Here is a 72,089-nt window from a genome sequence, read left to right on the forward strand (position 1 = left end):
TACATAGGCTCTAATGTGCCCTAAGGATAAGAATTTTGTGGAGGTGGAAAAAAATCTATTGGGTCCAAGATGAAATTCACCCTCTTTTGTCTCATTCGGCATAGAGAAAAATATAATAAATAAATAAAATGATAAAAAAACCTCAGACCCTGTGTGGGGTCTTAATTTGGGTGTACATGCCTATCAAAAAAATTTCAAGCCATTTCGACATAGGTGGTGTATACCTGCTTCACAGAGGTACATGTGCCCTTTTATCGAACCATGACTATACACATAGGTTATCAAGGTTTCTATGGTTCATTGGCATTCCGGTGTTGTATTGGTCTCAAACTTTTTCTTAGGCTTGCACGTGACACGTGTGAAGGAAACACTAAGTTTGGGATTTTCCAGAGATGGTTTGCTACTTTCCGAGGTTTAATTGAATTTCCACGCGTTGACACCGATTAATTATAGGTTGAATTGAGTCTACCCATGAAAAGATGCGGAATGGTGCCAAACTTTTACATAGGCTCTAATATGCCCTAGGGATAAGAATTTTATGGAGGTGGATGAAAAAATCTATTAGGTCCAAGATGAAATTCATCCTCTTTTATCTCATTCAGCACATAGAAAAATACAATAAATAAAAAAAACTGGTCAAAAAAGCCTAAGATCCTGTGCGGGGTCTTAATTTGGGTGTACAAGCATGCCAATAAAATGTCAAGCTATTTTAACATAGGAATACATATGCTTCTATTTATTCAGTATATAAAAGAAAATTTTTAATATATATAAACATCACTGTCGGTTTTAAAAAATCGGCATTAATGAGAAGAAACCGATAGTGACGCTGGTTATAACTGTCAGTTTATTTTGAAAACCGACAGTGTTATATAAAAAATTAAAAAATTGTGCCAGCCCTCGGGTTTGAGCTCGGGTCTCGAGCTGCAGACTTCAGAGACTTAACTGATGCACTAGTATATGATGTGTGCCAAGGTTTATTTATTTTTTCTTTTGACCTTTAGGTCACTTAATAAATTATAAAATTAAACAAAAAAATGGGCCACCTGAGATTCAAACACGGGTCTCAGGAGCTAAGTTGCGGGGTCTTAACTATTGAGCCAGTTAGAGGTATTCGAAAGAAATATAAAAGATAACTTACTTACACTGTAACCGCTACACCGCAATCACTGCCATTTTAAAGAATGGTCCGACAGTGATATTTCTCCATCACTGTCGGTTTATACTTACAACCGGCAGTGATGATCCATTTCTTGAAGTCATTTAATAATTTATAAAATTGATCAAAAAAATTTGGGCGGCCTAGGACTCGAACACGGGTATCGAGGGCTAAGTTGAGGGGTCTTAACCATTGAGCCAGTCAGAGGAATTCGAAAGAAAATGAAAAGCTATCCTATTTAACACCTAACTGCTACACCACATCACTGCCGGTTCGGGGAATGACCCGGCAGTGATGTACCCCCATCACTATCGGTTTATAATTAGAACCGGTAGTGATGAGCTACTGGTATAAAAGAGGCACGGGTTGAAATTATCCAAATTCATTTCAACCCCACGCCAACCCCTCCTCCCACACCGTCGGAGCACCATTGTTCCCCACACACCTGTCCACCGCCCCCCGCGCCGCCGTTCCTAGCCCCACGCTCCTCTTCTTCAATGCCGACACCCGTGCACCGCCCCATGCCATCAACTGCCCCATGCCAGAGCACCGTGCCGTCCGTGCCCTCATTCCTCGTCCACGACGCCGACCATGCCCCTCCTCCTCCAAGCCTGCACTCCCACCACCGAGGCCTTCAGGAGCACGCGAACAACTGCTTTCCCACCCCCCATGGTGAGTGTGTGGCTCACTGCCGTCTTTGTGTTTGATGAAATGTCCTACCATTCTCTAGCTACTTGTGAAGTGAAAGCTCCGATCCATGGCATGCATCCGAGTGATAGTTCAATGCAAATCCTTTCACAAATCTCCATGCTAATAACTGTATTGCTAATGGAAATAGTGAGAAATGGTTCTATATTGCTAATAACTGTAAAAAAAGAGAAACAAGTATTGGTCATTGCACAATGCAAGTAATATAATTCAAAGACAGGAAATGTCATTCAGTAATGATCCCAAATATTTAATAGAGGGGAAGGACCCTACTATGATTAGATAAATAAAAACAAAAGCATATGCACAACCATGGAAAGAAATAATGTAGTACAACAAGAAGAACCTAGTTGTCTGGTAACTTTTTAGAATTTGGTTTGCTCTCTGGATAACCACTCCAAACTTGTCATGGAATTCTCCATGCTATCAGCATAAATATGCATAATTATTAACTTATGCAAGATTACAAGTAATACATAGTTATGTAGCCTTGTGCATTAAACTGGGAATATTTTCCAACAATCCTATCTTATTATGAGTTTTTGCATGTCAGTTTCCTAGGATAGTATGAGATGCATATTTGCCCCTACCAACCATGTAAGATTTAGATCAAAGTATCACTAACACAAAAAAGACAGCTTCGGTAACTGACATAAGTCAAACTATTCTTAGTTAAATATGGAATGCACTCAAATGATAAAGGGTAGAGAAACATGACTTACTGCAAAAGCCAAGATAAAGAAAAGTTAATTGGACTGAGGCTAACTACAAGCAAACGAGGGTTGTTCAATCAGTATCAGTCAGGAAGAAACAATCATTATCAAAGAAGATTGGAGTTTGGAAAGATGCTTACCTGCACTAATACTTGGGAAAGAACCTCGCGCCGATGGTTGGGGGATTTATAGTGAGACTGAAGATTCTGAGACATCTCTAGGAGTATATCCAAAAGTCTTAAACTGGCTCTCTAAATCATCATTTGGTTTTTAATGAATAAAAAAATATTCTTTATATCTTTCCTACATCTAACAAGTTTTCTTTATCTTGTATGCATTGTAGAGGGTTCAATGCACTCAGACTAAGGTTATGATGACTTAATATATTAATTGGACTGAGGCTATGGTCATGTGCAATGATGATATAATCATAAGTTGTAGTAATTATTACTGAGGCACTTGAATAGCTGTTTTCCAAACACTCCTATCTATGCAATGGTTATGTGTTATTCATAAATATATTAAATTTTATAAGAATACATCATGTTTGAATGACAACCTAATTTAATTAAATGTATAGGCAACCATGGCATGGTATGTAGTGCATGTTGGTCATGTGCCTAGGATTTATCGAACCTAGGAAGATTGCTATGCTCAAGTCAATTGCTACCCTAGTAATTTGCACAAAAAATACAACATAGAAGCTGAAGCTTTGAGGGCCTACTATAGTCATCCGGCCTACCTTGCAAACCATGGGCAACCAACCTACTATGGTCCAATGAATTAAAACCATGGCCATCCGCTGGCACTGGAGATTGAAGAGAAGCCACCCGCCCAAGATGTGAAGATTAGGAGAATTACTCCTTGGTCTTGGAAAGATGTCATGCTTTTATTTATGGCTATGGTCATTGCTTTTCTTATTTGGAAGTTGATGTAGGCTTAGATTCATAGAATAGTAGGTGGACTTTGTCGTATGTGGTCAATCAAACAATGAATTTGTTCTGGGTGAACATATGCTATTATTTGACTTTGTTGTATGTGGACTTATTATTAGACTTTGCATTAAACATATTATATATATATAATATGAACATATGCTATTAGTTGTTGTCCGTAGCCAAAACTAACCACGATCATGTCGCAGCCATGACTCATCCTTGCCTATTACCCTGTTGCCGAAGAACAGATCAGCAACAAGAAGCGGCTGATACCGTTGGGATGGGAGAGCCGCATGATCTGACAAACGGTGATGGTGTCAATCAGGACAGTGAGAATGAGCAGCCATGGACACCGTCTGGCCTGCTCGATCTGGGTCAAAATGACCAAGATGGCCAGGTAACTTTGGCATCATGTGACTATGTAGCCACACATGCTAATCAATTAAGAGGGTCATAGCTTACTTGGTGTCTCTAGCAGGAGCCTCCGTCGGCTGAGGAGGCAGAGGGTTCAGGTAGCAGAAAGGCCAGATCCAAGCGAGGCATGTCAAAGATCCTTGTTGGTAGGAATGCACACTGTCACATCACTGAGTTCAATGAATTCGGGGATCCACTCTCAAGGCCTATAGCTTTGACCAAATACAAGACTATCCATAGGTTACTTGTAAGGGACTTCATCCTGATTAGGTACAGGAAGTGGATTGGGAAAGATGATGACCCGTGGAGGGTTCCCGAAAGTGAGAAGGATTACATATGGGATATCAAGATCCCAGAGTATTTTACTTTCCCAGCAGAGTATGACAAGGAGTTAGTCAAGAAAAAAGCAAAAGAAATCATGGGGACATGCTTCAAGAATTTCAAGGGGATAATGTACAAGAATTTTGTCCTCCAAAATAAAGAGCTAGATTTTGATGGTGGATAGTTTAGCAAGCAAAAGGACTTCTGGCAGGATTTTAAGGAATATAGGTTATCCAAGGAGTACTTAGAATTGAGCAGAAAGAATAAGGAGAACTTGCAAAAAGCGATGAATCCTCATCGTCTTGGCTCTCGTGGCTACGCTAAAAAGATGCCAGAATTTGAAGCAGAACTTGAAAAGATGGATCGCCTTGCTGAGGAAGGCGTTCAGGTTGAGACCGCCGATTGGGAGCCAAGATCGGTAATATACTGTTTGGGGAGGAATGTACGCCACATAGAGGACGGGAGCTTTAGCTCCACAAATCAACCCATGAGCAAACTCGTCCAGAGGATCTCCTAGGTAACTGAGGAGGTGAGGCAAGGGACTCGCACTTCTAATAGGGAGAAAGACGTGCTCACCCAAGCACTTGGAACCAAGGAGCACCCTGGTCACACTAGAGGAACCAGTGTTGTTCCTTAGAAACTAGCATTCCCCTAAGAATCTAACACTTACCTGAGCCGCTCGAGGGGTAGAGCGGATCAGGAGGCAGAGTATTTGACACGACTAAAAGAGATGGAAGAAAGAATGGATGCACGGATTGAGGCAACTGTTGGAGCACGAGTGCAACAAATTTTCATGTCTAAGGGATTAGGAGTACCACAAAACCCTACTCCTACTACCTTTAGCCCATAGTTTAGGGGTCACAATAGCTGTGGATCGACCCCGGTCGATGAAGAAGATGCAAATGTGCCTCATCCGGTGGATGGCATCACTGAACCCGTTAATGTCAAGTTGTATATCTGTCAGGAATGGACAACAAACAAGGTGGCACTCGGCTAGGCCTGGCCTGGCCTATGGGAGACGGGACCATTAATGGCCACCCAATTCCACAGGGGTACACTCGTGTCACCATTGATAGAATACTTGATAAGAAGTATAACAAGATACACATTGAGTACCCCATAGCAAAAGACAGGCCGAAACTTGGTCATAACAAGGGCTCTCAAGTGGCCTAGCGCAAGCGCTTCATTAAGCTTGACCACCAATTGTCCTCTAATGATGAGGACGACTGCGAGTCTTTGCCCAACCACGATGATCACTCACCATCTCACAACAGAGATCACTCCCCTCCTTATCCCTTATCATCACCCTCGAGAAGATAGAGGTCTCCTTCTATTCCTCTTCATCTGACTCCATCTTCATTAGCCCCGAGGAAAGAGAAGACTCCTCCTCCTCCTCCTCCATCTTCATTAGCCCCGGGAAAACATAATTCTCGTCATCATCCTCCTCCTCCTCCACCTTAGCCCAAAACAAGATCAAAGGCATCCTCGAGGTCATAGAAAAGGTCCTGGGATTCGGTCGCTAATGCTCTCAAAGTGGACCAACAAAAAAGAAAAAGGACATTCAGTGGTAGCGTTACAAACTTGATAGAAGGAAAATTTACAGCACACATCTCAAAGGAAGATTGTATTAGTTTCTTCAATCTCTGTGCCTCACTGCCTCTATTTTTGTTGAAGTCCGAATTCGAAAGGCAAACACAGAATTAGTACGCTACAACAAGAGCCGATGAAATAGACAATGAAGATTTAAGGAAGATATAGAAGTACATTGAAGACAACCCCGAATTAACCATGGATGAGGCCACAAACATCTATTATGATGTACAAAGGATGGGAACACCGGCAATGAAGTATGAAAGGGAAAAATTTTTGGTTCCCGATCACGAGTATAAAAAATTGACAACATATATGCGCTAGTTTCATGAATATTACATGGCTCAAACAACAGAGATGGAGGACTTTGGTTTTGAGGTTATTATCCGTTCGCCACATGTTTTTCATTATCCTAAAGAAGAGAAGTTCGATGTCAAGTGGGAGTGCTTGTTCTAGCTATACCAGAAATGCTCTCTCGATACACATATGTTGATGCTGTGGACTATGTATGTACCCTACACGCATGATATTACAATTAACTACTCTCTCGGAACACAAATTGTTAACTTTTGAGCACTTCCCATGATTTTATATAGGTGTTTAGCAAAAATTTGTATTCTAAAAAGCAAATGGGATAACATAGGCTTCTAGGACCCCTTACGAGTCAATGATAAAGACATGTCTAGGCCTCCATGGATGTGGCATGGAAGACCTAAAACAGAAATTGATTGATATTTTTGACGAATTCAAGATGAAGAGCAAAACCCACATACTTCTAGCCTATAACTACGAGTATGTGTTCTTGGCTTTTAATTTTATGCTTCTTTTTTTGTTAAAATTATTCAATAATTAGGATTCTATGATTGCAGTAACCATTTTGTCTTCATTTGTGTTAATCTTGGCAAAAATCTGATCGAGGTGTGGGACTCGAAGAAAAAACTATTGCATCATCTAGATGCACTGGTGGCGGTGCTGAATTAGTAAGCGATCCTAATAACATATTATTTACTAATCACACATACCGCTTTCTAATGTTTCTCCTTTTTAATGTTGCTTAGTGTCTGAAGAAGACATATCGGTGGGACGCATGTCCCATTCAAGGTTGTCGAAATGGAGGGGAAGTACCTAAAACAGCCGGCGAGAAATAATGAATGCGGGTTTTATGTAATGTGGACAATGTTTCGCTACATCGGTGGGAAATTAGAAGAAGCCGATAAGTTGGTGTGTATAATCCCCATTTCATTTATGTCTGTTAATCATTCAACAAAATAATTTACTGATTCCTCTTTGGATATCATCTTTTTTGAACGACAGCATAAGAAATATAACCATGAAAGACTGTTAAACATGGAGATCATCGCACTGCAATTGGAGCTGGCAAAATTCATCTTAGCCAAGGTATTGAAAAAAGATGGAGTATTTTCCATTGCACAATCCGTGAAGTTCAAGAACCAGTATGGCCCAGAGCGGCTCGCCAAATTATTGTAAGAAGTTCGAGAAGCATTTCACAATCTGTTAAGTCTGAGAATATTTCTTTTTTATTTTGAGGGATCGAGATCTTGATAAGAACATTTAAACTGTAACCGTAACATTTATAATGTTTAATATTGATGGACCTGTCGTCTACGTAGCGTATATAAAGCGAAACTTGATTCCACAAAAAAATATAAATTAAAATAAATTATAAAACAATAAAATACAAACATGACATCACTGCCAGTTAGCAGAAAACTGGCAGTGTTGTCATAAACATCACTGCCAGTTAGCAACAAACTAGCAGTGATGGCACTGCAGGCTGGAGCCACAAACCGGCAGCGTTAGCTTAGCCATCACTACCGGTTCTTGTCATAAACCGGTAGTGATTCTTACAACAACACTGTCAGTTGAAACACAAACCAACAGTGTTGGTGGAACTAAACTCTACCGGGTGGCATTATGAACCGGCTGTGTTGGTGGAACTGAACTCTACCGGTTGTGTAAAGAACCGGCAGTGAAGTTGAAGAATACTACTGGTTTGTAGGAACCGATAGTGATAGCATACCCTCGTCACTGCCGGTATGGTAGTGCCGGTTCAAAATCTAGCAGTGATGGGGTATTTTGAACTGGCAGTGAAGTGCTATTCTGATGTAGTTTGCGACAGGAGCATACAGGAACTCCATAGAACTCAGTGAACCACCAAGTCACTGCTCCCCCTGTAGCATCCGTTATCTAGCTATCAATATGGCACTTGTAGTACGATTTAATGTTCACCACGATTTCATTTCTCCACATCAAAACAAGGCCCCAACTGAGCCCTAAGCAACTGACCCTGAAGGCATTCGGAAATCCCAAACTTAACCTCAAGTTTTCTAACCGGTGGGCGCTCATTTTTGTCTCCGATAGAAACAGCACAATGGACTTGTGCAACTCCGCAAGGTCCTAGATTTCACAAACTGCCTCAGACCGCCCATAGCCCCCCACTATACCACAGACAACATTTATCATCGGACAACGGTTGCTAAAACAGAATATTAACGACCAACAATCGGTCGCTATAAATTTCTAGTGGAGCATCGGTTGCTATTTTTTCTTGTACCGAACGATTATTGGACGGTACATATATTTAGCTGTAGCTTCGTACTATCGGTTTGTAAAAATATATATTAGAATCCAACAATCGATCGGTACAGCCCGTTTTCATTTTGACATTTCTAGCCAGCCCACTCGCACGCAAAGAAAAATTTGTGGCCCACCAGTCAGAGTGTCACCCAAAACCCTATCCATAGCATCCACCCGGCCACCCCAAAACTCTCACACGAGACTCGTGTCTCAAAAAAATCATGGTCCTATGGATCCCCAGCACCGACGTGAGCTTGTTGCAGCTGCCGTCCCCGCCGCCCACGAACGTCCTCGCCACCGCAGGCCGTCGCGGCCACCATCTGCCCCACCGCCACGTACGTCCTCGCCACCACGGCCACCGTCCGTGCCGCCGCGGCCTTCGTCCCCGCTACACGGTTGTCCGGGCCACCATCCCCTATGCAAAGATTCTGCCCCACCCTTAGGTAAACCTCTCCGCTCCACTCTCCTCGTGTCGCTGCCGTTTTTAATCCGAATGCAGTTTAGTTTGGGGAGCCGCTTTGTTTGCTCAGTTGTTGCAGCCGCCACCACCATCCCCGTCGCGCAGTCGTCTGGGTCACTGTCGACCCTGCTGCACGCTCATCGGGGTTGCCATTCCTGCCCCAGCTGTCGCCCCCGCCCACATTGCAAACATGTTTTTTCAATCTATTGGGTCTTTCGTCTGCATCTACATGACTTCAATTCCTCAGCTGTTGTTTAGGGTTCGTGTGGGTCATGCTAGCCATTCAATGCATCAGGAGTGCTTCAGGATGTGCACTATTCCAAGCAGTAGTTCGTCGGCCGCACCCTGAGGTGAGGATAGAAGCTGCCATTTCATACTTCCCTGGCTGATGTGGAGATTGGTTCATGGTTTGATGCTATATATGGATAGGATGGCTGGACATTTCATTCTTCCCCTAAAGCTACCATTTCATTCTTTCCTTGTTGGTCGCAATATATTTATAGCGACGTCACTTACAGCAATCCTTACATCGGTCGGTATAACGTTATAGCGACCGATCATCAGTCGCTATAATGACTTATAGTGACTCTTTTGTAGTTGCTACAGATTGGTTGTGGTATAGTGCCTATAGTTTAGAAATAGAAGACTCATTTTGCCCATCGGGGGCCGCCTCCTGTGCCCGCCGCCGATCTTGCACGTTGGGAATTTGTGATCTTATGCTTCTTATGGATTTCCTCCTCATTCTCAGCACTGCCCGAAGAGGAGCCCAGCTGAGCTCTCCTATCAGTAACTAGCCTTGACACCACGTCTATGCTATCGACTACTACTCTAGCCTTGATCAGGGTTATCCATCTTCTTCAGGGCCCTATATTAGAGTACCCGCTATGAGAACAGTCAAAAAAACCCGCAAGCAAATAAGAGTATAGCGTAACTAATCAAAACAAATGTGACCATAAGAATCACGAACACTTACTAAGATACATGTTGAGGTACAAAGCTCGTATTCATTGAGGTACAAGCGGGGAAAGGCTACCGACAAGTCTGGTACTTCCCCAAACTCTCCCTCACATCTCTTCCTACTACTTTTCTAGCTAGCTAGGGCCTAAGCCAATGGAGTGGTGTTTCTCTTCTCCTCCTTCGGTGCTATTTGTTGTCCTGTGTGTTGTTGTTCTCAAATGAGGAGGGGGAGGCCTCCTTTTATAGGTGGAGATGGGAGGAGGTTTCTTGGAATATTTCCTTGATTCCCCTCGTTAAAGTATCAAACCGACGTCTTAGATACATTGCACCTGAACCAAACCTTGTTAACCGCTTTTGGCATGTGGGTAAGTGGCAGCCCACGCGAGATGGTGCCGGTTGGGCATGCTGGGGGTGCGGGCGCACCATGGGTGCCGCCGCACCCTGGCTGGGCCTAATCGCCCCCATCTTCGGTGGGTGAACTCCAGTGAGGTTTGTGACTTGGCCCATGATGGTTTGGCACGGAGTTGAAGTGGTTTGCCTCGGTTTTGGGCTTGTCCACCACTTGTTTGGGCCCTAATTATTCTAGTAAGTGGGCCTTCTCCCCTTGGGCTCATGTCAGGTGTTAGTTTTGCTATGTTCTTTGTGTACTTTTGGCATGTTTCTTGTGTTATCCCGACATGTCCTCCTACAATTGGTAAATCACCAAAACTTATGGAATTTGTTAGTTATAAGCCCTAATTCTAAGTTTGGTGTTCTTTTTAGTAGATTTTATGTGAGAGTTGGCGGTTAAAAATAGGAGTTAAGGACCGCCAACAAGCTCCCCCACATTTAGCCCTTTGCTCGTCCTTGAGTAAAGTTTAAGGACTAAGATGGGTCATCTCTTTGATATGATATCTGCATACAAGTTATTCCAAGCTTCACCTTAACCTGTGAACTTTGTTGTGTCACCACATTTTCTTGGGTAATTGAATAATGGAATAGTATGGATTCAAATCCCCTTGCATCAATCAGTTCAGAAACTTGGGTTTTCATTTGATTTTGAAAACGTAAATATAGCTTTGCTCCTTTAACATGAATGATTTCTCTCTCTACTTTTTAATTTGAGAACATGGCTATCTCTCTTCTTTCTTTCTTTTTTTCAATACATGAGCCTTCATGTGCTCATCAATTTTTCTTTTTGTACTTGGAGCTTCATGTGTCCATATTTTTTCAAACTATAGTGCATGTCTCTTTTTCTAAACCACATATTACAGATGTAATGACCTAAGTTTGTTACACCATAGGCTCTCATTTTTTAATACCCGAGACACAACCCATTGAACTCCATGGATATCCTTAACAACCTAAACCCAAGAATGCTATGTCCTAATAGCCAACTACCCAACGATGCACCAAGTCAACTGCTAGTCAATTAGGGTCAGCCAAGTGACCGTCGAAGGAGGACTCCACTTAAAGGATCCAACTCAAGTCATGTATATTCACTAAAAAGGATAAGCGAGGCCATTGCAAGCCTCAGCATGGACTCATGGTCAGAAAGATCAGGTTCTTAAGTTTGGATAGGCTAAACCAGGGTCTAACAGATAGTCCGCCACATCTTCCAGACTATATGATAAAAAATCAGAGACTACAGATTGAGTGGGAAATGAGCTGTCATCTATTAAGGGGCATGGCCCACATGTCAGCATGAATTAGAGATATTTCCCAACACCTAAACTTCAGCTCCACTCACTCTCCCCTCATTTCCCTCACACACTCTCTCTCTAGAAGGAAGAACAAGAGAAGGAAAGGATGAACTAGGGAGAGAAAGTGGAGAAGAAGAAGATGGAGAAGAGAACCAAGATTGCAAAGGGTAGCAAGGTCATCACCAAGATCAAGCACTTGAGCTTCCACAACCTCTCATCTCATGGGATAGGTCATGAGGATTACTTGATGGGAAGCAATCCAAGGAAGGAATCTCTCTCTTTAGCTTGGAAGCAAGGATGACAATTGTTGGATCTTCAATCTTGATGACAAGGAACTCATCAAAAGCCCAAACTAAGGTGCCATGCTCAATCTCTCCTTATCTTAAGGGTTTTTACTCTCAATCAAGGAATCACTAGGTTGCACTAGCTAATCTAAGTCAAAATATCCTAAGCCTAGTTACCTACCTAAGCCACACTAGGAATATCTGGCACATGCATGAAGGCCTCAACCCAAGATCTAGGCATGAATCCTAAAGTTTTCACCCAAGAACCCGAGAGCATAGGTTATGTTGCTCGATCGACGGAGTGTCCATCAACCTGACGGAGTGTCCGTCAAAACCCCTAAGAAGTCACTAGGAAGCCTTATCTATAGTCAGCCTAGACCAATGGAGTGTATGTGGTATCCCGCATCGTGTTTGTTCAATTATAAAGCCTTATAGCTAGTGAACCCAAGAGTAACCAGTTCCTACCAGAGCATCCGTCACCCACGGCAGAGCGTTCGATGAATTATAAAGAATAGTCACCTAGTAACCCAAGAGTACTAGGTTCATACCGGAGCATCCGTCAGTCCGTCGGAGCATCCAATGGTAGCAGTGAACCTTAGAATCTACTAAGTCCTGAACCTACTAGAGTCTCCGTAATTGTTGGTATAAATTAATGCACACAAATAAATCCGCAAGTGCACAGATACCACTTTAGCTTTCACCCAGAAGTATTCCAAGTATCATATCCATAGGGAAACATGTGAGATTAACTACAATCCAACTTAACTATGGGTAGCAACAAGGTTAGGATAAATGGGAGCATAGAGAGGATAACTAAGGTTCTCTAGTTCTGACTTCAGTAAGCTATGTCTTCTACAATTTAACTAGGGACATTACTAGGGAAAGACACCAGTAGAGGATGCTTTTCTTTGTTACCTGGTCCTATTTGGCCTACAAACGAGAGGTGGACTACAGAGGATTCAATGAGGCTATAAGAGTCACCCTCGCGAGCTACCATCTATCTAGAATGCAAGGTGCATCCATGATTAACCCAAGTCTAAGCACTATGCTTACACTTATGATTAATACTTTACTCCCTCTAGAAAAGGAATACAACACTCAAAAGAGTCACAATCCTGATGAACAATATAAACAAGATGCTTACTTGATTCAGAAGTTGATTACCAGAGAAATCTTAGAGGCAAGCTCAGATAGAACTTGGATCTACCAAAGTACAAGCCGTAGAGAGAGCACCGATAGGCCAGCACCTCCTCCGAACTCTTCCCTCACTCTCTATCTCACTATTTCTATTTATGACTAGATCCTATGGAGGACTATTCTTCTCTTGATAGTTGGCTCTGATCCTAATGAGGAGGATATGAATTAGGATTTCAGGATGGCTCTTCGGAGAGGGGTACATGGCCATATATATGGGGTAGTGTCAATTCTGGACCCTCAGATCAAACCGACATGAATAAATGGCGTAGATGTGATCTTTAAGGCGGTGGAAAACCCATAGCAACGGGAGACTGAGCGGTGGGCCTAGGGGGCCGACTAGTCTATAGGTCAGACCGAACGGTCCCACCTGGCGGCCTCTCGCCCTCCGCCATGGTGTGGTGTCTTATAGATCCTTCTAGTGCTGTTTATGCCATGAATAAGCGCGATTAATTCTAAAATATAGGTCCACCTTGATGGTTTTCTGAATAAATCCTGCTGAAAACACAGATTCACCAAAACTCATGAAAATTGTTAGTTTAAACCCCTAAACCTTTGTTAGTGATTATATTCATGCCCTTATACATACTACATTGACGATTTATAATAGTTGTTAACTACCGTCAACAAACTCCCCCAAGCTTAACCTTTGCTCATCCCTGAACAATGCTAAACTCAGCAAATAGATCAGGAGTTGCATCGATGTTTTCACTCCTCAAAAAATACACACGCGTTTAAACAAGAATTCTCCTCCATATTAGAATAAACCGATCTGACATTCAAATTTACCCATATTACCTTCAACCATGGGGCTTCTTAGCCTTCACTTGGGTCTTGAGCAATTGAAAGACAGAGCAATCAAGTCAAGCACTATGTCTTGAGTTCTTTGTTCCACCATTGTTCTAGAGTTTTCATATGTTTTCAAAATAAAATTTAGAGATTCCATTGTATGACACTATCAAGTCTCTCAATATATGTGGTATTTGTGGATCCTCACCAAGGCAATAAAGATGTTAATGCCTTTTTCTTTTCCTACCACTAAAGCTTATGTGGAGTTCATAGGTAGTGAGGAAGCTAGAGCATACTTGCAAAGCATATATTGTAAAGTCAAACAATGGATCCAAAGATAGTTGAGTCATACAATCAAATCAAGATGTGCATGTGTGTGGATATATGGTGGCTAACCTAATCCTACTTTGCTCTTTGAAAACTTATCTCTCTTTTAAAACTTTGAAAGACTGCTAGAGAATAGGGGCTATCTTATTCATCTCTTTTTGAGGCGGGCATCTGAGTTCCCATTGTTTTAAATATCTCGGACACTTGTCCATTTTTTTTCTCAACTCTCTTTTTTTCTTTTCTTTCTTTTTTTATGAATAACTTTTGCATAGCCCAAGCCTCTTTTCTGCAATAAAACTTTAAGAGATAGTAATAAAAACTTGGAGCATATATTTGGTGGATGGAAAACCTATCAAGAATATTTTTGTGTTCACTCCCAATGTAGAAGTAAAATATTTTTGGGTGGATCTAGATGGAAGGCATGTGTCTGAGCCTACTCCTAGTGTAGGAGTAGTGCATATTTGGGTGTTGTGTATGTGATCTTGATTTTAAGAGAATGACAAATCTCTCATAAGGGTCAACAAAGCTTGACAAAACTCAATGCAAAAGCAAGCAACATATATGTGGAAGTTTTTTTAGCCTAAATATAATTTATGGCTCTTGTGGGAATTCAAGCTTTGTCATACAGGAACTCATCATGTAACATTTTTGTGTTTTTCAAAAAGTAAATCTCCAGAATTTTAGTGTCACTTGGAACAAGATAAACAGGAGCTCAGACCGTCTCATATCATATCCATCAATTACCTAGACTTAGATCAAGCATATGCTACCCATGAGTTTCAAGTTCAGAGTAAATCTTTATATCAAAATAATTTTATCCAAAACTCGGGAGAATTCAAGGCTGAAAACTAGGTACTTAAAAGGAATTACAATAGAGCAACTATTCATCATTTCCATTTAAGAGATTATTCTGAGTCCTTTTTATTTTATTCAGCCCTTAGAAACAAATTAAAGCAAACTAGACACACCTTTTTATTTTATTTTCAATTTTACTTGATCCACATTATTACTATAAATGACTAATGCAAAGATAAATTTTTATTTTGTTTTTCATTCATCATTTTTTACTAATTAAAAGAAACTAAAACTAAAATAAAAGGAAAAGAATACTTACCTAGATACACGGGAGTGCTTCTCCCCCAAGCTATCTCTTTCGATGAGGGTTCGGTGTTGTAAGTCCTTCGAACCGGACTTCTCCTTGTGAAGTTCATTGATCGAGTACCTCAATTTGCTCTTAAGACAAGGATTCTTGTGATGACGCCTCCAATGGTGATGTCACCTTCTTCCGCCAAACCCGTTTTGGTTTTGAGTTTGGATTTTGGTTTGACAGGTTTAGAACCTTCACTTGTAGAAATTGGAGAATCAACTATCTTCCCCCACACTTTGCTTGAAGTGTGCCCTGCTCATTAAGAGAAGGTAGAGATCAAGTGCATGGGCTCTGTTGGTGGAAAACACCAATAGAACCAAAACTTTACTTATTCTTCTCTAACCTTAGGCACATTGAACAAGATGAAATTGATGTTATGTGCTTTGTTCAACATGGGCGATAAGATCAAAAGATTGAGCATGAATGTAACATTTAAGTACATTTGGCTACAAGGGTTGAATTGCTTAACCCATGGAAGGATTGTCTATCTGTGCATAATGTATCAATCTTTATATGATTATGACTATCATCTTCCAGAGAAAGGATGTGCACTTTTCGGTTTACTTGGTTAAGACTATGAGCTCAAGAAAGTGGTGCTAGGAACAAACTTGAAGAATTAAGTATGTTAAGTTAATCAGGTTAGATCAAATAGAACTGTAACTCAAACATGTTTGTTTCTTATTTGTGTGCCTACCAGAATCAAGGAAAACTTTTAAAATGATGACCATTTACCTTAGGATGTACCTTTGTTATTGGATCCTGATGACACCATATTACGAAGGGTAGATGACTCATAATGGTCCTTCCCTTTTTACTTGAAGTCTTCCATGTTTGGCCAGCTTCGCAATTTGAGCTGTTCATGAGCTTCTTGTTTCCTAGATTGCACCCTTTCTTTCTCATCCTTTTGTTATGCCATCTTTTTTCTCTTTGATCTTGTCATCTTGTTGGACCTTCCGCCTCACTCATTATTTTATGCCTCAATGACTTGTTTTCACAAATGATCTCCTGTTGGTGAGGGCTTATTAGTTCTGTTGATCAAGACCTCTCCTTGCATTTAGTTTTTGTTTGCATCATCTGATCTAGGAGATGAGGATGCAACAAGTTGCATGTTCTTCTGTCGTCAACCTCTCTTTGATTTTTGTTAATTCTTGGTTGACGAGATGTTGTTCATTGGAGCAACAAACTTGAGTTCCTCCATTCATGGTGAATGAGTTGTGTCTTCTTTTTATAAAGTTATTGGAGTTCATCATGTGCCTTGCTTCATCTTTGATTTGAATTCATCTCGTGACTTACCCAAATTGAATTGAGAGTTTCCTGCAGGGGTTAGTCCAACAAAATATCCAGTGTCTACTAAAGCATACTATCGGCTCAAAAATCAACCTGGACACCACGTCTAATTCAATTTAGAAAGGCATTCTAACCTAAGCACCATGCTTAATTTAAAATCATTCAGAAATAAAATCAGCACCCCTACACTAAGAACCATTCTTAATTTAAAAGACGTATGAACATACTCCAAACCTTAAGCATACTATAGCAAACAAAGGTAGTATGAAATCATTACATAGATTTATTCAAATAGAGATGAAAGAGTATGATTGTTATTTAGCAAATTGAGTATGGTTTTAAAAGTAGAGATGACCAAGATAATTTAGCAACATGGCAAGAGATGTTTTTTAGAGAAGTCTATCCCCTAGCTTTAATTTTGTAGAAAAATTAAATTTGGATGGATGTAATTAAATGTTGCATGATAATTGGTTGGACATACCTTGCGTCATCATCCTTCATTCTTTTTGCTTCAAACCAGGAATGGTTAGTGGCAAAAATACCTGAAGGAATATTTTCACAATTATATTGCTATGCTCATTTCACAAGGGCATTACAGCAAAAGGTGAAAAGCTCATGTTATCTCCCGAAAGTGCTTGTTTTAGGATAGAAGCTCATCCTTGGGAAACCTTCGAATCGCGCTAAGTTGGTGAGGTGGTTTCCCCTCCAACACCAACCTTTGTGTACCTATGTCAAGATTCATGCCAACAAGATTTTCAATATTTATGATAAACATATGCATTTACAACCTTCCTTTGAAAGTCTTTATGAACAGGAAGTATAAGGGGGTTGAAGATCTCGTGTGTGGTAATATTGGAGAGACCAATTGATTCAGGAGATTTCTTATGTGAGCATGGATTTTATGAGGTGTTCATGAAATAACTTCCATGCTTGTTAATGCTATCTTCCTTTTCAGGCTCCAAGGTTGTCTCTATCATTCCATGCCTATGACATTCATTGGTCATTTTATTTTTCAAGATTTCCCTTGGATTGGTGACTCTCGGGTTAATCTTGTCCAAGGCCTCATCCATCCATTCAATGGCAACGACACATAAGTTCTTAATATCCTCCAGCCATTGTTGTTGCTCTTCTTGGTCTTCCTTGTGGCCTTCATGACTCAGCCCATCACGTTTTGCCATCGACACCTCTCTTGTTCTTTCCCTTCTTTTTGGCACTCGTTGACAATGGCAGGGACAGACCGAGAGAGAGAGAGAGAGAGAGCACGATTTGAGATGTATCTTTCTCGTTATAGTCATTATTAGTGTGAGATGTGAGAGTCAAACTCTCTTTTGCTAAGTGGTCTGTAATATATACTTTGAGTCGCCTTTGTGTGGCTGATTATGGTCGACATGGATGTTTGGACTCATGTGGCTGTAATAGGATGCTAGAATGCTTAATTATCTGCTATTACTAGCATGTTAGGTCTATGCTAATTATTTGTGTTCTTTGATGTCTTTTATTCTGTAAGTGCTCTGTGTGCACCGTATGGAAAATGGACCCTTGACACATTTAGTTTGGATTTTGGTGTTTGCTGATCAATATGAATAAACTGGACTAATGAGTTTGTAGATGTTTATTTTGTAGTCTAATAGGTTGCATGGCGGACCTGGATTTATTTGGAGCGAGAAGAGTTTGATCAACACCGAAAAGAAAATCTTAGAAGGTGTGTTGACAATCTCAAAGAGGAGACAGGAATCCAAGACGCAAGAAAGAAGAAACCTGGACGATCAATGGACGAAGAAACGGAGAACGAGAAGCTGCACAACAGTGCACCGGTCATGTTAGGTGCACCGGTTGTCTCTGCGCCGGTTATGAAGAACAGAGAAGCTGCAGCGCGAGGAAACAGCTACCAGGGGCACTGGTTACTCCGGTGTGCACCGGTTAGGGTGCACTGGTCACCATATTTTTTAATATGCTACCCAGATGTGGCCTTTTTCCTCCCAAGTCTAGCATCTACCTTGGCTGTTATCTTCCTCGCTCCTAAAAATTATGTTATATACAGTCTAGATCTGGGTAGTTCATACGAGTGTCTGTATAACACAATTAAAATTATTATAAATTACTTGTCCCATGATCTATCTATAACACAGCTTTCAAAGCTCATGTGGGGTTCACATATTTTTAATATGCTACCCAGACGTGTCCTTTTTCCTCCCAAGTCTAGCATCGACCTTGTGCTCATTGTTTGCTATTACTTGTGTTTGATTTGATATTTGGGGTTTGCATTTGATCTACTTGCTCCATGAGTTCTAGGTGCAACCACTGCTTTGATAAGCTCAACACACTCCCCAGAAAGGCTGGTATCACATTCGATGATAGTTTTATTCACACTAGTAAAAAAAGGGCTTCTATTCCCGGCTGCCAACCCCCTTTATTCCCGGTTATGCAGCCGGGAATAGGAGTTCGGAATAAAGGGTTAGTAGCCAGGAAATAGAAGTGGACCAACCGAGACTAAAAAGGTAGCCACTGCCAGCGCCTGGGCTGGCCCCTTTATTCCCTGGTTAGTATTACCAACTGGGACTAAAGGGTCTTTTTTTTTTCTTTTCCTGCTTATTTCAATTGATGATTCTTTTTTGTTTTAATTTGGTTTTTGAATACGCATTATTCGCTGCAAAGTAATATACAGTATACGCGCGCGTACTGTAAAGTTTTCGCTCGATCAATGCACGCAAGCAACACAAGTAAAAGTAAACTAAAACATAATATTACATTTCATCGTCACATGTAAAGTTTGCATTAATTGTACATTTCATCATCACATGTTCTTTGAATCAATATGAAATTTGGCTTTCATCATCACATATTTGGGTCATAGTAAAACTCGCCGCCGGGAGTTAAGACCTAATCATTCAGAAATCCACCTATTGTCTCTTGGATTGCTTTGAGATGGTGTGTGTCCAGGGTTTTTTCCTTCAACCAACGAGTCTTCAATTTGAGATATGAGATAAAGAAAAAGTATATTAGTATATATATATGTATTAAGAATAATGATAAATAAATTGTATCTATCACGAATATATATATATATATATAAATATATGTATGAAGAATATATATATGTGTACACTTACCCTTTTTTCCTCTAGACTAGTTCTTTTTGAGCACACTCTCATGAACTCACAAACATAGTATCCACAGAGATTGGTTCCCTGCGGCTGCCGCAGAACCCACTTTACGAGAAAAATATTCATCATCATCCGAGCATAGGGAAATTGAACTAAGGTAGGTATATAGTACTTACTTTGTATAGCACTACTTTCAGTAGCACTTTGCGTTTCATATGGTGTTCCTGACAGACCTTTTCCCAACAACTACCAAATAACATAAAAAATATTTGGACCATTAATTTGCATGCAGATAGACTGGAATAGTTTTGCTAGTGAGACTGCAATTACCTCTGAATAATATCTATCATCCATTGGAACTCTTTTTGCTCTTTTCTCATCGAGTCCCAGATGCCTAGATGACCTTTCTCCACATCGAGTTCCATCAATATCCAGTGTTCGCTGCCATGTCCATTAACACTCATTAATTAGCTAATAGGTATAGTGAACATATATATATGGATACACGATCGTCAACATTATGAACACTTACCTGAAGTTGTAGGGGAAGAGTATATATTTCTTGTCACGTTGCTTCTCTAAGAACATCTTGATATTGGCCTTCATTTATCCTTTCCATGTTGGTTGGGGTTTAGGGTTTTCGAATACGATATGTGGATCAATGAAACCAGTATCAGTATACCCTCTCTTTTTGCACTCTCCCATCTAAAACCTACATCATATATATAGAGTGAGGATAATAAACACAGACATGTACGTACATAGCGACTTATTATTAATTAGTAGAAAGAATCACTTACAGACAATAGCAGCTGATGAGAGTCTTGTCGAGAGAGTTCCGATGGACTAGTTGGTGTAATTCAGCAAACTCAATGTACATAAAGTCATCGCCATGGAACCAATGGTCGTCTTTGATTCTGACAGAAATAAAGAACTCTTTCCGGTGACACGCGTCGAGGTACAAGGTGTTTAGCTTGAACAATTGTGTATCTAGTTCATTGATGGTCTTAGGAGGCACGCGCCGATGTCGTGGAGTGCCTGCAGGGGGGGCGCTGTCGGTGGGGAGGCCGGTGGTGCGTGCAGGCCAGCGTGGGGGCCGCGGCGAGAGGCGGCGCGCGTGGGGCGTCGTCTCTGGGGCTCCTCCGGTGACGGGTGCACGGTGTCGGGGGCTCCTCCAGTGATGGGCGCGGTGTCGGGGGCTCCTCCAGCGAGGAGGGTGGCGTCGGGGTGGCCGGGATCCACGATCTGGTGACGGGGTAGCCGAATCGACGGCGATTGGCGGCGGCGCGGCTCGCTGATGACGATGAAGTCGAAGACGAGAAGTGAGAGGAGGAAGAGAATGGAGCTGGCATATATAGGAGAGGGACCTTTAGTCCCGGCTCCTAACACTATCCGGGACTAAAGGTCACCTTTAGTCCCGGCTCCAACCACCAGTCCGGGACTAAAGGTCCACCTTTAGTCCCGGCTCCAATAACCAGCCGGGACTAGGTCCACCTTTAGTCCCAGCTCCAATAACCAGCCGGGACTAAAGGTAATTTTTGGCGAGCCACCAAATGTAGCCCATCTTTCGTCCCGGGCCGTGATCAAAGCCAGGACTAAAGGGGGCTAGAAAATTCACTTCGCGCCCATTTTTTTGATTGGTTAGTGTATTATATATATTTCTTTTTATTTAAATGTTAAATTCTTATTATTTGCTTAGTAAATTAAATACTAGGCATAATATTTTTTTAAAGTAATAAAATTTATTTTGATTTACTGCACACAAGAAAAATATGTGATGTAAACTATTGTCTTTTTAATTATAAATATTGAACATAATGCAACTAATAATCACTATTTTCGTTAATGCAAAAATATAGACTTTAATTAAAATCATTAAATCTATTGGTTTTCGACAGGAAGTTTGTTTTCACATCATTTTAACGTAAATCTTTAAGTTCTTCATCAATAATTGTATAATTAATCGGTGAATTCGCGCAGGAAATTCAATTAAAGTGCAAAAAGCACCAAACCAGCTCAGAAAAATCTCAAACTTGGCGGTGGCCTCACACAGGGCATTTGCATTCTTGAGAAAAAGTTTGAGACCAATCCGGCACCAGGAAAGCACATGGACCTCAGAATCCCAGAGAACCTAGGTGTATAGATGGGGTTCGACGAAAGGTTCTATATACCTCTGTGAAGCACGTCAACTCTGCCTATGTCGAAATGGCTTGAAATTTTTTTGGCAGTCATTTACCCCCAAAATATGGGCCCACACAAGATTTTAGGTTTTTCAGATAATTATTTTTATTATTATATTTTTCTTTGTGCCACGTGAGACGAAATACGGTGAATTATAGATTGAAAACACTAGAATTTTGCGTCGACCTCCACAGAGATTTGTCACCTAGGGCACAAGAGACCATTTGGCAAAGTTTGGCACCATTCTGGATCTTTTCGGGGGTGGACTAAGTTCAACGTATAATTAATCGGTGAATTCGTGTAGAAATTCAATTAAAGTGCAAAAAGCACCAAACCAGCTCAAAAAAATCTCAAACTTGGCGGTGGCCTCACACAGGGCATTTGCAGTCTTGAGAAAAAGTTTAAGACCAATCCGGCACTGGAAAGCATATGGACCTCAGAATCCCAGAGAACCTAGGTGTATAGATAGGGTTCGATGAAAGGTTCTATATACCTCTGTGAAGCATGTCGACTCCGCCTATGTCAAAATGGCCTGAAATATTTTTGGCAGTCATTTACCCCCAAAATATGGGCCCACACAAGATCTTAGGTTTTCTGATAATTATTTTTATTATTACATTTTTCTTTGTGCCGCGTGAAACGAAATACGGTGAATTATAGACTGAAAACACTAGAATTTTGCATCGACCTCCATAGGGATTTGTCACCTAGGGCACAAGAGACCATTTGGCAAAGTTTGGCACCATTTTGGATCTTTTCGGGGGTGGACTCAGTTCAATGTATAATTAATCGGTGAATTCGCGAGGAAATTCAATTAAAGTGCAAAAAGCACCAAACCAGCTCAGAAAAATCTCAAATTTGGCGGTGGCCTCACACAGGGCATTTGCGGTCTTGAGAAAAAGTTTGAGACCAATCCGGCACTGGAAAGCACATGGATCTCAGAATCCCAGAGAACTTAGGTGTATAGATAGGGTTCGACGAAAGGTTCTATATATCTTTGTAAAGCACGTCGACTCCGCCTATGTTGAAATAGCTTGAAATTTTTTTGGCAGTCATTTACCCCCAAAATATGGGCCCACACAAGATCTTCGGTTTTTTTATAATTATTTTTATTATTACATTTTTCTTTGTGCCGCGTGAGACGAAATACGGTGAATTATAGATTGAAAATACTAGAATTTTGCGTCGAAATACGGTAAAATAAAACTTAAAAACTTATGTGTGAAAATTATAATTTTCCCCTAAAATCTAAAACTATTTTTTCAACAAAAGACTCTAAAAATCAAAGTATACTTAAGAAAAGAATATAAATGAAACTAATAAACTAAAACTATTTGTTTTTTTAATAACTGGCGGAAGCTTTATTCCCGGTTAGAGGTTATAACCAGGAACAAAGAACAATATTTATTCCCGGCTAAAGCTTTCAGCCGGGACTAAACATTTAGTCCCGGTTAGTGGCTCTAGCCGGGACTAAATGTCGATCTTTAGTCCCGGTTATAGTCTCTAACCGGGACTAAAGGTTTGCCTGCCGAGCCAGCAGCGTTGGGCAGCGACCTTTACTCCCGGCTCGAGGGTATAGCCGGGATTAAATCTCCTTCACTCCTGGGTTCAAAAAATGCCGGGAGTAACTCTGAAAATGGTGCCGAGACAAAAGGTCTATTTTCTATTAGTGTCATTAGATTCTGCTGTAGTTTGATTTGCACTTTGAAGCATGGAGGCTCCGCGTATTTTTCCAGAGGCTCCACGATCTGCAGGGATACGTGAAGGCTCCACGATCTGACAGTTAGATCGAGATTATAAGGAAAAACATACCTATTCACTCCCAATAAGCTCTTGCTAGATCCTTTTACTTCTGCCGGTTTATTTTCCGACAGTGATACGGGTAGTGACCCAGCAGTGATAGTCTTTTTGAAGTAGTGAATAATGGCACTGTTATATTATCAATTTTCTTATCATTAAATTATAAAACTTCTGGGCCCTATGCAGTTCCTATCACCATTGCAAGTTGTGTGACGAGTTGCCATTAATTTTTGTTTGTCACACATTGTTGGGATAAACGCATTTGTGCCCCAAAAAATCGATACAGTTGCGCGATGCGTACTCCCAATGAATCCTGTAGTCCTACAGCATCCTTCGGACAGTCCCCTTAATTTTGTTTTCCCTTGAAGCATTAATCCACGCCACACCCATATGAAATAAGACATGGCTTGATATAAGATGGCCGACAGCCATGCATGCAGAGGCATATATATAGTCACTCAGACACGTATGTAGAGCCACCTGATAGGTTTGCTTAATTAGTGATGATTGGCCCTTAAAATCCACTGTAATGGTCCCATAAAACATCAATGGGCATCTTACATCTACTACAGATTCATAGCACATATGTACATACAAAATAATTTAATATATGTAACTGACGTATAAATTTAGGAGTAGTAATTGGAAAAAAAAGTACACCCTCATGTACTGGTAACATGGTTGATTTTGCATAAACACGTGTTGTTGATCTATGGTAGGTGCCGACTTATGTTTCATGGGGTAGTCCATACTGAATGTTTTTCCACTTAATTTGTGCTTCAGATTATTTAGTTGCTTTTAGCTGCTCACTTGGGGGTAAGTTGGTACTAGGTGACTTACTGTTAAACAAAAGGTGGTTAATTAAACTCTTTGCAGGGTTAGCGCGTCATCATAATATAAAATTTAAAGGCCCACAAGTGCTGCTAGTAATAATATATAATAATGCCCTGTCAGAAAATCAAATATTGCAGGTAGCTAGCTACTCTACTTGAAGAGAACTGTTTGCATTCTTCCAATCCTTAAAACCGGATCGTGAGCGTACAATGTTGGGACCTTAGCCCACATGGTAGCCGCAACAATATGGTAACCTGAGCATGAGCATACAATGCTAAGACCTTACACTATACCACACACCGAGAACAACGAAAGCCAACAATTGACAATCAGTCGGTATAACTCTTTACCGACTGATGTCATATGGTGTCAGTATAATTGTGCCTCATGGCATCTGCAACAATATAGTAAATAAGCTCACAAGAACAGTAAACATTATGTTATAGATAGCCTAGATCTGAGTAGCTTATATGAATATCTGTACAATACAATTAAAATAAAATTATTATAAATTACTTGTCCCATGGTCTATCTATAACACACTTTTCAAAGCTCACGTGGGGCACACATATTCTTTAATAGGGTTTTTTTTATTCCTGCCATTACAATTCTTCAACTTTGGAGATCTGCCATTACAATTCACCTATTTTGAAACTTGCAATTATAATTCTTCGTCTACCTGATCTTGCCATTTTCTGTCTTCCAGGTACCTACGCCCACTGTTAGACTGTATACGTGTACACATCTTCCATATATACCAAAACACCCCTGCTGCTCCACTCGTTGATGTGTGGGTTCTCCTTCAACCTCCATCCACCCCCATGACGTACGCAGCGACAGATGGGGCGGGCGCGGGGCGGGAAGGGGCACGCCGACGGGCGTGGGCAAGCTCTCCGGTCGAACCATCGAACGACATCACCATCACAGACCTGGGTAGGAGCCGCAGCCGCCATAGGCCGGGGAGGAGCAGTCGCGACCGTCGTGGGGGAGGAGTAGCGACAGCCGCCAGTGAGGGAGGAGGCACCGCCGCCGGGGCCACCAACCGCCGGGGAGCCTCGAGCACGCAGTCGAGACGCGCCGCCGGCGGATGGCATCCATGCGAGGGGGCGCATGGGGGAGGAGGAGCTGCGGCCGTGGTTGGAAGGAGCCGCCGCAACTAGTGAGTGAGGAGGCATCGTCGCCGGTGTGGAAGGAGGAGGTGCCGCCATTGGAACAACTCTGCTGGAGATCCGGATGGGGATTAAATGGGTGGGGGAGGTGGGCAGGCAAGTTGTTGGGGAGCATCTCCGGCGAGGCATGGTTGGAGGCACCGTCGAGTAGGCATGGTCGAGAGTGGCAGTTGCATGGTGGAGGATGGCTGGAGTTTGAACACATCAGCAAGTGGAGGTAGAGAGAAGCAGCTGGGAGTTTTCGTCCATATGGAAGATGCGTACACGTATATGGTGTTGACGGTTTGTATGTGTATATAGGAAAGGGGATTCCGCAAGTGCACAATATTATCGTGTAGCACATCGCTTGGTGAGAATCAAGTGTCGAATTTATATTTTTCCCAAAGGAAGGCAGATGGGTGTGTTTGGGAACTGTGGTTAGGTAAGCTAGGTAAGTGTGTTTAGCAACACATGGTTCATGGAGGTAAATGGTAAAAGGGTATGTCACAACAAGCAATGGTAGCTCAAAGTGTAGTGTAGCTGAGTGGAAGAGATATAGCAAGTAATCTTAAGCAACAAAGGTAAATTAATGATAGTAAGATCGTCCTTAGTACGAGGGGTGTACCTTCCTTGAATTTAATCAGGCACAAAGCATAACAAGCCCTACGTTTTAATAACTAGACCCAACGCGGTGGAATACAGAGGAAGGACATGGCTATCACCACCTACTAACTACCACAATCTATCTAGGCATCTAGCTGTACCTACAAGCAAGATATAGCCTAAGCACCATGCTTAATCTATAAACTCGCTGCTTCAATCCGAGCTCCGGTGAAATAAGATCGAAGCACCCTAACCAGATGGTAGAACAAGTATTAATGATCAACGGACTAAACACTAAGATAACTATGATGCTATTGCCAGAGAACAAGCACCTAGGCTCACTAATGATAAACAAGAGCAAGACAAGACTTGAACTAAGTAGAGCTATATTACTGAATAAAGTACTTGACAAAGTAAAGTACTAAATAAAGTAAATGCTAAATAAAAGATTACAAAGGAGCTATACCAGACCAAAAGTCTCTTCTAGACTCTAAGGCGAGCTCTGCTCTACTCTATCACTACTAGTTAGCTAATACTTCTAAGCTACTACTCCAGAGAGCTTCTTGGAGAGCTTGAAATGCTTGAGTGATGATCTCCACCAAGCACCACTGCCCCTTTTATAGTGTGTAGAGGGCAGGGTGCTACTTGTAGGCAGCAATGAGGCGGTGGAGAGGCAAGGGCATGGGCCGACCGTCCACTACACCACCTTTGCATCCAACGATGAAGGATGGCCTCTGGATGGCTGTTGCATGCAGGTAGGTCGGTTGCTTTGGCTGGTAAGGCGTTAAGAAGGTCGATTTGGCCCCTCCAAGTGGATGGTAATGGGCCCATGGATCCAAGGTAGCTCAACTTCCACCTTTGGATCAAACCGACATGGATCAATGCTGGTGAGGTAGTGTGGTGTCCTTCCCGCAGATCAGTGACATGGCAAGGTGGGTGGGGCCATCGGGTGATGCCACCTAGCATTGGCCAATGTGGCCCTATGGGTCCACGCCCCCCTGCCATGTCCACTTGCCTTCCATGCATGTCTTTTGTCCATTTTTGTGAAATTTCCTACATACAAATAATTTTTTCCAAGTATAAGTGGAACTACGTGAACTATAAACATAAAATGGTAGTTGTCATGTTGTTTTACCTTGGTTTTAGGTGGAATGTTGATGGTAAAAATGGGTGTTAGTGACCATCAACATGCTACCCCAAGCTACCCCTTTGCTCGTCCTGAGCAAAGATGTGGAATATCATTTAGTAATAGGCAATAGTAACCATAGCCGGTGTAGTAATGTGAGTATCATCATCATAACCATCAAGTTTCCATTAAGTTACTCTATATTACCGCTGCTCAGTCAAGTTCTCACTATCTAGGAGAGACAGCAATTCGAATCGATTCCTACCTAGCTGGAGAATTTATTCCTAACACAAACTGAGGCACACCCCGCATAGGTAGCCTCAGGTCACATTTGGTATAATTCAGGACTAACTCGCTGGTCCAATCAGCGCCGCACCCTCAGAGATTCTACCAATCTGCCAGGAAGATTGGGACCCAGTCCCGCCCTTAGACTCACATCATTGGCTCTCCGCACATCCTTACTGTCTCCAGTGTCCGCACTTTCACTTATCGGGGCCCGGCCTTAATTGAGCTACTCGGCTTCACGGTCGTATCACCAGATCTGGCCAACTAAGTGCTAGGCATGTGTTCAACATGACATGAGGAAGTATAGTGAATCGGTCCTTAATCGACATATACATGGATAGATAGGCACCCAAGACCTCTATGCCTCGTTGCTTCTCTATCACGATCCCGCCTGGTCTCCTTTATTCATTGACACATGGTTATTTCCATGATAGCAAATATAGCCAACCATGCATTAGTATCCACCTATATCTCATAGGTGATAAGAAATCACCCGACTTCTATCGGTCTAAGCATTGCTAAGCAGACATTCGATCCTGGACCTACATAGGGTTCAATGGTATATTTCAGGACAAGGGAGTTCTATGCATCAAGTGGTTCCAATCAACTCTTATAACTAATGCATCAAACATAAAGGACTCAAGTGATATTTGTAAAAATGTAGGAGGATTAGAATGCTCCAGGGCTTGCCTATGATCCAACATTAGGTCAGTGTTTGTTAGATGACACTCGCTTGGCAAGCATCTCCCATATTGGCACATGCTTAGTCCTTCCATCTTCGGGATAGGTCCACTATACACCATCTTTAGGTTCGGCTCCAACATCACATCCTTCACGTGGTTCATCTAGCATACCTAGATGAGATGCAAGATGCAAGTGCATGAATATGAAGAATAGTAATATGAGATGCATCACATAATAGCATTTGAGGCAAACATAAGATCTTGCAAGACATAGGCACCTCGAGTTTTTTTAACTAAACATCACATAACCTATTATAGAGGGATAGCAAGCATATTAGTCCCTGGCACACAAGTGAACTTAAGTTCAGATATTGTATCCATGCATCGATAAAGAACTAACCGACATGTTTAGCCAAAACAAGAGCAAGCTAAAGCAATCACGTAGCACATGTATAGAAATCTAGACAGCAGCACAACCGTCACTTGTTTTAACCATAACAGGAGATATAATAATCCAACAAGGGTGACACTAGACTTTCTATAAATATAATGAAATTATCTAAAACTTTTTTATTCATTCCAAAAGCTAATTCATAGGTTAACATGATCAAATATGCCAATATCTCAGGTTTGTACCGATAAGGACAGAAACCTGACATGAACTTCAAAAATGCATAACTAGAGTTCTAATCTTCCAACAAGAATGATCCTTAACTTTATAGGAATCTTATAAAGTTATCTACAACTTTCTTATTAACATCTTTAGGTGATTCAACAGTTATTTGGCTATAAACACACAAAGCAACAATTCTATCCCAAACATAGACATAATCTGACATGCAACTTAAGACAGCAATAAGTTGAGTTCTAGCTTTCACAACAAGGTGACTCTAGACTTTTTAGAACTCTTAGCAAACCATGCACAACTTTGTTATAAACACCACAAGCTAATTCCAAAGTTAATCAAGTCAAACATCACAAAGAAGATATCTCTGTCCAGATTAGGACAGAATCTGTCACTTCACTTCACAAGCTCATAACTGGAGATTTAGACCACCAAAAGGGGTGATCTTTAACAATTTGGAAAGCTCATGAAAAGCACTACACTTCTTCTATTATCACCAAAACATGTGAGCCAAACAATATAATCATTCGGATCTGTCCTAGAGGACATGCGAAAACCTGACAACAAATTTTTAAAATCTATAGCTCCTAAATTATTAGGCCTATGGTCATGAAAATTTAACACAAGCTAGATTATGAAGTTACCTACAACTTTTGTATTCACCATATTCACAGAAAACATCACTATCACCACAAAATTAATTGCCTAACCACAACTATACATGCAGCCATTTCAACACGTATGCGACAAGGTTCTTCATTTAGTTCTTTAACAAGGTAACATATGCATAAGTTAAACACATAGCTCACAACTACTATGAAACTAGTTAATATCATTGGTTCTATGTAACATGAAACACCCTAAACACTTTAAGCAAGAATTCAAGCAAGGATGAAGAACTTGCATAAGCAACATAATCACTAGTTGTTATATTAACATCAGAGCATACATATAACTTATAGTTGAAGCTTACCCACTACTTATCATAACTTTGCATCTGATATCATCACTTAACAAGATCTATTAAAAGCATCACATGACTAAATTGCATGCATCTACTAGCGACCTTTCATTATCCAATTATATACTAAAACATATATATTAATTATAGGTGATGTGACAAACACCTCATTTGGAGCTGATATTTTAATGGATGAGAGATGTTATCAAAACATGGCTACTGCATGAATTTTACATGCTCAAGTTTTATAATTTCATTACTATGAAAAAGACAAATTGCTATTGTGAGAAAACATGTAAAAGCAAGATAAATCTAAAGACCATCATTTTCTATAAACACATAGCTATATTATATGTTATTATAGTATCACAACATCATACAAAGGTAGTGGAACCAAATTTTCCATTTTTACACCTACATAAAAACTATAACTTATTTAAAACCATTTAAAGCTATTTATCAAGGCTCTGGATCATGTGGAAACCATGTTCCTGTGCAAACTTTGGAAACTATCGATCTAGACCACGGGCTGCGCATCCGATGGCTAGAGATGGAGGTGGGGCTTTTTTGCACTTAAACGCCCGCCCCCAGCACTGCTAATCATGTTGTTTTGCAAATCACCCCCCAGCAAACAGGTCTGTGTCGATAGTTTGCCGTCGTTTCGTTTCTTGTCGTTTCATTTTTCCTGGGCGCCGGCGGCGACCACGAGCTGTTCGGCGAGGCGGGCAGGACGAGGACGGCATCGCAGGCATGCCACCACCTCCTGGCTCCCGGATTCACTAGACGCCGACGTTGATTCGCTAGACGTCGACGCGAAGACGAATCAGGACGACACCCAGACTAATCTGAATCAGTTCGTACGTGAGTATCCTCCTATTCTTACGTGAGTCCGGCATCGAGTCGTTAGCTTGTTCATGTCATACGTGAGTCTGATGCTCATCTCATACGTGAGTCTGTAGGCGGAGGAGACTCGTCAAGAGTTGCGCCGTGAGTCTACGCCGCCGCTGCCATGGAGTCCGGCGTGCGTGACGTTGCCGTTGATGCCGTCGTCGCCGTTGATGCCGTCATCGCCATTGATCCTCTCTCCGTCGAGGCCACCGCCATGGATCAGGCTTTTGATGCCGTTGTCGCCGTTGATCCCGTTTCTGATGAGGATAATGCCGTCAACGACGCCGGAGTTGGAGCCCACCTTGAACATCCAAGCACACCACGGCCAAAATCTTTTCCGAGTACAACACTAAGTTCCAAAGAACATTTGAAGCCAATGGTTGGAATGATCTTTGATACACTCGCAGATGTGGAGGAATTTTACAAGTCGTATGCACATGAAGCTGGTTTCTCAGTTCGTGTTGGTCAGCACAAGAAGCAAAATGAGGAAATATTATTCAAGAGGTACTGTTGTTCAAGGGAAGGGTATAGAAAGGAGAACGTAACAAATGTTAGTGATGATTCTGGGAAAAAAAGAAAGACACATAATGTGATGGAAACCAGATGTGGTTGTGAGGCACATATTGTCGTCAAGCTTGGTAGCGACAAGAAGTATCGAATATTTTCAATGGTTGAGAAACACAGCCATGGTTTTGTGTCGCCAGATAAGAGGCATTTGCTAAGATCCAACCGTAATGTCAGTGAGAGGGCAAAGAGTGCTTTGTTCAATTGTCATAAGGCTAGCATTGGCACCTCACAGGCATATCGACTTCTCCATGTCAGTGAGGGTGGGTTTCAGAATGTTGGGTGCACACTGATGGATTTGAAAAACTATTATCGTGACCTCAGAACCAAAATCAAGGATGGAGATGCACAAATGTTTGTGGCACAACTTGAGCGAAAGAAGGAAGTAAATCCAGCCTTCTTTTATGAGTTTATGGTGGATGAACAAGGACGACTTGTTCGCGTATTTTGGGCAGATGCTTTATGCAGAAAAAACTATAGTGTTTTTGGTGATGTGGTTTCGGTAGATGCAACATATACCACCAACCAGTATAACATGAAATTTGTGCCATTCACTGGAGTTAATCATCACTTGCAAAGTGTTTTCCTTGGGGCAGCATTCTTAGCAGATGAAAAGATCGATTCATATGTATGGTTGTTTAACACCTTTCTTAAGGCTATGGGTGGAGTAGCACCTCATCTAATCACAACCGATGAAGATGCGAGCATGAAGGCTGCTATTGCTTAGATTCTGCCAGATACAGCTCATAGACTTTGCATGTGGCATATCATGGAAAAGGTATCTGAGAAGGTGGGGGCCCTCTATAAGAAAAAGATGAAAAGTTTTGGGAAAGACTAAACAAGTGTGTTTGGGGGACCGAGAATTTAGATGATTTTGTGTCACAATGGAATGCTATCATAACAGATTATGAACTCATGGGAAACGATTGGTTTTCCACTAGGTTTGCCATTCGCGACTCATGGATTCCGGTATACTTTTTGGACATACCTCTAGCAGGAATGCTTAGGACTACATCACGATCGGAGAGTGCAAATTCTTTTTTTAACCGTTTCATACATAGAAAGTTGACCTTTGTTCAGTTCTGGCTAAGGTTTGACACAGCTTTGGAGTGCCAGCGCCAAGAGGAATTGAAAGCTGACAATACAAGTCTTCACACCACTCCTAAATTGATGACACCATGGGCCATGGAGAAGCAATGTAGTCTGATATATACACATGAAGTTTTCAGTAAATTTCAGGAACAAATCTTAGCTGCAAGAGACCATTGCATTATTCAAGGTATTTCAGAGTGTGCAGATATAAAATGTTTCACCATCAGCAGCCAAACTGGAAAAGATCGACTTGTTCAGATGAACAAGTCGAACATGTTTGGTAGGTGCTCCTGTAAATTATATGAGTCTTATGGCATCCCATGTCGTCATATCATACAAGTGCTTAGAGCCGAGAAGCAAACTGAGATACCATCGTTATATATAATGAAGCGATGGGAGAAAAGATGTAAAAGGTGTGTACTTATTTTTTCCCTCTCTGTTCACCTATATTTTCTGTTTTGTACAATAGTCTTGATCAGATCTTCAATTTTACAGGGAACTATTCTTTGATGAGGAAGGTAACCTACTAGATGAAAAGCCTAAAGATCCTATAGAGGTGGCCATGCGGAAAAAGATTTCAGAATCACGCAACAAGTTTGAAGATCTTATTCAAATGGCCAAGAGCTCTGAACAAGGGATGGACTTTTTATATTCTAGTTTATCCAACCTAGTAGAGCCTCTCCAAAAGATCATGCCTGCTATGAGAGTTGAAAAACAGGATGAATATGAATCTTTCCTTGGTAGTAAAATTCCAAAAGAGGTCGATATACATCCACCAAATGATGTCAACTCGAAAGGGAGATGCAAAAGAATTAAGAAGAGCAAGGAGACGAAGGAGAAGAAGGCTGGAAGTAAGGGTAAAGGTAAATGGACGTGTCGAAAATGTAAGCAAGAAGGGGATCATGATGCACGTAATTGCCCAAACAATGTTGTTGGCTGATATTTCAATTGAACAGTTTACTCTTGTGCTTCTTGTAAACACTGCAATGTACTTTGGATTTTGAGTTCACTGCAATGTACGACTGTACCATGCTCCTTTTTTTTTAATTGCAGTTCGAGTGTACCTGCAATATGACCTTGTGGCTGAAGCCATAGTTCAGAAGAAGAATTTAGTTAACCACTTTCTGTGAACTCCTTTTGAAATGCACAAGATACTAGTTTATTTTCAATTCTGTGACTCAACTGAACTGAACTCAACTGCATGAAAAATTGCAAAGCACTTTCGGTGAAAAAAGAGACTGAAATTGCAAAGATACTAGTTTATATACTTTGTCATCTTCTATGAGTACATTCAATTTCAAGAAGTACAGTCAGACACACTGTAGAACCTAGTGTTCATGTCAATGATATTCAGAGCTTCAGAGTTCAGACCATCTCGTCCAGCGAGACTCTCTCCCGCAGGTAGCTAGCGTTGGCGAAGCAGATGGGCGCGTCGACGCGCAGGACGAGCACCCCCGGCGTGGCCCGCTCCGTGGCGTACTAGTCCATCCTCCGGTACGCCGCCGCGGAGCCTGGCACCTTGCCGAGGGCCGTGCTCCTCGGGCGCGCGACGGAGAGCAGGACCCGGAGCACCAGCACGACGTCCATCCGGCTGCGCTGGGTGAGAGTCGCAGCCAGGCGCGCAGGGAACGGCGGCGGCGGAGAGCGGCAAGGCGGAGGGCAGCCCGCCGGCGAGTCGCGGGCACGCGGCGGTGGGATCTCGCCTGCGTCCGATGGAAAAGACGAACGGGCCGGGCGATAACACAGACCTGTTTGCTGGGTGCGCTGCGATTAGAGGAGGGGTGATTTGCAAAACAACATGATTAGCAGTGCTGGGGGCGGGCGTTTAAGTGCAAAAAAGCCCCACCTCCATCTCTAGCCATCGGATGCGCAGCCCGTGGTCTAGATCGATAGTTTCCAAAGTTTGCACAGGAACATGGTTTCCACCTGATCCACCTAAACAAGATAAATCAACACCTCTTTCATGATACATACAATGAGCATGAAATTTTTACCACAAGACACACATAGCAATAGTAGTCTACCATAAAATTTTCACAGCAATTGGATCACAACAACTTTAGATATGAATTTGTTCCTAGAAAACCCTAATTATCATAGATAAATAAAAATTGTGAAAACTTTCTACTAAAAGATATCATATTATGTCTCTACTATGTAGATCTATTTCCAAGGATTCCAAAAAGTCCTCATTTGCTATTTTTGGATTTTTCTACAATTTATTAGGATTTTTCAAAGCTTCAGCCAATTAAAAAGGAATAAAGGAAAAACACATTTGCACAGAGGACCCTGCAAGAAACTTTAATTAAATTAAGCAAACAAGTCCTAATAACACTATTTGTATGGGTCTTGGATTCTGCACTTAACCCCCTAGAAGACTCCCTATTTATGCGAGAAGCTCCCTCCTCTTCTTCACCCGGCCGAAAGAAGGGTACCTCATCGGAGCTCGTGATTTCGGCCGCCATGGTGCTCGTTGACGGCGAAGGAGGGTCCTGGAGCATCAACGTTCCTAGCCGCACCTGTAGGATGTCCAATCATGGATAGACATGGCCGGTGGAGGGCCGGACACGCGAGCCAACGATGGTCGCGATAGCCTCACCGGTGGTAGCCGCACACGGTGGTGGAGGTGTTCGGAGGAGAGGCGCGGTGCACACGGGGCAGGATTGAGGAACACAAAGGCGAGGCCAGTTGGGACAGATGAGGCTTGTAGTAGCGGTGGCAAGCTCGGCTCTAGAGTCAGCCATGGTGGCGACGGTGGTAAGCTCTGGCGGCGCCAACTAGGGTGTGAGCACATGAGGTGGAACATGCTGTCATGAAGGCGGTGATGGTGGTCACGACAGTGGAGGAGGTGTAGAGGGGATGGGGGCACGGGCGGCATCGAGCTCTGCTCCAGCATCCATGGTGGGCGTGGCCACGAGCGATAGAAGTAGAAGTGCTAGCAAGGGAGCAATGTATGGCGATGGAGCAGGCGGCCGTAGAGCTGCGCAAAGGAGGAGGAGAGGGAGCAGCGCCTGCGGACAGTAGCTCGGGCTCTGCCCTGGTGGCTCGCCATGGTGGTAGTGGCCATGGAGGAGCGGCAGCAATGGCGAAGAGCGAGAGAAAGGGAAGAGAAGGCGAGCGCAAAGTGGAGCTCGGTGCGGTACAACATATGGCAACAACGCAGCTTAGGCAGGGCGTCCCCAACGGGTGGAACAGGGTGGGGTGCGCAGCTCTGGCACGGAGGCCACATCCTGGACATGCATCGTCCTTTGAGACAATTTCCTAAACAGGTGGCGGTCAATGACGTGGGTAAGGAGGGCGCCGTTTTTGGGCTAGCTACTGGCCGTTTTGGACCTTGGGCCCAAAAGCAAAGTTGCAGCCCACCTAATGATCTACAAAACTCATTAAGGTTACCTAGCCATTAGAGCTCTCCATTAGCGCCTAATGAAGCCCAAAGTTGACAGTGTCAGCGACTAATCGAGGATTAAGCATTTCTCTGCTTGAGCTCGAATTACATGGTCAAATTTATTCCAACTTTTTGTATGTCCAACTTTTATATTTGGCTCAACTTGAGTTGCTTAACAAAAATCCGAGAACGTGAAACACCAATGTCAATGACGATGAATTCTGAACTTAGAATTATTTAGAGCCTAGAAACAGCAGATGATTCCATCTTGAGTCCTCTATTTGAGCCACTTAGGAGTTGAATCAGGTCTTGGTCCAAAAATAAAGTTTATTGTACTCCACTTGAACTTCAACTTTTATTAAAGGTCAAACTTCATATCTAGTACAAAAACCATTTCTTCATCTTGGTCAAAGCAGCATCTCGTTAAACCCTAGGAATTTGGTTTTTTGACCAATTGAGGCCTTTTCTTGACATTTGCTCAGCACGAACCCTTCATGACTTTTGTTGTAGAGTTCAATTAGAGTCATTTGGGCAAGGTATCAAGGTTTGGTTGATGACCTATAATTCCATTCACTTAATAGTGCAATTCAAGCAAGAATGTAACCCATCATTTCATGTGACTTTTTTTAGCTCCAAACTTCATGAAACTTTTTCACTAGTCAAGATGGATGCATGTTGATGTAATATACATGAAATAAGCATGTTTAACATTACTCTTGCATAATCTTAACAAGGGTACACATGTAAGTAAGGGTGTGTTGTCCAAGTTTAAGTTGGAGCTCACTCTTGTAGATTTGATCTTGACACCTTCATCACCACTTAACATGTCATGTTTGAGCTCAAACCCATTGCTTAACTGGTGACAAACACCTGGGGTGTTACAGTATCAATATATGTCTCTTATGGAGTAGGGGTGCATGAATATGAAATGGGTGGTTGCATACTTCTAGTGTAGAAGTAGCATATATATGTGGAGTGTACGTGATCTTGATCAAAAGGTATGACAAGCTTCTCTACTCAGATCAACAAGGCTTGACAAAGCTCAAAACAAACAAGCAGTTTTTTTGTGTAGGCTTATCATATCGGTAAACATGTATTTGACTCTGGTAGGAATTTTTCACCATTGAGAAACTTCTAGCAAGAGCTTTTATCATTTTGTAAAACAAAACTCCAGATCGTCTCAATTATTCCTCTGCCAAGTTAAAAGAGTTACTCTAGCATTGCCACAACACATCTCACAAAAGCCTAGACTTGATTCTAGCATTTGCAACCCACAAAAGCATTCAACTTAAGATGAACTCTAATTTCACATGCTCACAACTTGAGAAGTAAAAGGGTTGTATAGCAAGCTTTTGCAAAGTGTCAAAGAGCAACTATTCATCATTTTCAAGAGGAATCACACATCAACTTTTTTAGAGCAAGAGTGATTAAGGCAGTTTTAATGATACTCCTCTCATCTTCTACATTAGTTAAACATAATCATTTTTATTGTTATCATTATTATCACACGATCATTATTTTCTTTATCATTGTATATATATATATATTTCTCGATATAAGGAACTGATGCAAATAAAAGAGAGTGTTCGAATGATTTCATACCTAAGTGGGGGAGGCTCTCCCCCAAGCTTGCCTTTTGCGTAGGTTGTAGTCTTCTTCTTGGATGGCTCTTCTTTGATTCTTTCTTTATTTATTACTACTACTATGATAATGCATTACTACTAGACCTATTTATTATGAGTTTTTTATATTATTGTGAACTTATTCTAAATGCTAGTACTTTCTAAGTACCTTTATTGAAAATGTAAACATGAGATGCAACTAATAATCTAAACATGTGATGCAAGTTTGGAAAGGGAAATATGCAAATGCAACCTATACTAAATGTAATGAAAATGCTATCAAAGCGTACCTTCCAATGCCGACTCACGACTATTCTTCCTTGTGTGGGGGTTCTTCTTTCTTGTATGGGAATTTTTCTTCCTTATTTTCTTCAGAGATGTTCGTAGGATCAGGTGATGATGATGTAGAGGATGATTCCTTCTTCTTTTGCCATGTCCTTCTTGGCATTGGCTTATTCTTACTAGGCTCTTCCTTCTACTCAGTTGGTTTTGGCTTTCTAGATTTCTTCTTCTTTGGCTGCTTCTTCCTTACCTGTTTCTCATCAAAGATTGGTTTTCCAGGGGCAAAAGCAAATGTTTCTTCCTTTCCAGCAAAGTGGAATTGAATTTTTCTAGATGCCACATATATACAAGCATTAGCAGTATTGAGGAAAGGACGACCAAGGATGAGTGGTGTATCCTTGTCATTTCCCATGTCTAATATCATGAAATCAGCGAGGACATAAGCATCTCTAATTTTGACCAAAAGGTCGGTGGCTACAACTTCTACGTAGCGAACTAATTGATCAGCTAGTTGCAAATAAACAGAAGTTGGAGCTAAGTCTGTGTAGAACAAGTTTTCCTAAGTTTCTTTAGACATTATGTTCACACTAGATCCAAGATCACAAATTGCAAGTTGAAAAGTATGAGGACCAATAGAGCAAGTAAAGATAGGACTTCCCGGATCACCTTTCTTAATAAGAACTCCCCAACCATCTAAACCAAAATCATACCTTGATGTGATGAGGTTGGCAGTCTCCATGAATTCTTTAGGCTTGCTAGGTATTCTTCCTTTCTCAAAAGATGAGAGAGCACCTGCTAATTGTGCTAATTGGGTTTCTAGAATCTTATTGAAGCTAAGTTGATTCTTTATAGTGGAAGAAAAATCATCCAATTTAGCATTTATATTTTCCAACATCTTGTCATTAGCATGGAGTTTCTTATTTATACTATCAATCATTCTACCTTGACTATAGACAAGATCCTTAAGGAAAGGATAATTATTACCTTGATTACTCGGGTGTTGCGATGAATAATTATTGTAATTATTATCTCCTTGGTTGTTGGAGTCACTGATTCGATCCTTGATTTTGAGGAAAAAAACCATTGTCTTCATGGGTCTTGGGGCAGAGGTATCCTAAATGTCCGGTCTCCCCACAAACTTCACAAGTCATGTGGGTGTCCATGGCTTGTACAGTTTCTTGGGCACTCATCTTCTCACAATTTTTGAGTCTCTTTGTGAGTAGATCCATCTTAGCTACAAGCATGTCAGCTTCTTTAAGAGAATGCATACCTCTTTTGTGGGGATGTAGTCATTCATTGCTCCATCCTTGGTTGGAAACCATCTTCTCGATCAATGCCTTGGCATCTATGACATTAAGCGAAAAGAATGCTCCTCCTACGGCAGCATCTAAATGGCTCCTATCTTGCAGGACTAAGCCATGGTAGAAGTTCTAGATCAAAAGCCAGTCTTCCATAACGTGGTGTGGGCATGCGGCGACATACTCTTGCATTCGTTCCCAAGCTTTGGGAATTGACTCATAAGCTTGTTGTTGAAAGCTAGAGATTTTGTTGCGAAGAGCATTGGTATTACCCATTGGGAAGAACTTAACTAGGAAAGCATTGGAACACTTGTCCCATGTATCTATAGTGTTGCGTTAGAGTAGAACCATTGTTTCACTTTTTCCAATAAGGAGAAGTGGAAAAGACGGAGATGTATGGCCTCTTGGGTCACTCCCTTAATAGTAAACATGCAACAAAATTCCAAAAAGTGTTGGAGATGCGCATTAGCATCCTCGTGGGCTTTACCACAGAAAAGACTAGCTTGCACCATCGTGATCAATGCAGGCTTAAGCTTGAAGTGAGTGTCTGCATTAATGACATTGGGACTTGTGGCTATGTTAGCAGCCGAAGGCATAGAAAACTCACAGATGGTCTTGTTGGCCATAACCGTGTTAGGAAGAGGAAAGGTAAATGAAAGAATGGGAAGGGAAAAGATGGTTGCTAGAATGGAGGCTAAGAGCCTAGCTAGCAGGACCTAACGACAGATTGCTTACATGCACCAATTGCCTTCCCCGGCAACGGTGCTAGAAATGCTTGTTAATGGTTCATATGTGTATATAGGAAAGGGGATTCCGCAAGCGCATAGAACTATCGTGTAGCACTTCGCTTGGTGAGAACCAAGGGTCAAATTTATATTTTTCCCAAAGAAAGGTGGATGGGCATGTTTGGGAACTGTGGTTAGGTAAGCTATGTAGGTGTGTTTAACAACACGGGGTTGATGGAGGTAAAAGGTAAAAGGGTATGCCACAACAAACAACAGTAGCTAGAAGTCTAGTGTAGCTGAGTGGAAGGATAGAGCAACTCATCTTAAGCAACAATGGTAAATTAATGACAATAAGATCATCCTTAGTACGAGGGGTGGACCTGCCCTAAATTCAATTAGGCACAAAGCACAACGAGCCCTACATTTTAATAACTAGACCCAATGTGGTGGAATATAGAGGAAGGACAGGGCTATCACCACCTGCCAACTACTAGAATCTATTTGGAGATCTAGCCATACCTACAGGCAAGATATTGTCTAAGCACCATGCTTTATCTATAAAACTCGTTGCTTCAATCGGAGCTCTAGTGAAATAAGATCGAAGCTCCCTAACCAAATGGTAGAACAAGTACTAATGATGAATGAACTAAACACTAAGATAACTATGATGCTATTGCCAGAGAAAAAGCACCTAGGCTCACTAATGATAAACAAGAGCAAGACAGGACTTGAACTAAGCATAGCTATATTACTAAATAAAGTACTTGACAAAGTAAAGTACTAAATAAAGTAAATGCTAAATAAAAGATTACAAAGGAGCTATACTAGACCAGAAGACTCTTCCGAACTCCGAGGCGAGCTCCACTCTACTCTATCACTACTAGCTAGCTACTACTTCTAAGCTACTACTCTTGAGAGATTGGAATACATGAGTGATGATCTCCACCGAGCACCACTACCCCTTTTATAGTGTGTAGAGGGTAGGGGGGTACTTGTAGGCAGCAATGTGGTGGTGTAGACGTAGGGGGCATCGGCTGACCATCCACTGCACCGCCTTTGCATGCAATGGCAATGGATGGCCTTAGGGTGGCGGTTGCATGCGGGTAGGTTGGTTGCTTTGGTAGGTAAGGCGCTAAGAAGGTTGGTTTGGCTCCTCCAAGTGGATGACTAATGGGTCCATGGATCCAAGGCAGCTCAACTTCCACCTTTGGATCAAACCGACATGGATCAACACTGGTGAGGCAGTGTGGAGTCCTTCCCATGGATCAGTGATGTGGCAAGGGGGTGGGGCCATTAGGCGACGCCACCTAGCGTCGGCCAACATGGCCCTATGGTTCCACAACCCCCTACCATGTCCACTTGCCTTCTATGCTTGTCTTTTGTCCATTTTTGTGAAATTTCCTACATACAAATAATTATTCCAAGTACAAGTGGAACTAGGTAAATTATAAACATAAAATGGTACTTGTGATGTTGTTTTACTTTGGTTTTGGGTGGAATGTTGATGGTCAAAATGGGTGTAAGTGACCATCAACATACGATCTGACAGTGGGCCTAGACACCTAGAATACGTGAAAAAGGGCAAGGATCAGGTAGAGGAAGAATTATAATGGAAAGTTTCAAAATAGGTGAATTGTAATGGCAGATCTCCAAAGTTGAAGATTGTAATGGCAAGCCCTTTTCAATATGCTATTCAGGTCTAGCCTTTTCCCTCCCAAGTCTAGCATCCACCTTGGTTGTTATCTTCTTCACTCGTGATGCACCATGATGTGTCTCCATCGAGTCAACAGTTGAGGTTGCTTATCATCATCCACCAAGCACCTCTGCCCACCTGCCAGCTGCCACACCACCACCTCGCCATAGCCTAGTAGGCCTCCATGCCTCCACCTAGCAGGCCTCCATGCCTCCACCTTGCCTTTGCCTTATCCATCACTATGCCTCCCCTCGCTGGCTGCTGCACCTCCGCATTCGCCTCCCTCTTCCCCTCGTTCCTCCCTCCAACACTAGCGCTGCCACACTCTCCACCCCCACACATGTTGGATGATCTTGCTTGTGTGAGCACCAGCTATTGTAGGTGGGTGTAGGGTCAAGATGGCAGACTAGGAGGTGAATAGTACTTTCTAAAGATAATCATGCAGGCTAACATAAACAGATGTGGAGTTAAACTAATCAGTGTAGCCAAGACTACACCCCTATATCTATATCACACGCACCGTATAAAAGATCCTGGATGAAGAAACTAAGGTGCTAAGCTAGTCAGAGCTCACCTAAACAATTCTTGTTAGCAAGGTCACACTATGCAACTAGTCAACTAAACACATCGGGAGCTGCTACACATGCTAGTAAGCAAAGTGCACAAAGCATAAGCACAACTAGCAATACACTAGCACTACTCACTAGAGGCTACACAAGCACAACTAGAGATCAACAACTACAAATCTACACAAGCTTAAGTAGTTACACAAAGAGCAACAACACAAGCACAATATGTGAACAAGTAAATACAAGCTTGTGTTGGGGAATTGCAAACCAATGGGAAGATGTTGACACAATTATTTTTATCCTGAGGCTCGATGGTTTGCCAACCACTTCATCCCCATTGAGGTGAGCCCAAGGTTGCCTCTGATCCTCTTGCTAGTGGCGAGCACATAGCTCACTCATTCCACAAAAGGGAGTGCTCACACAAGAGCTCTAGCACTTTTATCTAGTCGGACCACTTTATGCTCTTCACAACTCGCTTCTACTAGAGTTGCTCTTTGCGATCTCCCATGGTGCGAGCACATACAACACCCCTCACAAGAGCCAATCGATTGAAGGCGGCAACAATCACCAAGAACCCCTCAATGATCCTCTTCAAGCACCAAGACGGCTAGGTGATGGCAATCACCAAGAGTAAGAAGAAATCTCAAGTTACAAAGACTATCTCATGCCACCACATGCAAGCTCTCAAATGTAACACAATAGAAGCTCCCAATCTCTCACAAGTTTGAGAACTAAGTCAAGAGAGGAGATGGGATAGATTTCTCAGATTGGGGGAAGATTGAGCTTAACAAATATGCAGCCCCTTGCTCTATCTCTCAAGAGAGGAACAAGAGTGTCTTAAATCCACTCTCCCAAGCCTCTGCCAACCATTGCTTCACAAAAGGCTCCCTCACCACAATTTTAGGGGTGGCGGCCCAAAAATTACAGAGCAGCCTCCATGCTCGCATAGCTAACAGTCGCAAACCCTAACGACGCCACTAAGATGCTACCCCAGAATTTCTGAGGCGGAGGCACGTATATTTTGGGTGTGCTCGGATATTCTGAGCCATTGTCGGAATTTCTAAGGAGCACAGTACAACACAACATGGCTTCTCCCTCTCACTCGAACTAGTCACCCTAGAATTTCTAGGGAGGAACTTTGGAAATTCCGATTGAGGCTTCTATAGCCAACAGAGCAATCACGTCAAATATTTCCTCAAAATTTCTAATCAGCTCAAAAATTCAGAGCATAGGAAAAATAGGCTGAGCCACCTCAAACACTTTGAAATTTCACCCTTTTTTAAATGTGCCAACTCTCTAAGTGTTCCAACAACTTGTGCACGTGAGTTAGCCTTTCACAAAAAATTTTAAAGGGTTTTCTCTTGCATCTCACCACGTCACTAAGCACAATGCAAATGCACATTAAACTTACACATGGCGGCACTAGAAAACCATTGCAACTAAAAGATTTCCCGGCTTTATAGTATGACTATGTATCCTAAACCCAGTCAGGCACTTCTCTACTAAACCATTGACCAGTGAACTGAAATGCTCTGCAAATATACATTTGCCTTCTGCATTCCATTTCATATCCGTCATTAGTGATGCCACACAAGCATCCAACCTCCATCAAGCCACTTGTAATCAACACAAGTCTTCCATGGCTTGATACCTTGTAGATGATATGATCTACTTCATGTCATCACATGTCATTATTGGTTCGCTGATGGCAACTTCATTTGCTCTTCACTATTGCACCCGGTCCATCGGTGCCTAGTCCTTGCTCTAGCTTCACCGTCAGGCGGTCCATCGCACCTGAGCCTCTGACTTGCCTTTCACACTAGCAACCTAGTCCTTCATAGCCAAGCCGTGTCTCTTGATCTTCTCCACCAAGCCACATGACATCATGCCATGTCTCATATGCAATGAGCTCATCCAAAACACCAGTTGAACACTTGCAACATAACCATGCCATCTCTCAACCATGGCTTTAAGGGTTGCTCACACTAGTGTACCTGTGGACTAATCACCTGTGTGTCTCCACATCAAACACATATAGTCAACCTAGGTTGTTACTTAATTACTAAAATGAAACTTCAAAGATCTTTCCTATGCATGAGTTTCCTCAGGCCAGAACGCACCATGGCACAAACTCGCCTATGCGCATTGGCTAGGAAGATCTCGCTAGCGCATCTCTTATGGAAAATGAGACTGGCCTCACTTGCGGTGATGGTCAATGCATGTGATCCATAGTTTTCCCTTATCGTGCTAGCCGTCAAGCTCACACCTTTGCATGGCCAGAGTCCAAGATTGTCTTGTAGTGGCAATGGTGGCCTAAACCCATGCTCGCAACCAGGCTAAGCTCCAAGTCGCACCATTGCCTAGCTTGCATCCACCCTAGAGAGAGAGATGGGGAGATCCACTACTACAAATAGAATTTTAGGAGACAAGCCTCCTGATTAATAGAGGTGGGCATTTTGTGGTGCTTCCTCTATAAATGGTCTGGAGGCTCTAGACAAAACGCTCGCCTTTGTTAACCAATTTTTGGAGGAAGGCATTTTAAAGTGACCACCTTTGTTAATCGACTATTAATAGAGAGGGGCATCCTAATGTGTCTGCCTTTGTTAATCAATTAGCTGAGACAATTATCATAAGATGCTCGTGTTTGAAAATGAATATTTACAGATGCGGGCATTCTAAGAGTCGCTCTATAAATTGATTAACAGAGTCGACCATTTTAAGAGCACGTCTCTCGAAATAGTTGTCTAAAAAACCATAACTTTTCACATGAACTTTGACAAAAAGGCAAACTTTATACAAAATTTATAGATCTCGATATGATCTACAACTTTGTAGTTGACAAATTTTTTATTTGAATTTGTTTACAATCCCAAAAAATTGTTTTTAGCTCCAAAATTTTGAAATCTAAAATTTATTAATTCAAATAACATTGGATGTTGACATGATGTATAACAAAGTTGAAGTTGTCAATGCAATCTACAACTTTGCAGTTGACAAAGTTTATTATTTGAAGACATTTTTTGAAATTATTCATTTCAAAATTCATGGATTTTGATATTCATTTTTTGGAAATTCAAACTATCTCGGATGGAGATATAGACACCCATTATTAAAATTGTAGTGCTCGACAAGATCTAAAACAATACAGTTAAAAATATTTAATAGCTGAAATATTCAACACAAGATTAAAAAATACTGATACAAAACAATAGCATCCAACATTCTACATAAAGTGATTATAAAGGCCCCTAGTTGGGTTTCGGTGATTAATGACTATACGAGATTACTGTGACTAACGTGTGTTTTGCAGATGCAATTAAGTTTGGTCATGGTAATGACAATTGATTGGGCAATCATGGTTGTCATGCCCCTATGATGGAAATCATTTTGGTTTCCAAAGGATGGATGATAAGGTTAAGGATAGACTAGTTCTAAGTGTCGTTTGGTATTGTGGAGACACTTAGAGTAGTTTAGGACTTTGTTTTTCATTTGGCCATACTATTAAGGGAGTATGGTTGGGTAGCTTGACCTAGGTGAGTCTAGTGGGTTAGGTGTGGTGCACACTTATCAAATCTAGCACTAGGTAGCTCCTACATAGCCCTTAGATTAATTGGAGCGAACTTCATTCACATATGATTGAGAGTTGGAAGTGAATGAAGGGTCAAATGTTGATCGGATGCTAGCGTAGAGTCCGATCAGTTTATTTGATCTAGGTGAAGCCGTCTGGATGCGACCGGACACTAAGTGAAATGTGACTAGACGCTGGGTGCTAGAGCCCGGTCAGCTCCAATAAGGTCCTAGAGAGGGAGAATCCTGATCGGATGTGTCTGGTCAGTGCTAACCGGACGCTGGTCAGGTTCCGGCTACTGACTGGACGCTGAGCAGCAAAGTGACCGGACGCTAGGTGCCAGACTCCGATCAACATCAGTAAGGTTCTAGAGGGCAGTTTTTGTGACTGGACGCGTCCAGTCAGGGCTGGCCTAACGCTGGTCAGAGTTCGATCACAACTTAACTGCTTGGTTGTAGGAAGAACTGACCAGAGCATCCGATCACCTTGACCGGAGCATCCGGTCACCCCGCAGTGGCACATAACGGTTTCTTTTGAATGAGGGGTTATAAATACTTCCTCTATTCACTCAAGGGATTACTTTTGCTTATTCCAACAGCTGAGAAACACCTTTGAGAGTGCCAAGAAGAGAAAGATCCTAGTGAGGTGATTGAGATTTGAGAATCCAAGGGAGAGGCCTCATTAGTGAAAGCAAGAGTAGCAAAGTGTGCATCCACCCTTCACATTAGGCTTGTCCTAGTCAAGTGAGAGTTCGTGCTTGTTACTCTTGGTGATCGCCATCACCAAGACAGCTTGGTGGTGATTGGGAGCTTGGTGATCATCCGGCAGAGCTTGTGGATGACCCAACTCAAGTTGTGAGCGGTTGTGGTTGATTCACCGCGACAGAGTATCGAAGAATCAACCCGTAGATAGCACTTGATCCTTGCACGGATCAAGGGGGAGCTACACCCTTGCGCAGGTGCTCCAATGAGGACTAGTGGGGAGTGGTGACTCTCTAATACCTTGGCAAAACATCGCCGTGTTCCTCCTCTCTTTGTTTTAAGAATTTACTTTGAGCAATTCAATTCTTGTCTTTACATTCATAGAATTTCCATGTTAGAGTAGGATTAGAACATAGGTTGCTAAACTTTTATGCGGTAGAATAATAGAAACACTTTCTAGGCACAAGGGGTGAAGTGGGCTAACCATAGGGTTTAATTATTGCAAATAATTTTAGAATTAGCCCAATTCACCCCCCCTCTTGGGCATCTTGATCCTTTTAGGTGTGTATTGCAGTGGTAGAGAGAGGTTATCTATGCCGACTATCACTGTAAATGGTCATTAGCATAGACTATTTGATAGAAGTGGTCGTACTTGCTCACAATTCTATAAAAATAAAAAACCTATGTCTCCAAAAATCTTCTCTGTAGTAGCACAAACACTTGTTTTAGGAGACTCTCCTAGGGAGCTTAACAGCCCTTTGTGGATGCCCTTAGGGCCAGGGTTCAACCTCGTTTTTCCACAATGGTTGGCGGCCACCAACCTTATCTCGCGGCTGGTACTACTTCAAGATTCGCGGCGGTCAACCGTGGGTTCAACACACCTATTCCCAGCTTCCACTCTAATACTGCTGAGCTGGCACTCCCTTGCCATCTTTCCCACCTTCTATTCTCTTTCTTCTTTCCATACTTGCATTCCATTGCTTACTTCGATTCCGTTCCTTCAATTACTACTGCAGCTGACTCTCTTCCACCTTTGACACTATCTTACTTTCTCCTGCTCAAGAACGGCTATCAATACCCTCTCTTGATCAGTGTCTCCTTCCAGATCTGTCTTCTCTCTACCTCTCTCAGTTGTCTTGATCTCCCTCTCCGTCGGATGCGAAGGTCGTCTTCTCCATAAACCATGGATGGAGAAAATAATAATATACTTGAAAATGTTGTTGCTCTGCCTGAACCTTCGCCTGCAACCCTAATCTTTTCGACTCACTCGACTGCCAAGGACAGCGGTGGCTCCCCAGCAAGCACACCGCATCATTGGGTCAAATTTGCAGGTAAAATTAATTGCTCTATGTGCACATCTTCAACATTTGTTAGATCTGGGTGCTGCTACGAGTCTGTAAGCCATTTGCTCTTAGCAAGATCTGATGCTTGTGCGAGTTTTCCACTTTTTTGGCAAGGAGTGGGGTAGGTTTATACCACTTCTGAAGATGTAATGGGTTTAGTTGTTACTTATATAGTATCTAACAATTTTTTAAAACTTCTTATACTCAGGAATTTGTTCAGTATTCATTTTCATTTTATACTTCCACTTTTAGAGTTAAAAATAGATTTTGGAGGTTTTATATGTGCTTATTTTGTTGCATCTGAAGAATGCTGCTTTTGTAGGGTAGAACTGTTCATTTTAGTTCTAATGAAATTTTTTATTCAGCGTGAAATTTTTAGTTCTTATTGGTGACAGAAGTCTAATGAAATCGATTTGTAGAGGCGGTTGGTGTTATCAGCCGCCCCCTATAAATCGATTTGTTGGGGCGACTGGTAACACCAGCCGCTTCTATAAAATTGATTTGTAGGGGCGGCTGTAGTACCAGCCTGCCCTTATAATACCTGTTTGTAGGGGTGGTTCAGTCTAGAACCGCCCCTACAGTATATTTTTTAGAAAAAAAAATTTCAAATTTACAATTCAAATTCAACCTGAACACACACACACACACACACACATATATATATATATATATATATATATATATATATATATATTCAAATATGACCACAAGCACAAGAGCATTATATAAACTACCATTACAAATCCAATTCACAAGAATATATACAATCCATCATTAAATTTATCAACCAATTTAATATAAATATTAACTTAGGCAATAGAAAGAGACAACAGCAGTCAAACACACATACAAATTATCAACCAATTTAATATAAATATTAACTTAGGCAATAGAAAGAGACAACAGTAGTCAAACTTATAATCCACCTGACTAAAAATTTAATAAGAATTTGAAGGCATTTTACAAATTTCAACATTTGCAGAGCAAAGTACCATCAAGTTCTTTCATTTCTGAGAACTGTTGAGATACAGAGAATACTTGATGACACAGAAACAAATAAAAGGAAGGTTCAGAGAAGTGACAGCTGAAACCTTGCTGAATATATGTGCTTGATCTTTGTGTTGCTATCGACCTGCAAGCATAACTGAACCTGGAAAAGAGTTGTTCAAATACAATCAAATCTGAACTTCACTAGAGAACTGAAGCAACCACATAGACTACTACGTAGATGAAAATACAGTAAGAGACAGTCAGATATCCTAGGCGTTTTTTGTAAGCATCCATGTATATCTGCAATCAAAGGTTCACAATTCAAAGGGATCAAGCTTCCTGACATTATACCAACAAATCAGTTACTCATCTCACTAGTACCTTTTTGGTTGCAATTGCAAATTGAAAGAATCCAAATCTAAAAACAATCATAGAAAAGCATGCAAAGAACATGATTCATTAGGCTCCCTGAAAATTATACATCAGACACACTCATACTTGTGGGCACTATTCATAATATTATATTAAATGAAACAACAGATAAAATCTTTGTTAATTATATCTATTTAACTGATTAGATATAAATGGATCTGCTGCATGGTGATCAAAATCGAAGCCAAATCATATGGATTAGGGAGGGAGGAAGGGAGGGGAATCGACCAGCACGGAGATGGGGTTCGCGCTGCCTGAAACGACATGGAGATGACGCAAGGCAGCCGGATCCGTTGTTGTCGCCTACCCAACCTCACGCTGGTGTCGGAGGAGACGGGGGCGCTGCCACTTGGGGGATGCGCCGTTGAGGGGCAAGGGAGACGGATCCGCCTATCGTTGCCGACCTTGCCTCTATGTGCCACTGCTTGTGGCCAGGAGGTAGGGCGCTGCTTGGTGACCGGGCGTGCCGTCGCGGGCCGAGGAAGACAGAACCGCCGCCACCGTCGCAGGCCGAGGAAGGCTGATCCACCACCATCATTGCTGTCGCGGGCCAAGGAAGGCTGATGCGCCGCCGCTGTCAACCTAGCCTTGTGCGCCATCGCTTGGGGGCTGGGGAGGGAACGCCGCCGATTGGGGGCCAGGGTGTGCTGCCGCTTTTGTGAGAGAGAGATGCCCGTGAGGTTGTGGCGGCTGAGAGAAGGGCTAGGGTTAGGGTAGGCGCTTTTATGCGCCCGCTTTTGGGCCAGCCGAAAGGCCAGCGCAGCCCTGGCCCAAGTTGGCTGCACGGCTCGGGTTTCACCGCCCGTCGAAATTAATTTCTCTATCGGGGATTTAGCCGCCCCTACAAATGGACACAGCAGGGGCGGCTGGTAATAGCCGCCTCTACATACCAGACGCCCCTATAAATCGACGCATTTGTAGGGGCGACTCGTATTACCAGCCGCCCCTACAGTGTCATTTGTAGGGGCGGCTGCTGTGCTGGAGCCCGAGTACGCCATTGTAGGGGCTGCATCAATGCCAGCCGCCCCTAAAAAAACATGTTGCTACAAATTATTTTTCACGTAGTGTATAATGACTTAATATGTTAGAATAAGTTTTCTCAAATCCTATTTTTTTGGTGTGGTGTGGGGGGGGGGGGTAGGTTTAGAGTGTTAGCTAATATTTTTATGTTCATTTTGTACTGCCAATTTTGAAGGGATAAAACTACATTTTTTTGGATGTAGATGTAATTGTTTTGTTCAACGTGAATGCTGCATTTGTACTGTAGAACTGTTCATTTCTGATCTATTGAGTTTGTTTATCCAGTGTGGTATTTCCAATTGTTATTGGTGATATAGGTCTGTCGATTCTGTTATCTTTAAACTGGAATTGCTTTCAGGTAGTATGCATATTTAAGATGTAAAATTTTTAATAAAATTGTTATACTGCATCAAGTTGTGATAGGTGAGTATAGTAATTTAAGAGCACAAATAAATACAAACAAACATGGTAAACATTAACAGACCTGTTTTTTTTTTTCATTGCAACAACACAGAGCTAGCTTTACACAGTGTTTTATGCTAGGTACTTCGACGGGACCATCCTCACAAGGATACTAACTCAGGCAAGAATTCTGAAATGAAATAAATCTATATATAGTCATGTATACCTAACAGATGAAATCCTATTTTTATGTTTCAACAGGAGATGCTAGTAGGCCCCAGAAATTTAACATCAAGTACCAAATGCTAACTATGAGGGGCAATGAAGGTCATCCTCCTATATGTCAGCAATAACACTTGGAGAGATGGAGGAAATCTAGTGACTCAAAAATGAATGACGGGTAGACAGTGCATACTTTTGGGATGCAGACGATTCGAACTTTGGGATGGAGAGGATTTACACTTCCATTGTGTATGCGTGGAAGCCGGCTAAATTGAACTGTAACCAGCAGTAAGTTTGGGAAATGCAGTATTGTAAGAGCATCTCTAAGTGTTCCCCAAATCCTTGAGTTTTCTGAGTCTCCAAAAATAATTGAAAGCAACAAAGAAGGGTTTCTCCATCTGTTTCCAAAACGTAACTCCTAAAATAGTAAAAAATTGGACCCATGGGAAACGTTCCTGGCGGCGTGTGGGTTTTTGTCAGGCGAGGGAAGAGGTCCTGCACGTGCACGGGGATGCCTAGAATAGCAATGGCGCACTATCTTAATATGGCAGCGAGCGTCAACTGGAGCGCTGGTGGGGAATCTATAGCCGGAAATAGCGGAAGCTATATTTAGCTGGAGGGAAAGGAAGCGGTGGGAAGGACAGTTGACTGGCGCGCGAATCTTGAAGCAAACTTGACGGTGCGGAATAGGATAGCTAGGCGGCCGCATTGCCGTCGCCCTTTGGAGTTTTCGGGCCGGGGTTGAAGCATCTGTGTCTCTGCATTCATTGATATAGTTGCACGTAACTTTATTTGCCAACTCCCAACTAACCTCGTCCATTTTATAGTTAATTTGTATATGCTACCATTGGCATTCCCGGCCCTTTAAATACTCACTCCCACCACACCCTCACATAGTCACATTTGGATGCAGCAGAGTAGTTGCTGGCATAGAGTGAAGCGACGTCGTGCATAGAATAACTTACGTGGTGCACACCACCGTATATATGGCAGTGGCACCTGCTGCCGCTATGCTTGAGAGTGCATCATGGACGTTTAGCAATGGCGTCATCGCCGGATTGCTTCCGGTTCACGTCCTGATGCTAGTCATCCTGGGGGCCGGTTTGGCCATGCTGTGGCGCCTTCACCGGGCGCGCGAGGTGTACCTCGTGGACTATGGCTGCTTCCTGGGCGAGCCACGGCACAGGGTCCCGTTCACGATGGCCCTGGAGCACGGACGCCTGATGAACAAACTCATCGACGAGGAGAGCCTGAGCTTCATGGTCCGGCTGCACCAGAAGTCCGCAATCAGCGAGGAGACGAGCGTACCGGACTCGTTCCGCTGCATCCCGCCCGACCGCAGCATCGAGGCGTCCCGGCAGGAAGCCGAGCTGGTGATCTTCTCCGCCGTCGACAAGGCGTTGGCCAGGAGCAAGCTAAACCCCAAGGACATCGACACGGTCATCGTCGCGTTCAGCTTCACCACGGTGACGCCGGTGTTCGCCGACGTCGTGATGAACAGGTACAAGCTCCGCGACGACGTGCGGAGCGTGAACCTATCCGGGATGGGGTGCAGCGGCGTGCTCATGGTTGAAAACCGGTGCTGACCACCGAGTTCATGTGCTGACCACCGAGTTCATGATCTTGGAGCTGGCTTGCAGCCAGCCGGCTCGTTATAAGCCTACGCTCCCACAGGTCCCAGGGCCACCGGAGCTACAACATATAAGGACCTTGGACCTTCTCAACCCAAAAGACTAGCCCTGATAGGTGGGGGCTTCTCCCGCCTTATATGTTGTGCTCCCCCTACCATTGCTACATGATGTGGGACTAAACCCCAACAATCTCCCCCTTAGTCACACATCAGGATGCCCCCGCATATGTGACAGTCGATATTTTTTTATCGGGTTTAGCTTTTCTGACCATGGGTTATGATACCAATTGCTGAAAACCGGTGGTGACCACTGAGTAATTGTTGGGGTTTAGTCCCACATCGTGTAGCGATGGTGGGAGAGTACAACATATAAGGTGGGAGAAGCCCCCACTTATCAGGCTAGTCTTTTGGCTTGAGTAAGGCCCAAAGGCCTTATATTTTATAGTTTCGGTGGACCTGGGGCCTGTGGGAGCGCAGGCTCGTGGTAACGAGCTGGGCCGGCTGTAAGCCAGCTCCAAGATCATGAACTCGGTGGTCACCACCTGTTCCAACAATAAATTTTACTACGTACGGGCGCAGCCCCCTTCTGTTGCCGTTTTCATTTATATATGCATGTTCTATACATGAGCCTGAGGCTCTCCATCCTCACCACGACGCAGTCACTGCACTATACGCCCTTATCTTCGGAACGCCCGTGCGACATGCATGGTCGACGACGTCGTGGCGAGAACAAGTCAAGCAGGGAGCGGTCATGGCGCGATCCACGCATATCTCCAGATCACCCACGATATCTACGCTCTGAATACAAACATGCAACTAACTAATGCAGCTAGTAAAAGCAAATAAAACATCGACTGGATTACAAGATAACACTCATAGCTATCGGCCTCGCCAGGAACCTCTTGCGGGTGGTGCCGCCAGGGAGGCACGTCCTGGCCATAGCCACGGAGATCCTCTCGCCCATGCTCTACACCAGAACAAAACGGGAGATGCTGGTGCCCAATATAATGTAGACGATGGTCCCGATCTTCCGTCAGGTTCAAGATAAACAACGATTTGTTCGGAGAGCGACACACTGATCCGGCTTCAGATCACAAAGACCCAAACCCTGCAACCTTAGCACCACGTCTCCTCTGGTTATCAACTGTGTCATAATCTGGTTGACCTCACCAAGAAGGCTAATCCCTGCTGGGAATTGAAGAACACAAGCAAGAACAAGATAAAACGCAACTCAATTGAAGTGACAATTGCAGATGAATGATTAAGCACTCGAAGTTGGGGTCTTGCAAACCGATAACGGCGACTGTTCAATGACAGATTGATCTAAAACAAAACCCAAAATCTAATGTAGGTGGTGGCTACTGATTATATAGCCTAAGGTATGTCCAAGGATCCCTCTTCACATCCTAAAGGTGTCCCAACACGTTATAAGGCCCAACAGCCCAAAAGACGATGACGCAGCGCCATGACAGATTCTGGATGTCAACTTGTTTCGATGATTCCCATTGATTCTGACGGAATTTTGATGTGGAACCACTTCCATTGGTTTCATTATGAAACTATCTTTCCATCCATATGTGGATCATCAAAAACGGAGTTCGTATGCGACCTGGACGTCCGTTTTACTACACGCTGGTCCTGGAGCCCGAGATGGACTCGAACTCGGATTGGACTGGGCCTCTGGCTTGGCTTGGATGTCCTTGCTGGCCACCTAAGGTGGTGGCCAACGAGGAGGACGTCCAAGGCCATCTCTTAGGCATTCTCCATCTTCTTAGGGCGTGCTCCAACTTGGGCCTGGGTCCCAAGGATGTCTAACAAGCCCATGACGACAGTGTAGCTCCCGCCAGAAATATCGATAGAATATATTGGTGATTTGGAGGCCTTGCCGACATGATATTGAGATGGAACTAGATCTATTTGAAAGCTTATCAAACAAGCTTTCCATCAAGTACTCATTGACCTTGATCGCACTCCGGATGGATGAGTTATGGCCTTCCCAATGAGGCACTGTCGGGCTGCCGACGAACCGAAAGTTCAACTTTGATGAACTTTCATTATGAAACACATTTAAACCTACAATCAAATAGTGACATGTACATGTGGAACCAAGTGAATTATAACCAAAGCCACTATGCAAATATAGGAACGAGCGCACCTTATAATCATTGTTCATATCCGATGGTGCCATGTCCTCATCATCCTCCCCTTCTTGACAACAAACCGTCCTCGGTTTGAGCTTAACTGGTGGACAAGTTGTCGGTAGTAGCCAACATTGCTCCCCTTCTTAAAATTTAACCTGTTGCCTCATTACAAAACTTGGGGATTTCGACATGACAATATTATCGCTATTGGTGCCCTCTAGTTGATCATATTTTTGCACAAGGAGATTTCAGAGTTGAACAAATATAGACACGATGCACCATATACTCTCCTTTACAATTATATTTGCCAATAAAGTGACATGTACATCTAGATAACCATGGCAATCCTGCACAATTAAATTTCTCCTCCAAACTACTCAGAGCACATAGTGTCTCAAACTCAATATACCCCAAAGTATTTAGAGAAGACAATAATTTTAGTTCATCTTGTTCAGTGGCAATTGAAAGCAATTGTTTATTTTTAGCACAAGTATTTGGTTCCAAAACAAAAGAATCATTCTCATTCACTGGTTGCGGCACATTAATAATCATATCACTATCACACAACTCTTCTCTATCGCAAAGATCAGTAGAACATTCACCATGTGTCAAAGGTAAATCAATAGAAGATTTTAGTATAGAATTATTAGCATCCTTAGTGGAAAAAATCAGCACATCAAGAGAGCTCTTACCTGATACATTTACTTGTTCTTTCTCAGTCACCTTTTCCTCTTTTTGGGATACATGCTACAAAATATTAGTTCCAACAAGAGGCAAAGCTACGGATGAAAACGGTACGCATATTTTCCGACCGTATTCGAAACCGAATCCGTTTAGAGGGGTTGAGATCTGTCCGTATCCGAGTCCGGATATCCAACATCCGATACCGTATCCGTATCCGAATACTCAAATTGCATATTTATGATGTCGATATCCAATCGTATCCTATCCGACATAGTTCACACTATCCGTATTTGAATCCGAATCCGAACAGAAATATGAAAACAAATATAATATCAGTGATATCCGTCCGTATCCGATCCGTTTTCATCCCTAGGCAAAGCACTATCTCCATTTTGTAAAAATTTAGATTTAGATGACGGTATTATAACATCTGAAATAGTCCATTCTTTTCTAAAAGGCTCATTTTTTCTTCTCTCTGCTCTCATGAGATCTTCTCTTAAAATTTTAGTAGCAGTCATAGGTATAAAAGAAATTTTTCTACCATTATATCTGAGCAAATATTTATTAGTAGTTGTGTTGTGCAAAATATTATTTTCAGATATCCATGGCTTGCCTAGCAATAATTGACATGCTTGCATAGGTACTATGTCAAATTCTGCGCTGTCCTTATAAAGACCAATTGAAAACTCAATACGAGCAATTTCGGTTACCTTTATCTTATCCCAAGAATTTACCCATTGCATGTAATATGGATGTGGATGTGGCTGTGTGGTCAGACCAAGCTTCTCAACCATCTCTAAGCTTGCAAGGTTGTTGCAAGTCTCACCATCAATCATAACACGACAACGTCGTTCCTTCACAACAAAGTATGTTTGGAACAAGTTGTTGAACTGGTTTTGCTCTGCCTTCTCCATTTGAGAACTGAGCACGCGCTGTGCAAACTCTGTAGTACATGCAGGAGGTGACGGTGATGACGTTGTTGTAGCAGTGGAGGAGGAAGGTTGTGTGCATGCTCTAGTGACCGCTTTTGCAATTATTTCATCCATCCTTGTAGTCAGTCGATCTATGATGTCCTGCATTTCACACTTAAAAAGAAACTCGTTGTTTGACATTGTTAGCAATCAAAATAAATGCCCTATCAACTATTTATTGGTCAGTGGAATCACACTCTCACACGTCTTACCAAGTTCTTACAAGGTTCTTACCAACGCAAAGCAGTGGACGGTACAACCGATGGCTGGTTCGTGATACTTGTGAGGGTGTGACACTAAGATTGTAAGGGTCTTTTTCTGTACCGATCTAAAGTATATGTGGAGCTTGGGAGGCATGAAAAAGAACAAATATATATATGTGGCACACAAGTCAGTGACAGATAGCAATATTAAATAAATGTCCAGAGCACTTGTCCTAGTTGTTGGCCTATACGTGTTTCTATCACTAGTTGTGATAAACAAGAGAGGAAACAAGGATGAAAGGAAACAAGTATTAAAGGTAGCAACGGATATGAACAAGGCAAAAGATACCACAAACAATAGAGCTATTGAGTGTTCCTTATGTGCTCCTTTTCAATATCTTATATTCTCTTTTACTATTTTTTTCTTTTATTTTTTGTCCAATCTTTTTTTCTTGCTTTTGCTCTTTTGATATTTTTTTCTCAGCAAGGAGCACACAAGAATAAACCACAAAAAATTTGAGCTCAATTGAATAAAAGATGTGGCCTATAGAAAATTAGGACTGTGCTAAAAAGCATACCAAAACTTGTGGGCCCAGAAACTCAATTTTCCTAATCGAATTTCGCAAATCTAATTTTTGTGAACCCAGCAGTGCTGGGATGAAATAGATCTAAAATTTTCTGGCGTTCTCCGTAGATATAATTTTTTCCCCGTTTCGAGTTCGGATACAAAAGTTATAACTGTTTGAAGGAAGCTGCTCGAATCAGGGATTTAGTGGATCACAAGATGCAAACCGATGGTGATACGGAATAGCGGCGGGTGGAGGTATCAACACAAACTAGAAAAGAACACAATCTAAACCTAGCAACAAGACTTTGACCTAGGACACAAACTCAACAAAGCGGACTCTGAAACTGAATCATGCAAAGACTATGGCGCGGATGGTTATAGGATAGGAAACAAATATGGCATTGGACTATGGGATAAAAGTAAAAACACTCGAACTAAGGGTAAGATGTGAACTTGATGGTATACCTAAAGCTCTGATTACCACTTAATGTAGACGAGGGTCCCGATCTTCCGTCATGTTCAAGATAAACAACGATTTGTTCGGAGAGCAACACACCGATCCGGCTTCAGATCACAAAGACCCAAATCCTGCAAACTTAGGACCACATCTCCTCTGGTTATCAACCGTGTCACAATCCGGTTGACCTCACCAAGAAGGCTAATCCCTGCTACGAATCGAAGAACACAAGCAAGAACAAGATAAAACGCAACTCAATTGAAGTGACAATTGCAGATGAATGATTAAGCACTCGAAGTTGGGGTCTTGCAAACTGATAACGGCGACTGTTCAATGACAGATTAATCTAAAACAAAACCCAAAACCTAATATAGGTGGTGGCTACTGATTATATAGCCTAAGGGACATCCAAAGGATCTCTCTTCACGTCCTAAAGGTGTCCCAACACGTTACAAGGCCCAACGGCCCTAAAAGACGACTGACGCAGCGCCATGACAGATTCTAGACGTCAAATTGTTTCGATGATTCCCATTGATTCTGAATGGAATTTTGATGTGGGACCACTTCCATTGGTTTCCTTATGAAATTATTTTTCCATCCATATGTGGATCATAAAAAACGGAGTTCATATGTGACCTGGACGTCCGTTTTACTACACGCTAGGTCCTGGAGCCCGAGATGGACTCGAACTCGGATTGGACTGGGCCTCTAGCTTGGCTTGGACGTCCTTGCTGGCCTCCTAAGGTGGTGGCCAAGGAGGAGGACGTCCAAGGCCATCTCTTAGGCATTCTCCATCTTCTTGGGGCGTGCTCCAACTTGGGCCTGGGTCCCAAGGATGTCTAACAAGCCCATGACGACAGTGTAGCTCCCGCCAGAAATAGCGATAGAATATATTGGTGATTTGGAGGCCTTGCTGACGTGATATTGAGATGGAACTAGATCTATTTGAAAGCTTATCAAACAAGCTTTCCATCAAGTGCTCATTGACCTCGATCGCACTCCGGATGGATGAGTTATGGCCTTCCCAATGAGGCACTGTCGGGCTGCCGACGAACCGAAAGTTCAACTTTGATGAACTTCCATTACAAAACACATTTGAACCTACAATCAAATAGTGACATGTACATGTGGAACCAAGTGAATTATAACTAAAGCCACTATGCAAATATAGGAACAAGCGGACCTTATAATCATTATTCGTATCCGAAGGTGCCATGTCCTCATCACAATGTGCTGTTCCGCATGGGCGCGGCCGCCATGATCTTGACCAACTCGCCCGAGCGCGCCTGTTTCAGGCTCGGCCCCATCGTGCGCACACTGACTGCCACGTGGGACAGTGACTACCGGTGTGCATTCCAGGAGGAAGACGACGAGGGGATCACGGGCATCAACCTCTCCAAGGACAGTTGACCTGAGCTGCAGCGTACCACTGCTCCAACTGCTCCCACACATGAGTCCAGCACAAAAGCACCATCTATGTTGACTTTGAGGAAGCCTTCATCGGGTTTCGTCCATCTCTTTTCTTCCAATGCCGGTCATCTCCCATCTTCTGGAGTTTGGGAACTAGCTAATAGGTGCACTACTGGAGATGGCTTCTTTGCCGAGTGTCCCAGACTTTAGCCGAGTGCTTTTTATCGGGCTGCTCAGCAAAGAGGCTATTTGCCTAGTGTTAGAGAGAAAGCACTCGGCAAAGAGGTGGTTTGTCGAGTGCCGAGCACTCGGCAAACAATAACACTCGACAAAGACCAGGTTTGCCGAGTGTCGGGCACTTGGCAAACCAGAACACTCGGCAAAGGACTGCCGCCAGTTAACGGCCGGAAGCCGCCGTTAATCCTTTGCTGAGTGTCTTCTCCTGACACTCGACAAAGCGGTGATTTGCCGAGTGTTATTTTTTGACACTCGGCAAACCATATTTTTTTCACTTTTGACCTTCAAACTTTTTCTGCAGTCCTCATATAATACCTGGTACTCCATGTTCCAATGTGGTACATTTCTCGAACTTTTTCTATATTTCTTTCATTTATTTCATTTAATTGAATTTTCTTAGATAATTCAAATTATAACTGCTAGTCATTCGAATAATAAAAAAATGAATGGAAAAATAATATTCATGTTATTTAGTATAATGTGAGGCCGTATCCAGGAACAGACCACCAATTTCGAAAATTTTATTCACGAAACATGACCATGAACTTGCGGTCGAATTATTTTTAAATTCTATAAAAAGCAAACGAAGTTCGAAAATCATGAAACTTGTCAAGATGTCATGATATCATATATGGAGGCTGTGATAAAAATTTGAGAAGGTTTTGCGTAAGTTGTCACGTACGATGCTTGCAAACCGAAGAATCTCTGAAGAAGTTTTATGATTTCAGTGAAGAGGCCGACGAGGTGGTAAGCATCGTACGTGATAAACTTGCACGAAATCTCCTCAATTTTTTATCATAGCCTCCACATATGATATCATGACATCTCAACAAGTTTCAAGATTTTCGGTCTTCGTTTGCTTTTTATAGAATTTAAAGACAACTCGACCGCAAGTTCGTGGTCATGTTTTGTGAATAAGATTTTCGAAATTGGTGGTATGTTCCTAGATACGGTCTCACATTATACTAAATAACATGAATATAATTTTCCCATTCATTTTTTTCATTATTCGAACGACTAGCAGTTATAATTTGAATTATCCAAGAAAATTCAATTAAATGAAATAAATTAAAGAAATATAGAAAAAGTCCAAGAAATGTGCCACATTGGAATATGGAGTACCAGGTATTGTATGAGGACTACAAAAAAAAGTTTGGGGACAGGAAGAAAAAAAATAAAACGGTTTGCCGAGTGTCTGCGTTTGGCGCTCGGCAAAGGAGCCTCTCTGCCGAGTGCTAGGACGGCTAGCACTCGGCAAAGAATTTTAAATAAAAAATTAAAAAAACCCTCTTTGCCGAGTGCTAGGCCAGATGGCACTCGGCAAAGAATTTTAAATAAAAAATTAAAAAAAACCCTCTTTGCCGAGTGCTAGGCTAGGTGGCACTCGGCAAAAAATTTAAAATTTTTTAAAAATTACTTTGCCGAGTGCCAGATCGGGGGCACTCGGCAAAGATTTTTTTTAACAAAAACCTCTTTGTCGAGTGCCAGATCGGGGGCACTCGGCAAAGGGGGATTTAACCCCACCGGCCCACACACATTGCACACATGCACACACACACACACGCAGGAAGCTGACCACGCCAGCGCCGCCACCGCCCGCGCCCGCGCCCGCGCCAGCGCCGCTGCCCTCGCCCCCGCCCGAGCCGCCGGAGGAGGAGGAGAAAGAGAGGAGAGGAGGAGAGGAGGAAGAAGGAGGAAGAGAAGGAGGAGGAAGAAGGAGGAAGGAGGAAGAAGAAGGAGGAGAGGAGGCGCCCCGGCTGCCGTTGCCACGTCTCCGGCACTTCCCCAGCCGTCGCCTTGTCCACCGGTGCCCTAGCCCCTTCACCACCGCCGCCCTACGACGCCCACTAGGTATGCCCTACCATCGTCATCGTCGTAGTATTACTAGTAGTTGTGGTAGTAGTAGTGGTAGAGTAGCAGTGGTGGTAGTCGTAAGAGTCGTAGGAGTGGTTGTGACATTATTATATATATGTGGTTGGATATAATTTTGTGCATGTTGGCCATCGATATAACCTGTGGCCATGACGGGCTATACCTGGGGATTCACATAAAGAATAGTGTTGGGCGTGCCAGTGTTGTTTTGCCTAATCCTCGTACGAACGCTGATAGGCACGTCAGTTAACCACGACGTCCATCGGGATGGAGTGGAACGCCATGACCAGCAGATGATGTCTGTGCATGGCGCCAATGATGAATAGGGCCACGACATGGAGCCGTCCCAGTTGACATCTATAGGATCGGCGAGACCCGCATGAAGGAGAAGAAGGACCCGGCAACCCTAAAAGCCTTCTTCTCTCTTGTTCTTCTCCTTTTCCTCCTCTGTAACCCCCGCTTTCCCTTCACCTATAAAAGGGAAAGTAGGGTGCCCCATGAAAAGGGGGAGATCTGGACACAAGAGCATGACACGAGCACACGGCTGAGCGGCAAGCGAGCTCTTAGAACCCGTTCACTCCTTCCACCAGAGACTTGGGATCCTCTCTCTCTCGCCTATTTGTAACCCCTACTACAAACCAAGAGCCGGTAACATGAGCAGCAGCGAACTGGACGTAGGGACGTTCTGTCCAAACCAGTATAAACACTTGTGTCCTCCGAGCACACCATCCGAGCCAGACGCGCAAATACAAATTTACTTGTCGGTGGTCCGAAAACACCGACACTCGGCCCGTCACGTTTTGCCATCGACACCTCTCTTGTTCTTTCCGTTCTTTTTGGCACTCGTTGACAATGGCAGGGACAGACCGAGAGAGAGAGAGAGAGAGATAGAGAGAGAGATTTGAGATGTATCTTTCTCATTATAGTCATCAGTAGTGTGAGATGTGAGAGTCAAACTCTCTTTCGCTAAGTGGTTTGTAATATATACTTTGAGTCACCTTTGTGTGGTGATTATGGTCGACATGGATGTTTGGACTCGTGTGGTTGTAATAGGATGCTAGAATGCTTAATTATCTGCTATTACTAGCATGTTAGGTCTGTGCTAATTATTTATGTTGTGTGATGTCTTTTTGTTCTGTAAGTGCTCTATGTGTACCATATGGAAAATGGATCATTGGCCCATTTAGTTTGGATTTTGGTGTTTGATGATCAATATGAATAAATTGGACTAATGAGTTTGTAGATGTGTATTTTGGAGTCTAATAGGTTGTATGGCGGACCTGGATTTATTTGGAGCGAGAAGAGTTTGATCAACACTGAAAAGAAGATCACTAGTAGAGAACAGACCTTTGATCCTCGGCCAAAATGGGCTCTAGTCCCGGGATTTTTTGCACCCGGGACTAGAGATACCTTTAGTCCCGGTTGGTGGATCCAACCGGGACTAAAGGTCCCTGCCCAACGGCTACTGCGCCAGACAGAGGTGGCAGGGACCTTTAGTCCTGGTTGGAGCCACCAACCGGGACTAAAGGTATACTTTTACTCCCGGTTGGTGGCTCCAACCGGGAGTAAAGGTCTACTCCCGGGCCGTGGCTGCGCCCGGGGTTAGAAAGTTACCTTTAGTCCCGGTTGGATCCATCAACCGGGACTAAATGTTCTCCCTTTATAAATCGGCCGCCTCCTCCTTCCTCCCCGAGCCCGAGCTCAGCACATTTTGAAGCTCACTGCAGTAGTGTTCTTGCTTCCTCCCTCCCTCCATTGTTCCTCCATCCATTCTTCGATTCCTCCGTCGATTTCTTCGATTCCTCCGTCGATTCTTCAGTTGTAAAGGTTACCAATCTCATACTCTCATTTTTTACCATTTTCTTATGCCATTTTGTTCACTATATATATTTATGGTTCTTTATTGTGGTTTTTTTCATTTGTAAGCAATTTGAGCTCAAAATCACTTCAAGCTTGCATATTTACATGAAAGAAGGTTAAAGTATATATAAATATAAAGTTAGAAAATAGTTAGAAAATTATAGCAAATCCTTACTAGTTGAACTTGCGGACCGTGTTCAGGTCGGCGAGGATGTTCTCTGCCGAGCGGTAACGGACGTCAAGGAGGAGCTTTGATTCTACGAGGGAGAGCGACAACGGTCGTGGAAGACCGTGTTCCCTTCCTCGTAGAATCGGAGCTCTTCCTTGACCAAGTACGGTGCCGTCCGGTGGAGAAATGCTCGCCGAGCTGATCACGTAAGCAAGGTCAACTAGTACGGATGGTTATTTATTCACATGTCCCGATATCGTCGCAGTAGTCTGTCAATCACCGTACCTAAACGTAGTATATATAAATAAAAACTTAGAAAATAGTTAGAAAATTATAGAAAATCCGTACTAGTTGAACTTGCGGACCGTGTTCAGCTCGGCAAGCATGTTCTCTGTCGAGCGGTAACGGACATCAAGGAGGAGCTTTGATTCTACGAGGGAGAGCGACAACGGTCAGTGGGAGACCGTGTTCCCTTCCTCGTAGAATCGGAGCTCTTCCTTGACCAAGTACGGTGCCGTCCGGTGGAGAAATGCTCGCCGAGATGATCACGTAAGCAAGTTCAACTAGTACGGATGGTTATTTATTCACATGTCCCGATATCGTCGCAGTAGTCTGTCAATCACCGTACTTTTTATTTTAACTTTTTATGAAATGAAAAACTTAGAAAATAGTTAGAAAATTATAGAAAATCCGTACTAGTTGAACTAGTGGACCGTGTTCATTTCGGCGAGCATGTTCTCTGCCGAGCGGTAACGGACGTCAAGGAGGAGCTAGATAATTTTATAGTTTGTTAATTTTATTTGTTTATAAAAGGAGAAATTTATAGTGTATTAAAAAATGAGTATAGAGAGTAGATGGCAACTGCTTCCGGGTCCTCGGCCTCTCATGGGTTTCCAAAGCGACTTAGGCCGGGCCTTCCTCTCATTCCATGCGGCAAGTGTCGTGATGAGACGAAGATTGTGATGGAGTACCGAGTGAAGAAGGAGGGTCCCAACAAGGATCGTATCTTCTACAAGTGTCCGGATCGCAATGTGAGTTATTTTATCGTATTTAATGATTATGGTTAGTTTATACCTATTTTCATGATGGTTGTGATTAAAGTTCTAATTTTTTGTTTTAATTTCAGTGGGATGGCAGTGGATGATGTTCAGGCTTCTACTGGGAGGAAGAGTATGTTGAACTCGTGCAAAAATATCTTGCACAACAGGCAGATACGGCGGCTAATGAGGCAGTGATCCAGCCGAAGAAGCCCAAAGATGTTGCACAATCGGGGGATCTGTCTGTTTTAGTTGAGATTGGTCGCGAAATCCTTGTGCTCCTGAAATGTATTTTAGCTTTAGTTCTTTTAGTGGTAGTTGGGATTGTCTACATTGTAGCGATGCTTTCATAAATTTGTATCTTTTGTGGTGGCACGCATGTTGTATAAATAATTAATTATGATCTAGGTTTTAATATGATATTTATGTCATGTAATGCAGATGAGCCGTCATTGGATGTATAATGCTGATCGCCGCTCCCAAGAGTTCATTGACGGCGTGCATTCTTTGTTACGTGCGGCCGAGGCAAACAAACGTGACGGTTTCATGTGCTGCCCATGTGCCATATGTAAGAATACGGTGGAATATCCTTGCTCAAGGACTCTTCATTCACACTTGTTCAAGTCGGGTTTCATGCCAAACTATATTTGTTGGACAAAGCACGGAGAAACCGGTGTTGTAATGGAAGAAGGTGAAGAAGAACAATGGGACGACAATGATATTATTCCTGATGGTGCGTGCTTCAATGATACTGCAATGGGAGAAGCTGAAGAAGAGGTAGCCGCAGAAGATGAGCCGGCTGATGATCTTTGTCAGGTCATTCGTGATGCACAAAGAGAATGTGAAAGTGAAAAGGAGAAGATCAAGTTCGAGCGGATGCTAGAAGATCACAAGAAATTGTTGTACCCAACTTGTGATGCAGGGCAGAAAAAGTTGGGAACCACACTAGAATTGCTGCAATGGAAGGCAAAGAATGGTGTATCTGACAAGGGATTTGGAGAGTTACTAAAAATCCAAAAAAAGATGCTTCCGAAGTACAATGAATTGCCCGCCACTACCTACGAAGCAAAACAAGTTGTCTGTCCTATGGGGCTAGAAATAGAGAAGATACATGCATATCCTAATGACTGCATCCTATACCGTGGCAAAGAGTACGAGAAATTGGATGCATGCCCGGTATGCCATGCGTCGCGGTATAAGATCAGGCGAGATGACCCTGGTGATGTTGAGGGCGAACGTCCGCGTAAGAAAATCCCTGCCAAGGTTATGTGGTATGCTCCTATAATACCACGCTTGAAACGTCTGTTCAGAAACAAAGAACATGCAAAATTGTTACGATGGCACAAAGAAGACCGTAAGGTAGACAATATGTTGAGACACCCTGCTGATGGGTCCCAGTGGAGAGCAATCGACAGAGAATTCCCGGAGTTTGCAAATGACGCAAGAAACTTAAGGTTTGCTTTAAGTACAGATGGTATCAATCCTTTTGGAGAGCAGAACAGTAGTCATAGCACTTGGCCTGTTACTCTAAGTATCTACAACATTCCTCCTTGGTTATGCATGAAGCGGAAGTTCATTATGATGCCTGTGCTCATCCAAGGCCTGAAGCAACCTGGCAATGACATCGATGTGTACCTGAGACCACTTATTGACGAACTTCTCATTTTGTGGAATAAAGAAGGTGTACGTGTGTGGGATGAGTACAAACAGGAACACTTTGATCTGCGAGCATTGTTGTTCGTAACAATCAATGATTGGCCTGCTCTAAGTAATCTTTCAGGACAGTCAAACAAGGGATATAATGCATGCACACACTGCTTCGGTGATATTAGAGGTGTATTCTTGAAAAAATGTCGAAAGGTCGTGTACCTTGGCCATCGTCGATTTCTTCCTGCAAATCACCCCGTAAGAAAGAAAGGCAAGCATTTTAAAGGGAAGGCAGACCACCTGACCAAGCCTCGCAACCGAACCGGTGAGGATGTACTCGATATGGTCAATGATGTGAAAGTCATCTTTGGAAAAGGACATGGAAGCCAACCTATTCCGAAAGACGCTAACGGTCACGCACCCATGTGGAAGAAAAAGTCCATATTTTGGGACCTACCCTATTGGCAAGTCCTGGAGGTCCGTAGCTCGATCGACGTGATGCACCTGACGAAGAATCTTTGTGTGAACCTGCTAGGCTTTATGGGTGTGTATGGAAAGCCTAAGGACACATTTGAAGCACGACAGGACCTGCGTTGTTTGAGAGAAAGAGACAACCTGCATCCAGAGAAGACAGATGATGGACGCCATTACTTACGTCCTGCTAGCTACACTCTAAGCAAAGAGGAGAAGGAAATCATGTTTGAATGCTTAAACAACATCAAGGTACCATCTGGATTCTCCTCGAATATAAAGGGTATTATAAATGTGCCAGAGAAGAAATTCTGTAACTTAAAGTCCCATGACTGTCACGTTCTCATGACGCAATTACTTCCAGTTGCATTAAGAGGAATTCTACCTCCAAATGTACGTCTAGCCACCGTGAAGCTATGTGCATTCCTCAATGCAATTTCTCAGAAGGCAATTGATCCAACTGATCTAGCTAAACTACAGAATGATGTGGTTCAATGTCTCGTCAGCTTTGAGTTGGTGTTCCCTCCTTCCTTCTTTGATATTATGACACACCTCCTAGTTCACCTAGTCAAGGAGATTTTCACTCTCGGTCCTGTGTTCCTACACAACATGTTCCCCTTAGAGAGATTCATGGGAGTCCTGAAGAAATATGTTCACAACCGTGCTCGCCCAGAAGGAAGCATCGCCAAGGGCTATGGAACAGAAGAGGTCATTGAGTTCTGTGTTGACTTTATTCCCGACCTTGACTCGATTGGTGTTCCTGAATCGAGACATGAGGGGAGACTAAGCGGAAAGGGGACACTAGGGAGGAAAACATATATTGGTACGGATGATGATTATTTCAATAAAGCGCACTACACAGTTCTACAGAACTCCTCTTTGGTAGATCCGTATATTGAGACACACAAGGATCTCTTACGATCCGAGTTTCCAGGGAAGACTGAAGCTTGGATTACGCATAAGCACATGGAAACTTTCGGCGGTTGGTTGCGAAAAAAATGTCAAGGTGATGAGAGCATCCATGAGCAACTGTATTTATTGGCTATGCAACCATCATGGCATATCGTCACATACAAAGGGTACGAGATAAATGGGAACATATTCTACACAGTAGCCCAAGATAAAAGGAGTACCAACCAAAACAGTGGTGTCCGCATAGATGCCACAGACCCGAATGGGAATAAGCAGACATATTATGGACGCATAGATGAAATATGGGAACTAGAATATGCGCCTACTTTGAAGATCCCATTGTTCAAGTGCCAATGGGTCAAGGTGACCGGAGGCGGGGTAACAGTAGACAACGAGTATGGAATGACAACAGTAGACCTTAGTAATATTGGGTACAAAGACGAACCATTCGTCCTTGCCAAGGATGTGAATCAGGTGTTCTATGTCAATGATATGTCTACCAAACCAAAAAGAGGGAAAAACGATAATGACTCAACCAAAGAGCCAAAGCGCCACATAGTTCTTTCAGGGAAAAGAGTCATCGTGGGAATTGAGGACAAGTCGGACATGTCAGAAGAATATGAAAAGGATGACCGAATTCCGCCCTTCAAAGTGAACAAAGACCCTAGCATCTTGGTAAATGATGAGGACACTCCATGGTTACGAAGCGATCATAACCAAGGGACATACGTAAAGAAGAAGTTCACTGCTGTGCCCACTTGATGATATAGTGATTTAATATAGTGTGTGTTTGAGATATTATGTAATAATTGTGAATTCAGATGTTTATTATGTCATGTTTCAAATTAAATCAATGTTTGATTTGGTGGGATTTCTCTCTCAAAAAGGTAAATTAGGATACTGAGTGATGAAAAATTAAAATATTAACGTTAAAATGATGTGAAAACAAATTTCCTGTCCAAAACCAATAGTTTTAATAATTTTAATTAAACACTACATTTTTGCATTAACGAAATAATAAATATTAGTTACATTATGTTTTATAATTCTAACAAAAAATAAAAAAAGTTAGGTTATAGATTTTTCCTATGTGCAATAAACAAAAAGAAAATTCATATTTTTAACAAAATAATTTTATGCCTTTTATTTAATTTACTATGTATTTAACAAAAACTATTGCATTTCTATTGTATTTAACAAGACTATTGCTTAAAACAGGCGGGAAACGAAACTGCAGGCCACCTTTACTCCCGGGTGGGAAGCCCACCCGGGAGTAAAGGTGGGCTGCAGTTTCGTGGCCCGCCAAAAAAAACCCTTTACTCCCGGTGCGTGTTACCAACCGGGAGTAAAGGTATACCTTTACTCCCGGTTGGTAACACGCACCGGGAGTAAAGGTACCTTTACTCCCGGTTGGTAATACGCACCGGGAGTAAAGGGTTTTTACTCCCGGTTGGTGGCTGGCACCGGGAGTAATTCTCTCTGGTATATAACCTCTCAGCGCCTGGCGCAGATCGATCCGCTCGTCTTCTTCCTCGTCGAACACCGCCGCCCTCTTCTTCCTCGCGCCGCGTCCGTTCGCCTTCCGTGACACCGGCGCCGCCCTCTTCTTCCTCGTGCGGCCTCCACCGCGCGCGCCCGTGCCCCTCCTCCGCGCGCGCCCGTGGCCCTCCACCGCGCCCTCCTCCACGCCCGAGGCTGGCCTCCACCGCGCGTTGCCCCACCGCGCCCGAGGCCCTCCACACTGCCGAGCTCGATCGAGGTGATATATTCGTCGATCTCTTTGTACATTCGTCCGAGCCCTCCACTGCCGAGTTATAGATCACGTCGAAAACTACAACTTTGGTGTAAGCCATGTCAACGCTCGAGGTCGATTGAAAATTCCAAATTTTGAATCACAAAATCTAGGAACTAAAAATGAATATTTGGAACTCTAAATGATTTTAAATAAAAAACATATCTTAACGCAAGTTTTGAATATTTGGATATTATATGGATAAATTAGCAAGTTTAATTAGAGTGTCAAAAACTGCATTTTATGGTACAAAAATACATTTTAAGATCACTGGGACCTGAACTCATGACAAGTTTAATTAAGGACCACCAATGAAATTACTTTAGAAATTAATTAGATCGATGTAAATCCATGGCTTGTATAATAAACACGCTATATATTATTTGGAAACAACGCTACGAACCATCCGCTAATGAACTTTCGTTACAAACTCCTCAGGATGGCAACCATTGTCGTTGTCACTAAAGCTGAAAATGATCCAGCCCATCAACCGCCATATATTCATCACTATATGATATGCCATTATTCCAAGATGCAGTTTCAATAAAAGAATTTTTTCTATCTTCATAGATCAATGTTTGTTAACGAAATTTTATCCAAATATATTCATGTAGGGTCTTTTTTTTGAAGGATTTGTTGTAGGATATATAATGGTCAAATAGGAACTCAATTTTGATATCCAGTTTGTAAACTAAGCGTTTTTTAGTTTATCAAAAATATCACATGTGATGATGTTAGCAGTTTTGGTTGGACTTGCATGCATGGCTACAGACAATCACGCACCGACACCACCCCGGCCCGCCTCACGTCGTCGTCGTCGTCAGCACACCGGCCCGCCTCACGTCATCGTCGTCAGCACACCGGCCACCGCGCCGACACGTATATATACGTCATTTGTATTCATATGCATTTCGTCCATGCGTTTCTATGTATACGGCGGAGCACCGCCGCCCTCGTTCACCCATGTGTACAGACATATATACGGCGGAGTGGAGCACCGCCACTCTTGTCACACCGCCCTTTCTCGTGGCCTAGTTGATCAACATTCGTATTATCGTTATCGTTAATGCTAAACAATCACACCAGGGCGAACCGCGCTGTTGATGTCACCGACGTGGTTTGCCCTAGTCACCGACGCAATTTGCCCTCGGCCGTTTATGTATAGCCCTAATTCGCCCTAGTACCGACGTAGTTCGTCCTAGTGTGGCGAATTGCGTCCGTGACCGAGGGGCAAGATTTAATAATGCATATTGTTCGTAGATTTTACGCATGTAATAAGCAAAGATTTGACGTACTATATATTGGTTTTGTTTTTTGAAGCTAGATGGCCGACCCGAGAAATATGGATGAGGAGGAGTTGATGATGAATTTGATCAACACTGGCACTCAAGTTGCCGGCGATGATGGTGCTAAAAATAACGTGCAAGAGGATGCAGATGACGGGAGTCAGTACTTAGCTCTTGAACAAAATGAGCAACAACATATTGGCCAAGTATATATTTTTTATTATTAGCTATATATATTATCATATGTCTTATGTGTGCTCATGACATTAAAAATAATGTTTATGTTTTGTAGCCCTCTGGATCGACATCAACAACTACAACGAAGAGTAAAAATGTTCGAGGTCCCAAAAAGCCATTGGAGGGTCGCTTCATCATCTCGGAGTTCAATGTGGATACAGGAGAACCGGGGGGGCCGAATAAAATGAAATTTGTGCACCACTGTGGTTACCTTGTACGGGACCGGCTCCCGATTAGTACCCGTGAATGGAAGAAGAAGACCAATGCTCCTCATATCAGTTTTGTCTCCGATCGTGACAAGGCGTTAATTTGGAATGATGTCTTGGTACATTTCACGCTCCAAACAGATGGTTATGATGATATAATAGATGGTGATGAATTGAAGGAGCGAGTTAGGGATTGGGCAATGAAGAAGATGGCCACCCAGTTTCAGACTTGGAAGAAACACCTATACACGACGTATGTCAAGAAGAACATAGCACCAGATTTTACTGTCCCAGGCCCGATCTCAAAGCAGAGGCCCTATTGGGATGAGTTTGTACAGTACAAGACTTCGGAAGAGGGTGTGAGTCGGGTGATAAAGAACCAACGTAATGCCCAACAGAAGACATACCACCATACCTTGGGATCAGGTGGCTACCCGACTGCCATTAAGAAGTGGAACAAAATGGAAGTAGACCTTCTTGCCAAGGGTATCAGACCAGAATCACTCGAGTGGGGAGAACGTGCAAATTGGTTTTTCGCTCATGGGGGAACACTAGACCAGGAGACAGGGAAGTGTGTTTATGGCGCAAGACTGCAAGAAGCAGCAGAAAGATCATTTTATGCTCAGAGAGCTACTGCTAGTGGTGCGTTCAGGCCCAACAGAGAGAAGGATGAGCTGACATACGCCATCGGGACTATTGAACATGGTGGCCGAACTAGAGGCAAAGGAAGTGTCTCGTGGGAGCATGGATTCCCTCAGGACAGACCTTCCTACAGAAGTCGCCAGAGAAAGAAGGAAGAAGAGGCACAGCGGCTCCAGAGGTTGGAGGAAGCGGTGCGTGAAGCACAGGAGCGGGAAAAAAACCTTGAAGCGAGAATGCAGGAGGAAATCAGAAGGCAAGTGCAAATAGCAGTGAGTGCAAGCAAGCAGGCATCAGAGCCAGGAATCAACATTAGCCAATCTGTTCAGTTGAAAAGCAGTTGCGCTTCCACGGAGATACCAAATCAAGGGGACACAGGACTGCGCTTCCCTGTGGATGACGTCACTGAACCTTGTACAACGTGTGAGCTACACATTCCGAAGGAGAATTCCACAATCAAGGTGGCTATCGGTCTTGTTAATCCTATCGATCGAACCAAGACACCAAGGATTCATGGGAATATAATCCAAGAAGGATATGCTACCATCTCGGTAGATAAAGCTGAAAAAGGTTTTAGTGATTTGCCTCTTGACATTCCTGGAGGTGATGGCGAGAAGACTCTAGGAGAAGCGGAGAAGACATTCATTCTATGGCGCAAGCGCTACATCATCATTCCAGGGATGTCGGCTCCACCTCCTCCTGAACTACCTCACCATAGGTACGTGCGGATGAAAACACTACATCATTAATTTGTATTGGCTTAAATAATTAACAATCTGCTCATAATAATATGTCATTCCTTTTTTTGTAGCAGATCCTCCCCCAACCTAAATCCAATTGTTCAATCGCCAGATCATCATAGTGCTCTGTACGATGACATTGTGTTGGAAGACGAGGCTGCATCCACACCATCTCCAAGGAGGTCTCCAACGCCGCAGCCGCCACC

The 72,089-nt window shown here is 42.7% G+C and overlaps 1 protein-coding gene and 1 pseudogene across 1 annotated transcript; both read left to right on the forward strand.

Moving 5' to 3' along the window:
- The first annotated feature begins 30,927 nt into the window (after nucleotides 1–30,927).
- Nucleotides 30,928–33,402, forward strand: LOC136491623 (protein FAR1-RELATED SEQUENCE 5-like; annotated as a pseudogene).
- Nucleotides 33,403–51,630: 18,228 nt separating this feature from the next.
- Nucleotides 51,631–58,778, forward strand: LOC136491624 (3-ketoacyl-CoA synthase 5-like). The gene is made up of 3 exons (XM_066487909.1): nucleotides 51,631–52,273; nucleotides 53,211–53,339; nucleotides 58,578–58,778. The coding sequence occupies exons 1-3, from the start codon at nucleotides 51,701–51,703 to the stop codon at nucleotides 58,776–58,778; spliced, it is 903 nt and encodes a 300-aa protein (XP_066344006.1). The 5' UTR covers nucleotides 51,631–51,700.
- Nucleotides 58,779–72,089: the final 13,311 nt, after the last annotated feature.

Source organism: Miscanthus floridulus, chromosome 11, assembly GCF_019320115.1.
Source record: "Miscanthus floridulus cultivar M001 chromosome 11, ASM1932011v1, whole genome shotgun sequence".
Classification (NCBI taxonomy): Eukaryota; Viridiplantae; Streptophyta; class Magnoliopsida; order Poales; family Poaceae; genus Miscanthus; species Miscanthus floridulus.

Bases quoted from the DNA above. Each gene is read 5' to 3' on its own strand.
- LOC136491624 (XM_066487909.1), top strand. From the start codon at position 51,701: ATGGCAGTGGCACCTGCTGCCGCTATGCTTGAGAGTGCATCATGGACG. The intron at 52,274-53,210 runs GTGCTCATGGTT...CTGGATTACAAG, and splicing joins CCGGGATGGGGTGCAGCGGC to ATAACACTCATAGCTATCGG. The intron at 53,340-58,577 runs GTGCCCAATATA...TCGTATCCGAAG, and splicing joins GAACAAAACGGGAGATGCTG to GTGCCATGTCCTCATCACAA.